The following is a 72,089-nucleotide window of genomic DNA, read 5'->3' as shown; positions in this document are numbered from 1 at the left end:
TAAAAGGGCATGACCTCAGATCCCCCTAAATATATATGAGACCACCAATGTGTTGTCTGATCGAACTAACACATGATGGTCCCTGAGATCTGGAAGGAAATATTTCAGAGCTAGAAATACCGCCATCATCACCAGACATTTTTATGTGCCACGAAAGATGATAGTCCTGCCTCGAGTCGAGCGACCACGTATGATCGCCCACCCCCCTAGCTTTATGTCTGAGATGGTAGTGAGAATTGGTGTTATGCAAGCCGGTTTTAGGGAACCAGCCTCTCAAGACTGGCACCTGAGATGTTTTGGGCAGCCAGCACAATGCCCTGAATCGTTGCACCGGCAGGGAACAACTGACTGGGCTGCCACGAAGAGCACGAGCCACCCTTGGGTAACTCACAGGGAACTAGTGCGCCCCGGCATTGCGGCGGGGTTGGCAGAGCGCCCCCCTGAGGGCACCAAAGGCAGACGGGTATCATATAAGGAGGTGAGCACCATCTGACTGTTTGGAGAGAAAAAAATACTCAGGGAACCAGCCTCTCGAGGCTGGGCCCTGTGGCCAGTTGCATAAACTTAGTCACTATATTAAGACTGTGTCTTAAGAACTAGTTTGACCAACTTGCAGTTAACCAAGGGGTAATCAATGTTATTTTTCCAGTTCCAATTACACCAGTCTACCTTTTTATGTAACAGACTTTAAAAAATTAGGAACACTCTTCAAGAAAAAAAAATAGTGTCTTAACTTTTAAGACTAGTCTAAGTGGTTTATGCAACTGGACCCTGGTGTGTTCTGTGCAGCCAGCACAATCGGCGCACTGGCAGGGAACAACTGGCTTGGCTGCCACAGAGAGCGCGAGCCACCCTCGAGTGACTCGTGTGGAATTACTGCGCCCTGGCGTTGTACATAGAAATGACATATAGTGAGTCTCAAACACCATTGTCTCCTCCTTCTTATGTAAATCTCATTTGTTTAACAGACCTCCGAAGAACAGGCAAATCTCAACATAACACTGACTGTTACACAACAGTCAGGATCATTAATATGTACGCCCCAATATTTGCATATGCCAGCCTATGTTCAAGGCATTCGACAAGCCAGTATTAACGTCTGGATCTGCGCACAGCCAACTTTATGCAGGTAAGCAAGCAAGGACAATAGCAAAAAATGGCAGATGGAGCAATAATAACTCACATGATCCATGATATCATGATATTTTTAGTGATATTTGTAAATTGTCTTTCTAAATGTTTCATTGTTGCTAATGTACTGTTAAATGTGGTTAAAGTTAACATAGTTTCTTACTGTATTCACAGAGACAATATTATAATTCATAAACACAACTTCATTCTTTATAAATCTCTCCAACAGTGTGTAATGTTAGCTTTAGCCCGTTAGCCATGGAGCACAGCCTCAAACTCATTCAGAATCAAATGTAAACATCCAAATAAATACTATACTCACACAATCTGATATGCTGCATCACAAACACTTTGTAAAGATCCATTTTGAGGGTAATATTAGCTGTGTGAGCTTTTGTTTATGCAATGTATTATAGAGTTGCATGCTTGGGGGCGGGGAGCCCAAGCATTTAAAGGGGGCACGCACAGAAATTACGCATTTTTAATTATGCCCCAAAATAGTCAAATTTATTTATATAGCGCTTTTACAATTGGTAATTATTTCCAAGCAGCTTTACATATTAAAAGCACAGAAAAAAGGGAAGTGGTTAAAAATAAACTGTACAAACAAGCGTGGTAATATGTAACATATACAAGATGGTGCTACATTAAGCCAGTGTCGGCTGACTCCCAGGGGTGGAAAAAAAACCCTAGGAGAAAAACCCAGCGTGCTAGCACTGGGAAAAAAGTCCTAGGAGGGAAAAACCCCTTGGAAGATATATATAATATATGTAAATGTATATGGAGATCAAAATCTGAATTATAAATTTTTTTTATAGAGATTAAAAATAGATTATATATAAATATATGTAAGCGGATACGGGGATTAAAAATCTGAATTATAGATGCAGCCAGAATTGGATCTTAAGGCCCATTGTCTCCTGGGCTACGTTGTAGTCAGGTCCAGACGCAGGTTCTCCATCTGATCTGGATACGGCCTGGATCCAGCACCCGGCAAACCTCAGGATAAGCAGACAGACAGATATTAGCGTAGATGCCATTCTTATTCTGATGTACAGGTATATGTAGTGTTATAGGAAATGTTCTCGGTTCCGGCCGACCTAATTATTGCAGCGTAACAATCCTTTAACGGATTTGAAAAATGTTAATGTATTGATAATGTGTTATGTGTATGCAAGAGCAAAGAGATGTGTTTTTAGTCTAGATTTAAACTGACAGAGTGTGTCTGCTTCCCGAACAATGCTAGGAAGATTGTTCCAGAGTTTAGGTGCTAAATAGGAAAAGGATCTGCCGCCTTCAGTTGATTTTGATATTCTGGGTATTATCAACTGGCCTAAATTCTGAGATCGCAATAAACGTGAAGGACTATAATGCATTAAGAGCTCACTTAGGTACTGGGGAGCTAAACCATTTAGAGCTTTATAAGTAAGTAGCAAGATTTTAAAATCTATACGATGTTTAATAGGGAGCCAATGTAATGTTGACAGAACTGGGCTAATATGGTCATACTTTCTGGTTCTAGTAAGAACTCTAGCTGCCGCATTTTGGACCAACTGTAGTTTGTTTAAAAGCCGAGCAGAACAACCACCCAGTAGAGCGTTACAATAATCTAGTCTTGAGGTCATGAATGCATGAACCAACTGTTCCGCATTTGTCATTGAGAGCATATGTCGTAATTTAGATATATTTTTTAGATGGAAGAAGGCGGTTTTACAGATACTAGAAACATGACTTTCAAATGAAAGATTGGTATCAAAGAGCACACCCAGGTTCCTAACTGAGGACGAAGGTTTAATGGAGCACCCGTCAAGTGTTAGAGAGTATTCAAGGTTTTTTCGTGAGAAAGTTTTTGGTCCAAAGATTAGGATATCAGTTTTTTCTGAATTTAATAATAAGAAATTTCTTGTCATCCAGTTTTTAATGTCAGCTATGCATTCTGTTAGTTTTGTGAATATGTAGGTTTCGTCAGGGCGCGAGGAAATATAGAGCTGAGTATCGTCAGCGTAGCAGTGAAAACTAACACCATGCTTCCTAATTATCTCTCCTAAGGGCAGCATGTACAGAGTGAAAAGCAACGGTCCTAATACTGAGCCTTGTGGTACCCCATATTTATGTGATCGATACGATATCTCTTCATTAACTACCACAGACTGATAACGGTCAGATAAGTATGATTTGAACCATGCCAAAGCAATTCCACTAATGCCAATATAGTTTTCAAGTCTTTTTAAAAGAATGTTATGATCGATAGTGTCAAAAGCAGCACTGAGATCTAATAACACTAATAGAGAAATACAGCCACGATCGGATGATAGGAGTAGATCGTTTGTAACTCTAACGAGAGCAGTCTCTCAGATCCAAATCCTCACAGATTCCATTTCTTTCTAAAAAGGAGCACAGTTGTGTTGAAACTGCCTTTTCTAGTATCTTTGACAGAAAAGGTGGATTCGAGATTGGCCTGTAATTTACTAAATCTCTCGGATCTAGTTGAGGTTTTTTAATAAGAGGTTTGATAATAGCCTGCTTAAAGGTTTTTGGCACGTGTCCTAGTGTTGTTATGATATAGACACGGAGGCAGAGATAAAAGCAATCCAGGTGAGTTTATTGGAACAATATGTGGAACACAGAGTGATAATGGCTGTTATCAGGTTCTTGAGAGATGAATATAAAGTAATACTGTCCTTGTGTGGTTTGTGGATCCAGGAGTTGAGCTGAGATGGAGGGAGACGTTGGAGACACTCACACACACAGAAGGGTAAGCACACGAAGGGACCAGGAGACGAAGGAGATGAAGGAGATCGCTGGAGCAGGTAAGTATGTTGAAGGGGAGTCCTTAAGGTAAGCATATACATGGCGTAGTGCAAACGAGACCGGACAGTGAGTGTGTGTGAGAGTGGTGGCTTTGTAGTGCTGGTGATTGCAGAGTGAATGAGGTGCAGGTGGCGGTGATTAATAAGCTGGTGATTGAGTGCGTGGGTACTGTGGTGAGGTGGAGCCTGGCGTGTCTGTGACAGTACCCCCCCTCCCACGGCCCGCTCCTGAGGGCCGCGGACCCCGACGTCGTGGTGGTCTTCCCCTGGGTCGCGGGGCAGGTCTGTCTGGATGGTTGGTATGGAAGTTCTGTAACAGAAGAGGATCAAGGATATCATTCCTGGGAACCCATGAGCGTTCTTCGGGACCATAGTCCTCCCAGTCCACGAGGTACTCGAGTTTACCACCACGGCGCCGGGAATCCAAGATCTCGTGGACCACGTAGGCTGTGCCGTCCTCTAGGAGAAGTGGAAGGGGGGCTCGGCGGCTGCCACGTCAGGCTCTGTGGAGGGAACAACAGAAGGGTGGTGAGGTTTGAGTAGAGACACGTGAAATGTAGGATGGATTCTACTATACTGTGCCGGGAGTTGGAGACGATAGGTGACGGGGTTGATCTGCCGAAGGATGGTGAACGGGCCAATGAAGCGGGGACTCAGCTTTTTGCAGGGCAGACGCATCCTGATGTCCCGGGTGGACAGCCAGACCTTCTGCCCCGGCTGGTAGACAGGAGCCTCGGAGCGTCGAAGGTCGGCTGCCATCTTGCGTCTGCGCAGGGCCCTCTGCAGCTGGTGGTGAGCTGAGTCCCACACCCTCTCGCTCTCCCGGAACCAGTAGTCGACTGCCGGAACGTTGGAGGGTTCCCCGTCCCAGGGGAACATCGGGGGTTGGTAGCCGAGTACGCACTGGAAGGGTGTTAGTCCCGTTGAGGCTTGGCGGAGAGAGTTTTGTGCATACTCGGCCCAACCCAGGTACTGGTTCCAGGAGTTCTGGTGGCCGTGACAGAAGGTACGCAGGAAGCGGCCGATCTCCTGGATCTTCCGTTCCGTCTGCCCGTTCGACTGAGGATGGTATCCAGACGATAGGCTGACGGTCACACCCAGGAGGGAGAAGAAGGCTTTCCAGACGTGTGAGACAAACTGGGGTCCTCTGTCGGAGACGATGTCTTCAGGTAATCCATAATAGCGAAAAACATGATTAAACATTAGTTCTGCGGTGGCCATGGCGGTAGGTAGACCCTCCAGGGGTATCAGACGGCAGGACTTTGAGAAGCGGTCCACCACCACCAGGATGCATGTGTGACCGTCAGACTCGGGGAGATCGGTGACGAAGTCCACTCCCAGGTGTGACCAGGGTCTCTCAGGAACGGGCAGAGGAAAGAGCTTGCCGGTGGGAAGATGGCGTGGGCTCTTGGAGATGGCACACTCCCTGCAGCCCTGCACGTACCTCCTGACGTCGTTGGCCATGTTGGGCCACCAGAAGCGTTGTTTGAGCAACGAGAGGGTCTCCTTGACCCCCGGGTGACCAGTGCCAAGTGAAGAGTGAACGTTGTGCAGGAGTGGAGTGCGACGTGCCCGTGTGATGTACTGCAAGCCCGGTGGGCAACCCGGCGGAGTGCGTGTGGAGGCATTGGCGGAGGGAATGGTTTCTTCGGACCACTGGATGGGGCTCACGAAGATGGACTCCGGCAGAATAGTATCAGGTTTTTCGGGCTTTTCCTCAGGAGCATAGAGGCGAGATAAGGCGTCAGCCTTCGTATTCTTAGAACCAGGACGGTAGGAGATGGAGAAGTTGAATCTAGAGAAGAACATAGCCCAGCGAGCTTGGCGAGGGTTGAGTCTCTTTGCGGCCTTCAGATATTCGAGGTTCTTGTGATCAGTGAGGACTTGAAATGGGTGAGTAGCTCCCTCCAACCAATGCCTCCACTCCTCAAGGGCAAGCTTGACGGCCAGGAGTTCGCGGTCACCGATGTCGTAGTTGACCTCCGCCGGGTTGAGCTTGCGGGAGAAGAAGGCGCATGGATGGAGTCTACTTGGTGTCCCCTGCTGCTGTGAAAGGACCGCTCCCACTCCGGTGGTAGATGCGTCCACCTCTACTATGAACGGGAGGTCCGGGTTAGGGTGGACGAGGAGGGGAGCGGTGGTGAAGGCCTTCTTCAGGGTCTCAAAGGCGTCGGTGGCTAATGGAGACCAGGACAGAGACTTGGGCTGGTGACGGAGGAGGTTGGTGAGTGGACTGACGATTGTGCTGTAGTTTTTGATGAACCGGCGATAGAAATTGGAGAAACCTAGGAATCTTTGGAGTTCTTTGATGGTGGTAGGAGTGGGCCAGGACTGTATGGCGGAGACCTTCCCCTCGTCCATCCGGATGCCACTGTGATCAATCACGTACCCCAGGAACTGGACGGAGGGTTGGTGGAATGAGCATTTTTCAGCCTTGAGGAAGAGATGGAACTGCCGTAAGCGCTGGAGGACCTCCGCAACGTGGTGGCGATGTTCGGCCAAGCTCCGGGAGTAGATGAGGATGTCATCTATATAAACCAGAACGGACTTATGGAGAAACTCCCGGAGCACCTCGTGGATGAAATCCTGGAATACGGAGGGCGTTGACCAGGCCATACGGCATCACGAGGTACTCGTAGTGTCCAGTGGGTGTGACGAAGGCGGTCTTCCACTCGTCCCCCTCACGTATCCGGATGAGGTTATACGCGCTGCGGAGGTCCAACTTGGTGAACACAGTGGCACCGCGGAGATGTTCCAGGGCCGCTGGGACGAGGGGAAGTGGATATCGGAACTTGATGGTGATCTTGTTGAGTGCACGGTAATCGATGCATGGCCTCAAGCCTCCGTCCTTCTTTGCCACGAAGAAGAAGCTTGAAGCAGCAGGGGAAGTAGACGGGCGGATGTAACCTTGTTCGAGTGCCTCCTTGATGTATTCCTCCATGGCCTTCTCCTCCGGTATGGACAGGGGGTATATGCGTCCCCTGGGCACTGGTTCACCCGGCAGCAGATCGATGGCGCAGTCCCATGGCCGGTGTGGAGGAAGCTTGGAGGCGCGTTGCGGGCAGAAGACGTCGCTGAAGGGGGCGTAGTCAGGGGGAACATCCACGGAGCGCTTCTCAACAGGGCTCTCGATGGACGTGGCATTCACGAGAAGAGACTTGGAGAGTGGAGGTTTTGGAACAGGAAGCGCTGGGAAGCAGTCTGGGAAGCAGTGATCGCCCCACTTCAGGACTTCGCCCGTGCGCCAGGAGATGTTGGGGTTGTGTTGTTCCAGCCACGGGCGCCCTAGAACCACGTCAGCGGTGGATTCCTCCAGAACCAGCAAATGGATGTGTTCAGTGTGCAGGATACCGATGCTGAATTGTAGTGGACCCACGCAGTGACGGATGTGTCTGCGGCTTAGGGGTTTGCCCGTGATGGAGTGGATTTGATAGCTCGTCGGTGAAGGAGAGATCTTAAGGTTGAGTTGTCTACAGAGGGTGCCTGAGATGAAGTTTCCGGCTGACCCTGAATCAAGGAGCGCCACCACTGGAACAGAGATGTTAGCAGCAGTAAGGGTTACAGTTGTAGTGAGTGGTTTCATTTTCTGAATGGAGGGAAATATTGCACTCACCACGGGTCGAGGAGGACGGATTGGGCATGTGGAGAGATTATGCCCCATTGTACCGCAATAGAGACAGAGATTCAGGGCCAGCCTTCTTTGTCTTTCGTTAGGGGTGAGACGAGAGTGATCAATTTGCATGGGTTCGTTGGCTGGTTCTGGGGAGCTGACGGGTTCGGACCGACGGAGGAGGTTAGTGGTGGATGACTGGCCCTGGTGTTCTTGAATGCACGACTGCATACGGGACCCCACGCGGATGGCGAGTTGGATGAAGCGTTCTAGTCCCATGGAGTCCTCGTATGCAGCGAGATGCAGCCGCACGGAGGGTTCCAGCCCCTGACGGAACGTGGTGATGAGGGCTTGCTCGTTCCATCCGCTGGTGGCGGCTAGCGTTCGAAACTGCAAGGCATATTCGTTAACAGATAGGTTTCTTTGCTTTAGATTATAAAGTTTCTCACCAGTCGAGGAATCAGTCAGAGGTTTCCCGAATACTTCCCGGAAGTGGGAGACGAACGCCGAATAGGATTGGACGACTGGGCCTTTCTGGGTCCACAACGAATCTGCCCATTGCAGAGCCTTCCCTTGCAGTTGTGAAATAATGAACGCTATTTTAGCCGTGTCTGTGGTGTAGAGGTGCGGCTGCATCTCCAGGACCAGCTCACATTGGAGAAGAAATCCGCTGCATTCCTCCGCCGATCCAGAGTAGGGCGCCGGTTTGGCCATGGGACTGGCGGTGAATGCAGGTGAAGGAGTGGTGCTGGTGGGTGCGGAGACAGCCGTGTTGTGGGATGACGATGTTGAGGGCTGTGGTGTGAGTGCTCGACGCAGCACGTCCACGAGTTCCTGGAATGGATCGTTTGTACTCATGCCGTTAGTTGTTAGGGTCCGGTCTTCTGTTATGATATAGACACGGAGGCAGAGATAAAAGCAATCCAGGTGAGTTTATTGGAACAATATGTGGAACACAGAGTGATAATGGCTGTTATCAGGTTCTTGAGAGATGAATATAAAGTAATACTGTCCTTGTGTGGTTTGTGGATCCAGGAGTTGAGCTGAGATGGAGGGAGACGTTGGAGACACTCACACACACAGAAGGGTAAGCACACGAAGGGACCAGGAGACGAAGGAGATGAAGGAGATCGCTGGAGCAGGTAAGTATGTTGAAGGGGAGTCCTTAAGGTAAGCATATACATGGCGTAGTGCAAACGAGACCGGACAGTGAGTGTGTGTGAGAGTGGTGGCTTTGTAGTGCTGGTGATTGCAGAGTGAATGAGGTGCAGGTGGCGGTGATTAATAAGCTGGTGATTGAGTGCGTGGGTACTGTGGTGAGGTGGAGCCTGGCGTGTCTGTGACAAGTGTTAAAGATGAATTAATTATATCAAGAAGTGGACCTACGACCTCTGGAAGCATTTCTTTCAGTAGTTTAGTCGGCATTGGGTCTAACATACATGTCGTTGATTTTGATGATTTGATAAGTTTAGATAATTCTTCCTGTCCTATAGCGGCGAATGATTCTAGTTTTACTAGAATCGGCAGTTAAAAAAACAAAAAATAAACACATTCAGGGGACACCTTAGACTTATATTACATCTTGTGAAAAAGGGTTCTAGGGCACCTTTAAAAAACAAAATATTGTCTAATCCTGTAATCAAACATGTAGTCAGGAAGTCTAAATCACCCCCCAAATCACTGTTGTAAACATAATAAACATAATAATCAGCCTATTTGACAGCTTTTGGGATGGATTTTGCATGAAACTGCTTACTTTCATGTTTATGTCTATCTATAGATAAATGAAAGAAGTTCAGGCTACTATATGCAGTGGAAGGTGTCATAATAGCTTGAATCCACAACAAATGAACATTGAAACTAAACAAGTTTACAAGCAAAAAGCGAAAGCATCAACTCGTAATAAAACATGAATCAACATAATTAGCACAGCAGTACATTTGCTGTATCGACTAAGTATAGAAAACAATCTTTATGCTGGTAACAATCTCTAAACCAGTTTTGAGTATTTGCCTATAAATATCCTTACTTATGCTATATTCCATACAGATCATATTTTGGATTTTTCCCACCTCCTTCTAGGACATAACATCTGGAACACCACTCAAAAAATATTGATTTCTCGATTTTAATTGATTCTCATTTTTACGAACCAATGTCGATTATTAAATCCCAAGAATCGATTAGTCTAGTCTGTTTTCAGTTGATGAATGAGCAGAATATGTAGCACCTCCCATCCAATAAATCGCAATAATCTTTGTGCTTTGTTACTTTTGATAAGCATAGTCTCAGATTTCAAATGACGCCCATCTAATTATGAGATTCAAAAAATAAATACCGTTTTGATGCTGTTTAATGTGGCGTCACTGTAGCGCTTCAGTTAAAGAGAAGCATGTGATCATCCTCTCCTCCGCTTTAATACCAGTTACAGCGCGAAATAAACATGCATGAACATCTGAAAGTATGTTAAAATATACAGTACAACTTACTGAAATCCGTATCATTTCTCATTTAATCGCTCAGTCAGTGTTTCAACCTCAGAAAGACGTCAATAAAAAAGTAAACAATGTCACGTAACGTCACATTTACCTCAGAAAAACATATTCATTGACCATAAACTCATTAGTCAGATAGAAAAGTGAACTCTAGAAAGCAACATTCTGATAAATATAGCTATGCACCGTTACATATTCATTATAATTTTTAATGTTCTTCAAATGCATGTTTGAATAAATCAGTTATGACAGCCGTGATTTAAATGTATATATTTCAAAAAAGGAATTGGAGTAGAAATATGATTATGTAATTCTAAACTTTATTTGATAAAGTTTAATAAAAACATGATTGAGTGTAATTTAAGTGTTTGTATATAAATAAGTTAATTTAACCTTCAGTATTATTATAGTAGTACCAGCTGACTGTCATGTGTAGTTTATAGCATTAGTTGAGAGATTTTTTTTTCCTCTAGAAAATTTGCCATTTACTGTAACTGAAATACTACATCCAAAATAATCGATATCGAATCGAATTGAATTCGTAATCAAATCGAATCGAAAGCATGTGAATAGTAATCGAATCGAATCATAATATTTTGTCAATACCCAGCCCTAGTTAGTGATATTCGCACTGATCAGATTCATCCGCGCAGGAGCCGAAGCACAACTCTCATCACGTAACAATCAAAACAATGTTCTGCCGTAAGTAACTTGTAGTTTTATGCTTCAACCGCTAGAGAGCCAAAAGAACTATTTACTTTATTAATAAGAGTGCATTTGTTTTACAGATGCTTGGATGAGCATTATTAATTGCATGAATCTGTGGGTCTGGGGCAGGAATTATAACTTCCTCCACAACATGACAGGTAAGAACAGACCTGCTGACTGGAAATTCTGTGTGAATAATATAATAATGCTGTGATCCCTCAGGCGAAGCAGTGCTCTCCACTCTTCAGGAAACTGAGACGAGAGACTATGAAGATGCTGGGCTGTTGCTGAACTCACCCTACTTCTCAGTGCTGAGAAAAGAGAAAAGTAACTAAGTAATGCAATGGGGGTAATGGGGGTAACACAATACTTTCTGAAGTAACTTTCTAAAACACTGCATATCAGTCATTTTACAACAGTTTAATTTCTTTTTCAGTCAGCTTTTTTTCTGCAAAATGACATTAGATTATCAGAGGTTTCCATTTCCATAATTTTTACTTTCCCTATAGTATTTTGGAAATACAGTATTTAAAAAAGGGTTCTTATTAATTCCACAAGGGTTAGGTTTTGGTTTCGTTTTAAGCAGTGTAATAATTTAATTACCCAGAAATTTCTTCCATGCTCTTAACAGAGTTAAATACACTGAAAAAAAAAATGAATGAATGAATGAATGAATGAATGAATGAATGAATGAATGAATGAATGAATGAATGAATGAATGGCATGGTTTATTAACTAGATGCATCTATTTGATTTTAGTTTAGAAATCATATTTTCAAAAAAGCATATATTTGATTCCTTAGAATCAGTATAAACCAGCCCATTTGTGAAATAATCAAATTGAATCAGTCCCCCCGTGGTGAAAATCAAGTTTTTAATGTTGTTTATATGTCTATGTGGTGTTTTTAATATGCTTTAAGACAAATCATGTGAAAATTCATCAGTCAGCACCATTGCTGAGTATTTTATCCTTAAATCTGAAGTGAAAAAATGTGGTTTGAAAACGCTGGTGTGTGTGACGTCACTCAGTACCCCAGTGGTATAGTCTGTGATATGCAGGTATATGCCGTATACCCACATATCACATACCCTATATATTATATAAGATAATATATATATATATATATATATATATATATATATATATATATATATATATATATATATATATATATATGATTACTGATCTCATGAAGGTTGCTGGAAAAAACATCAGAGTTAAACTGGTGGAGCAGATCCGTGCGGTCACTAAGGCTAAATGGCTCCAGGCAATGGCACGACAAAATCCATATTATATATTACCATTGTTATATAATATTATTGAAATTAATGTTTGAAATGGTCTTATTAATTTTCTCAATCTTCACTGCTTGGACAGAAATATATAACTGAGTATTATTAAATTATCTTGCGTACTTGCGTATTTTAGGTTTCATCTGTGACAGAGGACGTCTCTTACTTAGATATTCATATACATTTTGCATCACAGTGTAAAATGTTTTTGTGAGTGAGAATGTGTTTTACAAATTGTGTCTAAGTGCTTGAATTTGTTCAAGGTTTTACAGAAAGAGTAATTTATTCAACAAAAAGGTTTAACCCTCTGGAGTCTGAGGCTGATTTGGGGCCAGGAGAACTTTTGACATGCCCTGACATTTGTGCTTTTTTCAGTTGTTCATAAACATATTAATGGAAAAAGTGTCATTACACTGTATTCAGCACAAACTAGGCTACAATAATATGTGAGGAACATGTATGTACATGTTTGTGTTTTTGAAGGAATAACATTTATGCGTGGTTGTTGAAAAAACAAAAAACTTAAGTCACTGAAATAAGGCCAAAAAAAGTATAATAAATCTGTGTTCATAAGACTTTAGGGTATTGGAGGTTGTAGACTAGAGTTTTTGCTTCAAAATTATGTAAAAATTATGCTGCCTACTCCTTCATATTTAACAATATATTGATTTAGTTTTTGTAAGACACTTTTTGCCAAGAAACACAGTATGCAAGGAGGCGTGAATCACCACTGAAAATGGGCCATTCTCACCTGAGAAGACAAAAGAATTGGATAGTAATGAGCTGAAATGACTTGCATATTAATGAGGCATTTCAGTCAGGTAGGCTGTGAAAAAAAACCTTCTGTGATGTCTCAAGCTCATTATGATATATGAAACATACAGAAAAATATTATTACAATATAAAGTAATGGTTTTATATTATACTTTAAAATATAATGTATTTCTGTGATGCAAAGAGTCTGAATATAGGCTTTTAGTTTAAAAGCATGCACATTTGGAGAAATATTGGATTCTCATATGCTTATGTCAATTTTCTATACAGAGGAGTTATTTTTATTTAATATTCACTGTCATTACTATGAGCGCTGGTGTTTTCAATTCATCCTTGAAGTCGGAGGGCGCTCTGTGCATTTTAGTCCACAAATTCATCTAAAAGAAGAAGAGGCTATTCCATGAATGGAGTTTCCAATACATACAGCAGCAGGAGGGCGCTAAAGAAACAAAAACTCATCTAAACTTCATCTGTAGAAGACAAGTAAACAGGAAGTAACTGCATGTCTTCTAGAGATCGCTAACCATGACTTTTACATCCAGATAAACACTTTTCAAGACAATAAATACACGATTGAGATAATAAATGCATGTATTGACTGAATTAGCGTCTGAATAGCGCTGGCTCCGTGGGCGTGGCCGCATTAGCAGATAATGAGCTGAATCACGGATTTCTGACATGGCTCTCTTTTCATACAGATTACATAAACAAAGAAGGTTTGTTTTCGATTTGACTTACATGATTTAAAACCTGACATCTTAACGTTTTTTTAGACATAAGTGTAATTTTTTTGTCATTAGTATTCACTAAGTTACAGTTCATTTTCTGAGAACTATCAGATTGGAGTTCGTTCAGAGGGAGAGGAGAAATCACGCATCATGTTAGTTTTCTTTATTTTACAAAAAGCACAAAATTCTGTTTTTACTCTGAGTGTACACAAATGAAAGAAAATATTCCACAGATTAAAATGGTGTATAACTCTTAATTGTATGTGCAACATTGACGGAGTATTTTGAGTCTCTTTCACACTGATAAGAAAAAAACCACGGTGGTATCGCCGGCGATACCGTCAGACCTCAGAGTGTTAAGGTATTTAAAATTTGGTTCAGATAATGGGGTTTAGCATTTTAGCAACTGTGGAAAAACTGTAACATTAACTACATTTGTTAACACAATGGTCACTGCTTCTAAATCATTTATTAATCTTATTTACTCAATCTCAACATTTACTACTGCATTATTAAAATCAAAAGCTGCATCTGTCAATATTATTTAATGCACCTGAACTAACAATAAACAGTTTATTCACTAATGTTAACAAAGACGACATGTATTGCTCGTTGTTATTAAAAGCATTAACTAACATTAATTAATGAGACCTTGCAGTAAAATGTTACTGAAGAAACATGTTTTATACAAACATTTTGGGATTTTAATTTGCAGCAGATAAATACGGGAATATCAAAGGCTGGATGTGTTACGGTGTGGTGTTGTAGAGATGAGGCGTTCATGGAAATCCACAAATAAAAAAAGGTATTTGTTATAACGAAGGAGAGAAAACAACATCCAAACACACAGAGGTTAACATTAAGAACAGACATGGAGTGAAGGGAGTGAGTGCAGATGATGAAGTCCAGGTGCAGGTGATGAGTGCTGATGGGGAGATGACGAGGAAGTGAGTGCAGGTGTGGAAACAGGAGGATCATGGGAAATGGAGTTCGGGAGACGAGAGAACTGTGACAGGATGTTACAGATGTTGAAACAAAATGTGTTACACTTTGTTATTTTAATATCACTGAGATAATCAGTGAATTTATTTTTTGTTTTCCATTTTAATGTTCTTTTTGTGTTGTGTTTTTTATAATTTTTGTTAGTTATGGTATATCTTTTGTTCATTTTTATTTCAGTTTTAGATCGTTATTTAAGTACATCAAGTTAAACTAAATGAAAATGAGAAATGTTGCTACATTGCAACTAGCTGAAATAAAACAAGGTTAAGGTCAATGTTTATTGTATTTATTTCAAGTAGAGATTTGTGTGTGTGTGTGTGTGTGTGTGTGTGTGTGTGTGTGTGTGTGTGTGTGTGTGTGTGTGTGTGTGTGTGAATTATAGCTTGGGCTGCGTTCAGCCCCGACAAAATGTTGCAAAACGTTTTTTAAACGGAAACGGTGGTGATGACGCAAGAGTTGCAACTATGGCAGCTGAGAAGGCCATTCTTTGTGTTCTTTTTGAAGAATTTTCGGAGCCAGGGGCACGTTCAAGCTCAAACCGGTGCGCAACGTTTTGCTACGGTTTCCGGGTTGAACGACATGTTTCCTGGAATAAGATGACTAAGCAACAGTTGTGAAGGTTAGGTTTTTGAGTTTGATGTTTGTAACCAATCACAAAGTTTAACAATAAGGATGGTGATCCAGATGAAGATTTCAGTGAAGAAAAGGAAGAGTGCTAGAAGACAATAGCGTAAGCCAAGAGGAAGGACATCAGCCCCTGGTAAAATCTGTTGTCAGATTTCCAAGAATGTAATGCTTTTATTTCACAATCTCAATGACACGCCCATTTAAAGAAAATTCTAACCGTAAGGGAAGAAAGTAAGTGGCATCACAGTCATACAGCAGAACCAAACAAAATTACACCAAAATTGTTGGCACCCTTGATAAATATGATCAAAGGTGACTGTAAAAATAAAGCTGCATTGTTTATTCTTTTGATCTTTAATTCATAAATTAGCAAAAATCTAACCTTTCATTGAAGGAAAGGAATTGAAAGTGGGGGGCAAAAAATGATTGCCACCCTTTTATTCAATACTTTCTGCAACCTCCTTTTGCCAAAATAACAGCTCTGAGTCTTCTTCTATAATGCCTGATGCTCTTCAGTTCATTCCACTCATTTTCTTTAGGGTTCAGTTCAGGGGACAGGGATGGTCATGGCAGAAGCTTCATTTTATGCTCAGTGACACTGTGCTTGGTTTTGAGGTTTGTTTTGGATCATTGTCCTGATGGAAGATCCAACAACAGCCCATTATTGGATCTCTAGCAGAAGCGGTCAGGTTTTGATTTTTTATCTGTTGGTATTTGATAGAAACCGTGATGCCATGTATCTGAACAAGATGTCCAGGACCTCCAGCAGAAAAATATTCCCACAACATTAAAGATCCAGCAGTATATTTAACCGTGGGTATGGGGTACTTTTTATCCATGTGTGCACCAAACCCATCTGGTGGGTTTGCTGCCAAAAAGCTCTTTTTTTCATCTGACTATAGAAGCCGGTCCCATTTGAAGTTCCAGTCTTGTCTGACAACTGAATGTGCTGGAGATAGTTTCTGGATGAGAGCAGAGGATTTTTCTTGAAACCCTCCCAAACAACTTGTGGGGATGTAGGTGCTGTTTGGCTCAAGATTCAACTAATCTCTGCAATTCTCCAGCTGTGATCCTTGGAGAGTCTTTGTCCACTCAAACTTTCCTCCTCTCTGCGCACTAGGACGATTTAGACACACGTCCTCTTCCAGGCAGATTTGTAACATCATTAGTTGATTGGAACTTAATTATTTTCAATGCTTTATCTTTTTTCTTACAGACACTTTCTATTTTGTGAAGCTCAACAATCTTTTGATGCACTTCAGAACTATATTCTTTGGTTTTACTCATTGTTGTGAATGATTACGGGAATTTGGCTTTTGTGTTTCTCATGTTTATTCTGTGGAACAGGAAGTCATGCCTGGATAATTAACAGGAAGTCATGCCTCACCCAGGTGTGCTAAAAATGTAATGTTATGTAATGTAATGTAGATTTTTGCTAATTTTATGAATTAAAGATCAAAGTGTACAAGCAAATAAAATCATTATATAGAAAATGAATATTATATGTATTAATATTTTATATATGCACTATTATTTGTGGCTATGTGAATGAGTTTACAGGTGTTTCTTCAACACTTCAATGTATATCTTATGAGTGATTTATAATCAAGTTATTAGTCTGTAGACTGATTGGTGTTCTTCCCGCCGGGAAGACCCCGGAAATGCCTGATCAGTTCTGTGCTTTCCTTTCTTCAGAAAAGGTTGGAGCAAAGCCTGTTTTCTCCCACTTTGAAAGTGTATGTTGCTGTTATTGCAACACATCACAATGCAATAGACGGTAGGTCTGTGGGAAAGCTCGACCTGATCATCAGGTTCCTGAGAGGCACCAGGAGGCTAAATTCTCCTTGGTTATGCCTCATCCCCTCTTGGAACCTCTCAGTGGTGCTTAATGCCTTACAGAGAGCACCCTTTGAGCCACTGCATGCGTTAGTTCACCCAAAAATGAAATTTTCTGTCATTAATTACTCACCCTCATGTCGTTCCAAACCCGTAAAACCTTCATTCATCTTTGGAACACAAATTAATATATTTTATATGAAATCCGAGAGGTTTCTGACCTCCCTATAGACAGCAATGTCATAACAAATTTCAAGGCCTAGTAAAGACATTGATGAAATAGTCCATCTGATGACTTTATTCAGTAATTTCTTCTCTTCCCTGTCAGTCTCCTGTGCTGTCGATGTAGTCTATATCAGAACACCGGCTCAGTATTGGCTGATACTGAACACGTTGTTTTGGATATTGAGATTGATATTGCTAATTACCCAGTGCTGTTATTTGCTTGCTTTTTTGCTTTTAAGTTAAGGCCATATATGCTTGAATGATTATGAAATTAAGTAACTGGAATACTTCCTTTGTTTGTTATACGATAAGATGACTAAGCAACAGTTGTGAAGGTTAGGTTTTTGAGTATGATGTTTGTAACCAACCACAAAGTTTAACAATAAGGATGGTGATCCAGATGAAGATTTCAGTGAAGAAAAGGAAGAGTGCCTGAAGAAGACAACAGCGTAAGCCAAGAGGAAGGACATCAGGCTTAGTAAGCAAGAGATACAGAGACTGATACGCCTACAACTGAAAGATTAGATTATACAAGGCGTTGATCAATCGATGAAGTTGCAATTTCTCAAAAAGTAGTATAAAAGTCTGAGGAGTAAAAGGCCTCCTCAGATGCTGCCTGCATTAAGTGTTGAACAACACCTGATGCCCTAACCAGGGATGCTAAACTGCATCTCCAATATTGCTGGATAAAAGCTTATAGAGCTTTTTAGCTTACGCTGATTTAAGTTTTATTTTGTTTTATTTTGCAACTGCTTTGTATTGTAATCAATAGAAGTATTTTGTTATGATTGCCTTCCATGAGACTTTACTTATGACTACAAACTAAGCCTCAATAAAAAACAACCACAAGACTAAATCACCCCTGAAGGACTTCACCTGCCGGCGGGTGAGTACTTTATAGTTTAGGCTTGATTTGACCAACCTTACCCTACCTGAATAATCCTAGGGTTAAAAGGTGTACTATAAAAAGTCACACCGACTAACAACGTGAGTGTAACGTGTATCTATCCGGCAGACATTAACATTGAGACAAAGTTAATACGGTCATAGTTCTGGTCATAGGTCCATATTTCATTTTGTTTCAATATTCTATTTAATATACAAAGTAATTTTGTTTTAACATCATTTGTGGTTGAAAGAGATGAAAATTGGATGGGGACATGAGGGCGTAACATGAGCAGCACGATGCATGTGTGTGATGTTTGGTTTAATTCTAAAGAAGACCCTTGTCAGATTGTTGAATTAAAAAAAGTTTAAAAAGTAAAATAAAACCAGCCAGACCAGATCAAACTTGGATCTCAAATGCTCAAAATAATGTTCTAAAACAACATACAGCCAAAACAAATTTCTCATGTCAAAAACACTATCTACTGCGAAGACAATATTTTTACATTATACTCTTAAAAATAAAGGTTCCAAAAGGATGTTTTTTGACCTGTTCTTAAAATAACAATTTTTTTCTCTCTGTGTAAAGAACTTTTTAAAAAATTTGAAGAAGAATTTGGTCCTCCAAAATCACTGTCTTAATGCAGCATGTTCTTTATAATGGTTTTATACATCTGCTTGCCTGTATATATGGATCATTATACTGACTTACTTCTATGAATTACTTTCTAGAATATCCCTAAATGATAAAGTTAATGTGTGTTAAAGAAACAAACATGAATGAAATATCACACAACATTATTAATTTAACATGCAAGCATCACTATCCCTAATAATGTGTCTGAAGTCTTCTGCCTTTTCTCTGTAAAAAAAAGCCTTATATGAACATATTCAAGATCAACCTGAAAAAAAAAGAAAAAAAAAAAGGTGAGGTGTGATGAGGAGAGGAGAGGTTGCATGGTTATTTACAAGGAAGTCAAAATTTTCCTGTTCCCTGTGAATGATTTATGATTCATAACCTCACCGTCATGATTATGTCTGGACTTGCAGTGTAGTTTCAGAGCCATATAAAGAGCATCTTCTGTCATTATGTCAAGATAACAGGTGCTGTGGTGTTGCTGGTGAAGACTCAGGATTTACAGGAATAGTAAGTATATATTTTTAAGCTTAAAGTAATTTGCTATACATTAAAATCTGTGTAATGTTCTTTAAATATACTATAAATAACTGTATGTTTGGAACAAACATGTTATTTTGATCCTTACATTTTTTACATACTCTATTAGAATAAAAAGGATGTAAATTTGTAAATTTGCATGATGTCTGAAACACACACATATTATATATATATATATATATATATTAGAAACTGACTTGCATGTGGACTCTATTGTTTTATAGATGAGTGCATCCAAACCCCAGGAAAGGTGTGTAATCCTGCTCAGATTCATGGAAGCATTAAAATATGTTTTGTACTCTTACTTACACAATTAAAGTCTAACTGAGAATAACTGTTCAAAATAAACAGCAGACTTAATTGCATTGAAATCTATAATATTCAATATCTTAATATCAAATAAGTTAAATTCAGGACTGTTCTGTCTGTCGCTGTAGCGGTGAGGTGCGAATCGAACCCTCTCTGAATAAGAATGAAGCAGAGTTTATAGACGGAAGGAGAAAATCTGTTCTACAAAGCCTGAAGAAGCTTCAGATAAAGTGCAGTCAGGTAAAGCTTCTTATTTTATACTTCATATATCTGAGATGACCTGTGAATGGTGCTGTGGCCGATGAACATCACATCACATCAGTTTCTTGAACTATGCCATTCTTAGCAAGCGACCACTGAAACACTTCTTAGTCAACAATGATGCATTAAAGGATTAGTTCACTTTCAAATGAAAATTACCCCAAGATTTACTCACCCTCAAGCCATATTAGGTGTATATGACTTTCTTCTTTCTGATGAACACAATCACAGATAATTTAATAAATATCCTGACACATCAGAGCTTTATAATGGCAGTGAACAATATGAGTATGAGTTGAAGAAAGTGTCTCCATCCACATCCATCCATCATAAACATGTAATCCACACGGCTCCGGGGGGGTTAATAAAGACTTTCTTCGTAAGTTGAATATGCTTGTTAACAGCAGGTGTTCATCACTAATGCTCAATCATCACTTAGTGATCAACTCTGGGGACTTTACTGTGTAGTAACATTTAAAAATGTTAGTCGAACATCTAACAAAACATTTTAGAAAATAAATAACGCTCCATGAAAGATGTACAAATAACCTGTTTATGCTAACGTTTTGAGAACATAAAGACCAGACAACATCGAACAAACGCTAACATTATTGAGGAATGTTTGTTCATAACTTTCAGAGAACCTTGCCAGAATGTTCGCTAAAGTTATGAGAATGCTTCCTGTTAGCTGGGCTCTTACTTTAAAAATAAGGTGGATAATATAATGCTTTGAGTGGTGTGTGTTTCAGAATGAGGTGCCAAACATTGCCTTACTGGGTTCTGGAGGAGGACAAAGAGCCATGGTGGGATTGCTGGGATCCCTGGTTCAGCTCCAGAAAACAGGTCTTCTGGACTCCATCCTTTATCTGAGCGGAGTCTCTGGATCCACCTGGTATGAACACTGACACACACACACACTCACACACACACACAGATGGGTTGAATGCCAAAATTGACAGCATATGTTGTTCCTCTGAAGGTGTATGGCCTCCGTATATCAGGAACCAGACTGGTCCACCAAACTAGACACTGTGAAAAACAAAATCATCAAGAGACTCAGCGGTCCTGGAGTCAGCTGGAAAGAAGCACTTGCCAAACTGAAGAAATATTACTCTAGGAAAGACTACTTCAGTCTGACTGACTTCTGGGCAGTGATGGTCATCACGTCATATGTGAAAGAGGTCTGTAAAGAGCCTATTCATGACCCGGGACAGATCTAGAAAATTATAGCATGGCACGAGGACTATGAGGAGTGACACCAAAGCAAGCGATAATTCATATTTCTTGTGGATTTATGCCCTGACATAGACATTTGAGTCCATTAATATGCAAAACAGTTGCATTCCCTTAGAGGAACCAAAAAGTAATTTAAAAAAATTACTTAAATAAAAACAAATAACAGACATTTTCTTTTAAGCATATCAACTGATTTTAAATATCTCTGAGCTTATAGGGATAGGTCTAGACTAGCTAGGCTACTACATAAAGAATATATAACACAAAATTAGGCTAATACACAGATAGGTGAGAACATTAACACAATATTATGAATAATGAATCCGTTGAAATAATACTTATGTGATTAATTAACAATATGTATAATATTAAGTAAATCAAGTCAAATTTGCACTTTTCACAATACACATATCGTCTTAATCAAAGACTATAGAATAATACAAGACTGTACTGTACACTTGTATTGTTTTGAATGGGAGAAAGTGCAACGTGCAATATGGTGGAATAAGTCCCGCCTTCTAAATAAAGGCCAATCGCCGACTGGTAAAGTCATCGCGTCACTGCAGTGGCCTTTAGAAGCTTCAGTTTCTATAGACGCGCGCCTCAGAAATGAGGCACAAGAGACTGCGCATTTAGGACTGCGCAAGCACATTAGCTTGATCCAGCCTGAAAAATACCTTTTTTGTCATGACTCGAGCGTTTAAAAACGTCTCGGTTACAAAGGTAACCCTCGTTCCCTGAAGGAGGGAACGGAGACGTACGTCGGACATACCGACGAATAGGAATCTCGCTAGAGAGGCCAATCTACTTCGAGTGTAACTAAAACGAGCCAATGCACATTGGCATGCAATCATATGCATCAGCTGCTCGCCTCGCAGCGCGGGTATATAATGAGCAGCAGGTGCGTTGCATCTTCAGGTTTTCGCTGAGGAGCCGAACCAGATAGGCGGCAGCATCAGCGGGGTACAGCGACTGTGGCGACGGGACGTACGTCTCAGGGAACGAGGGTTACCTTTGTAACCGAGACATTCCCATTCAGACGAATAGGAATCCCTGCCAAAGCACCACAGGAGCTGCCCCCTTCCAGCGCTCTGTTGTAAGCCACCTGAACCCCCTGCCTGAGGATGGTGTGACAGGGCTAACACAGAGAGTGTCGATCACTGCTGTTCCCCAAAAACCATTCAGTGAGACTATTGGATAACGCTGGGAAAGCGTACCATTTCGCTGGGAAAGGAACGCTGCGGAAGCCACATCCTTCCCCGAAGGAGTTATGTGGAGAAGTACATATGGACTAACCCTGTAGGGCTGTGCTACATATGGAAGAGCTGGGGTGACTCCAACCCAATGAAGGGTAGGTTCCCCCAGAGGGAAAGACGCGGGCTTCGTTTAGGAGCAACCGTGGAACCAACCATATGGGATCCCCGTAGGGTCACACATATGGAACCCAGCCTAAACTCGGTTCTCAAGGATACAACGGGGTATAGGCCTGGTGCCAGACGCTCCGCCACGTCACCTGCCAAAGGGATATCGGAGGACTCGACAGGGTCTGCCTTGTAGGGACTCTCTGGAGAAAAGAAGCGCATGTAGCGCAGCAAGCCGACACTAAGCCGGGGACTCTCTGTGCCTCTGACCTGTGGCGATAACACGGGAGGAAACCGGCTCGACACGAAGGCTATAGTATCTATCGAATGTGTTAGGTCTCGCCCAGCCCACAGCTCTACAAATGTCTCTCAGCGACACCTCTCGTGGAGTGAGCATGCAACCTGAGCGGGCAGGGCACGCCCTGAGCTTGGTAAGCCAGGGCGATGGCATCCACTATCCAGTGGGCCATCCTCTGCTTGGAGACAGCCTTTCCCTTCTGCTGGCCTCCATGACAGACAAAGAGCTGGACTGAGGTCCTGAGGCTTTGGGTTCTATCTATGTACAGTCGCAAAGCGCGAACTGGACAGAGCAAAGCCAGGGCTGGGTCTGCCTCCTCCAAGGGCAGCACTTGCAGGCTCACTACCTGGTCCCTGAAGGGAGTGGTAGGAACCTTGGGCACACAGTCATGTACCACATGGCTGTCACCCGGCCCGAATTCTAGGCATGATTCGTTGACCGAAAATGACTGCAGGTCCCCTACCCTCTTGATGGAGGCCAATGAACCCAGCAGCAAAGTCTTCATAGACAGAATCTTTAAGTCTGCTGATTGCAAGGGCTCAAAGGGAGCAATCTGGAATGCTCTTAGCACCAGAGCAAGGTCCCAAGAGGGTATGGCGGGAGGACGAGGAGGATTTAACCGACTCGCCCCCCAAGGAGCCTGACGACCAGGTCGTGCTGACCAACAGACTTGATTGATATGCGGAGATAGCAGCAGTATGGACTTTGAGGGTGGAAGGGGACAGCCTATGCTCCAACCCTTGCTGCATGAAGGAAAGCACGACTCCGATCGAGCATCTTTGGGGGTCTTCTCGGTGAGAAGAACACCACTCGACGAACAGGTTCCACTTCGAGGTGTAAGCACGTTTTGTAGACTGTGCATATGTCGAAGTGATGGTGTTAAGTACCTCGGGGGGTAAGTCACCTAGAATCTCAGCGTCCCGTCCGGGGACCAGACATGGAGTTTCCAGAGGTCTGGACGCAGTTTCCAAGAGTGCCCCGTCTCTGACAAAAAAGGTCCTTCCTCAGAGGAATGGGCCAGGGAGGGCTGTCGCAAGGAGTGAAAGTTCTGGGAACCAGGTCTGGTTGGGCCAATAGGGCGCAACTAAGAGGACCTGCTCCTTGTCCTCCCTGACTTTGCACAGGGTCTGTGCAAGTAGGCTCACTGGGGGAAACGCATATTTGCGAAGGCCCCGGGGCCAGCTGAGTGCCAGTGCGTCTGTCCCGAGTGTTCCCTCGGACAGGGAGTAAAACAACGGGCAAAGGGAGTGTAACACAGTTCGTAAATATGGGAAGAAGGAGGCGGGAACCGGCGAACATTCAACAAAAGTTTAATCTCAAAATAAACAAACAAAACAAAAGTAATGCCACACAAACATAATAAACCATAACATAAAGTCCAGGCCTGGTCCTCTCTCGTTCCCCACGGTCGTCGCTCCTCCTTTTATGCTCCCGGAGCTCCTCCGTGAGAGACTCAAGGCCGGTGCGCCTCCCAGGTGATGCTTGTTATCACTTGCGTCACCGGCCTTGCGCCGTTCCCTCACGGCTCTCGCCCACCCTGGTCACCACAGGGAGGTTTCTGGTGAGGCAAACAGGTCTACTTGAGTCTCTCCGAACTCTCTCCAGAACAGCTGGACCACCGGGAGGTGGAGTCGCTACTCTCCTGGCAGCTTAGCTTGTGATAGCTCGTTGGCCACATGGTTGAGCACACCAGGGACAAGAATGGCACGAAGTGACCTCAGACGCTTCTGACTCCAGAGGAGGAGATGGCGGGCGAGTTGCGGCATGCAATGGGAGCGTAGACCACCTTGACGGTTGATGTACGCAACGGTCGCAGTGTTGTCTGTACGGACCAGTACATGCTTGCCCGGTAGCGGCCCTTTTGAGGTGGCTCAGAGCAAGACGTACTGCTAGCAACTCGAGGCAACTGATGTGCCAATGCAGATGGGGTCCCATCCAAACCCCTGACACTGCATGCCCATGTATGTGGCACCCCAGCTGGTGGCAGAAGCATCTGTGAATACCACAGCATGCTGGGACACTTGTTCTAGGGGCACTCCTGCCCAGAGAGGGTCCGACCACGCCCATCTCTGGACTCGGCCGTGAAGCCAGTGTTGAAGCGGTCTCATATGAAGCAGACCGAGTGGGGTTATTGCCGCCGCGGCCGCTATATGCCCCAGGAGCCTCTGAAAGAATTTCAGTGGGACCGCTGTCCTGCCATTGAACGTATTCAGGCAGTTCAACACCGACTGAGCACATTCCTCTGTGAGGCGTGCTATCTGTTCGACCGAATCCAACTCCATACCGAGAAAAGAGATCCTCTGCACAGGGAAGAGTTTGCTCTTTTCCCAGTTGACCTGAAGACCCAACTGGCTGAGGTGTCTGAGCACCAAATCCCTGTGTTCGCACAACTGACCCCGGGACTGTGCTTGAATGAGCCAGTCGTCGAGGTAGTTGAGAATGCGAACACCCTGTTCTCTCATGGGAACAAGGGCTCACTCTACGATTTTCGTAAAGACATGGGGAGACAGGGCCAGCCCGAAAGGTAGGACTCTGTACTGATAGGCCATTCCTGCGCTTTGCGTTCGAAGGTCGAGCATGTGTCACGGAAGAATCGAGACATGGAAGTACGCGTCCTTCAGTTTGATCGCTGCAAACCAATCTCGGGGACGGATGCACTCAAAAATGCGCTTCTGCGTAAGCATTTTGAACGGTAGCTTGTACAGGCTCCGATTCAAAACTTGCAGGTCCAAGATCGGTCGTAACCCACTGCTTTGGGTACAATGAAGTAGGGACTGTAGAACCCTGACCTCATATCGGCTGGAGGGGCCGGCTCGATCGCGTCCTTCGCCAGTAGGACTGCGCTCTCCGCACGCAAGACAGGGGCAACAACATCTTTCACTGTAGGGAATAGGACGCCCCTGAACTTGGGGGGACGCCGGGCGAACTGAATCGCATAGCTGAGCCTGATGGTCTGAGCCAGCAAGACGGACTGGGGAGCGCTAACCAGGCTCACAGAGACCGTACAAGCAGGACCAAAAGGACCACCGGCGTACCCGCAGCGGGGCAGCGAGGTGGAACACAGCGACGCGGCTCAGGGGCTCTCTTTGTGAGGCGGCCCGAAGCGGCGTCACAGTGTGCTAGGCAACACTTACCTGGTTCCATGGATGGACAGAGGGAGCAGTCGAGGCTTTGGCTGCCCGCTGCTCGCTGCTGTCCGCTGGCGACAGAAGAGAGGGATGAGAGTGGTGAGGTTTTTCTCCTCCCACTGCTCTCCAAACCCTCTTCAGACCTGGAAATGGAGGAACTGCCCAGAGCATGCTGGGCCAAAGTTTCTTGCAGGGGACGACACCCTTGGCGACGAGCAGACTGAGGGGCGGCCCAAGAGGAATTCAATGGTTTGTCATGGGAAGCTCCCCGATCCGCTACTAACTGAGGAGAACCGCTGGGCTCAGTCCTCAACAGTGTCACCGAAAAGGCCACCTCGTAAGATGGGAGCATTGAGAAAGCATTTAGCTTGACAACTTCTCGCACCTCACAAGGTAAGCCAGGGGACACTTCTGGACCACTGAGGTGGACATCGTCTGGCTGAGGGCCTGCGGCGTGACTTTGATCACGGTTAGACAACAAGTGCAACAACCTCGCATCTAGAGCGCCGAGCGAGCACTGGGTTGCCGTGACAACCCGCGCTGCAGCCCGGCAGCTGGCCAACAACAGAGGGGACTCAAGCTTCCCGGAGAAAGAAGAGTCATGACCGGCGTGTTGATGTGATCATGTTCCCATATGAAAACATGAAACACCCACGAACATCGTTTCAGCACGCGTCCAGACATGTGAAACAGTAATCGTGGCCGTCAGTGAGGACAGGAACGACCACATCCAGAAACACAAGTAGGATGTCATCTTTAAAAAGACGCGAATCTACTTGTGTAAGCTCTTTCAGGGACTTTACTCTTTTAGAAGTGCTGAAGCACGCAGGGGAACGGCCACCGCAACACAGACAGGGATTGTGTGCAGCCTGTCATGTGCTCTCTCTCTCTCTTTGAAGGCGCTCACTCTTACCAGCCGTAAAAACGGCTTTTCAGCGCTCAAAAGCACACCGTACCAGCCGTGAGAACAGCCTTCTGATGCTGTCAAAACAGCTATTTGCTCAATAACGGCAAACGAAACAAAAAACAGAAAAAGAGAGGACTTTGACCCCGCCGCTGTGCTGTTCGCCAGCACTCGGAAAAAAAGAGAAGTTCAACCAAAAAGCTTGACTCGTCTTCTAGCAGACACTCGCTTGCAGAGAACAGGAACAAACAGCGTTCGGCTCCGAATCGAAAAAGCTGAAGATGCAACCCACCTGCTGCTCATTATATACCCGCGCTGCGAAGCATATGATTGCATGCCAATGTGCATTGGCTCGTTTTAGTTACACTCAAAGTAGATTGGCCTCTCTAGCGAGATTCCTATTCGTCGGTCTGTCCGACGTACGTCGAACGTGACCAACTGAATGGCAACAAAATTTATGAGACAGTTGTTGTCAGATTTCATTGGTGATTTCAAATATGAAATTTAATCAAAAGCTTGGCAAACAGCTTTGGAGAATTTGATGTTTCCCCATTCAAAGAGATAGGAGCTGCACTTGGATGCCCGAGAGGCATTTCAAAGATGGCCACCGAGTGAAATGACTTGTCTTTTGAGGGACTTTGGTTTTAAAGCCCATCCTGTCGTTATCACCGGAAGTAAGATCGAGTTTAAGAAATAAAAATTTTGAATAGATTCTTAACTAACGCCATGATCGAAATCTTGACAAGAAAATGCTTACGGTATTATACAAAGGTCAAAATAGATGTGGAGAAACGCTGTGGAAAATAATAGTTTAATCACAGATATCTTAGCGATTTCCCCACTGAATTTGTTGAAATAACATGCACCCCTTAGTTTTTCAGGGGTTGTGTGAAGAAGAAAAAAAAACAGAAATAAATATTTCTTAAACCTACTCAGGGAAAAGTAGTATTTTTACAAGTTATTGATAACTTGCAGTTTACTCAGTGATTCAGAAGTGGTCCACTGAATCGGGCTACACAGATTGCGCTGTGTTTTGACTCACTAAAAAGAACCGGTTCATAAGAGTCATTTGTTCATAAAATCTGGCTTATATCGACTATATCGGAAAATACAGACAGTGTAAAGCATATTCACTCGTTTGAACCAAAATCATGGAGATAAAACTGACATGAAAAGTAAAATCTCCAAAATGACATTTGTACTTCAGCAGTCATATTTCTTTATTTCAAGCATGAATGAAATGATGAAATTTACTAATTTTCTCAGTAAAATTCTCTTTATAAAGTCTCTCACTGCATAAATGTAAAGATACTTGAGGCTTTGAGTCAAAAGGACTGTTGCACAAGTTTTAAGTTAAACTTGTTGGTGATTGAAGAAATTGAATGTGTTTGTCTCCAGTCTCTACAATAACATGAAGCTGTGAATACTCAACCCAGTCTCATATGAAAATGTATCCTGACTACGTTGGTCCAAAGTGCAAAACGTAGAGGGGTTACAATAATGGCCCTTAAATTGTATGACTGTTACATTTTTTTTTGCCTATTGTTTTGCGTCCAAGTCACGTGACTTTAGAGAGCCCGGCCGTGAGAACAAAAAACATGGCGGACGTTTCTCTACTTTTTAGTGAAAAAACAATATTTGGAGTTAGTTTCTGCATAAAAATAAGTTTTGATTACATTTTTAGCGAGAAATATATATTCTATTTTCATAATATTCACTCAGTGAATGTACATAATCACTCGCTTGCGTGTTGTTGCAAAGATTTTTCTGATCTCGCCAGAATAATGTGAAACTGCTACGTTTTGGTTGCTATGAACAATATTTTATTTTCTGCATCAAAATAAGGTTTGATTACATTTTAAGCAAAATATATATATTTTATTTTCATAATATTCACTCAGTGAATGTACATAATCACTCGCTTGCGCGTTGTTGCAAAGATTTATCTGATCTCGCCAGAATAATGTGAAACTGCTACGTTTTGGTTGCTATGAACAATATTTTGAGTTAGTTTCTGCATCAAAATAAGGTTTGATTACATTTTAAGCAAAAAATATATATTATTTATTTTCATAATATTCACTCAGTGAATGTACATAATCACTCGCTTGCGCGTTGTTGCAAAGATTTATCTGATCTCGCCAGAATAATGTGAAACTGCTACGTTTTGGTTGCTATGAACAATATTTTATTTTCTGCATCAAAATAAGGTTTGATTACATTTTAAGCAAAATATATATATTTTATTTTCATAATATTCACTCAGTGAATGTACATAATCACTCGCTTGCGCGTTGTTGCAAAGATTTATCTGATCTCGCCAGAATAATGTGAAACTGCTACGTTTTGGTTGCTATGAACAATATTTTGAGTTAGTTTCTGCATAAAAATAAGGTTTGATTACATTTTTAGCGAGAAATATATATTCTATTTTCATAATATTCACTCAGTGAATGTCAACCCGTTCTCACTCCTGACCGTTCTCACGCTGAAGAAGTCTCCTTCAGAACACATCGCGATATTTGGCATCAGTTCGCGTGTGCTGGATGTTGGTAAGTAGTCGTAAATACGCTGTTCTAATGTTTGATATAATGTCTTTTCTGTTTGCAGATATTAATCAGATTAACGTTAGCTCCCTCATGTTCAGTCACTGCATTATATCTGTCACCTCCGCTGAGGTTTTGCTTTTCATTGCTTTCTATATTAAATACTAAACTAGGGTGATTAAACACTGTCACGTGACGTGCAATATATTGCACAATATATATAACATATTCATATCAGTTTCAAAGTAGTACAAGTGTAGTTTCAAAATGGTATTTGTTGTAGAAGCACGGTAAAAAACAACACTTACCATGCTTTTTACCACAGTATTGGTCGTTTTAATGTGATTTTTGTTGTAAATACAGAGTGACCACAACACTTATCATGCTTTTAATGCCTAATAATGTTAAATCCAAAAACTGTAAGGTCAATAAGAACTTCTTTCCTATATATATTTATATATAAACCTATATATTATAAATAATGATATTTTCTTTTCTCTTGTTTTAGCTGAAAAGACAAAAAGGGCCTTTCGGAAATGGATGAAGGAGACAGAAAGCTGCAAAGGCAAATAATTGCAATGGTATGTGTGTGTTGCTTTTAACCCTTTATCAAACATTTTATCAAGCATTTGTTAAATAGTCTCACAGTAAATTAAAATTAAAGTCAAATCCTGTACATATTTATCACCTTATTTGTAAATCAGTTGTGCCCCTTCTTGGACAGTTGGACGTCCCACACATAAAAGTTTATATTAATTCCATTGAATTCTTTAAAATGATTACAGATTGGGCCCAAAATGTTCCAATGATACATGATGTCTCTCTGCACCTCATAACTACCTCTGTTTGCAAGAGTGGAAATTATCATTTGACTTGTCACATGACATCAGATATTCGATTATTTTGTCATAATCAAAATAATTGAATATCTGATGTCTATTCAATATCTAATCAGTTACACTGCTGATAATGTCCTGCTTGCATGTGAAACATGTTATTTATTTATTTATTCTTTTAAATATAAATATAGCTTGCTATTAAAGACATATGTTTAATCATGGAAATGCCCACATATCAGTGAACTTATTACATAAATGCATTTAACATTTAATTATGCAACACTCTTTACAGAAGGAAATCCTACAGTTATGTGTAAATTGACAACTTGAATGTGATGTAATAAATTTACCTTCCTTTCTGTCTTGCAGGATTACTTGCAGATTACTTAGTCCTTCTTTTTAGGATCTCTACAACATCAAACTCAACAGCTCTTTTAAGAGCCGACCCTCACAAGAGCTACTAGTGAGTCGCTGCAAACCTGCCGTGATCAGCCCTTTCCAGGTAAAGTTTCTAGATATTTAAATCAGTATTTACTCATCAAATGCTCTCCTGGATGGTATGGTAAATTAACTTATTTATAACTGTCTCAATTTGTATGTTTTAAGAACAAGAGTAATTGCACACAGAGTAAGTAGAGACTTTCTTGTTTTTCTGTGCAGAGAAGGAAGACCAGTCCTTATATCAAAGCAAGCTCATCGAAGTCCTTTGTTTAGGGTGAGGAAGGAACATGACCATCTCATGCCCAAAGAAGACAGAAGTCCATTGGTATGTCTTGTGTTGAGGCAATGCTGTAATATGTAGTACAGAATTTAATGTTGTTCTCTCAAAGGACTATTAAGTTCTTAAAAAGTTCTTAAAAACTGTTCCTTCTGTTTTTTTTTGTCTGTTTGTTTGTTTGTTTTTTTAGATAAAAGCAGACAGGGAAGCTTTGGAAGATAATGAGTTAATATAATATAATATAGTATAATAGGAATTAAATAGTAAATGTTCTTTAAATTATGTGTAATACTTTTTTTGGCTTGAAATAAGGCCTTATACTGCACAGACCTAAAACATTGTATTTGTGTTTTAAAACAGATAGCAAGTGAAGTCACTAACAGAAGATCCTAGAGGAAAAACGACTGATGTGCAGCTACGGAGGAACACAAGAGGCAGAAACTATGCATGGCCATGGCTTCTTCATGAGTACGGTAAGTCCTGTGCCTATTCTTAATTCTTGCCTTAAAGTTTTTATTGCAGTATTTTAACAATTTTACATTGTACAGGTTATCACTTGGTTTTTGACCAAATTATGCTCTTGAAACAAGAAACAGAAGAGTATGTTGTCCTGAAAGAAATCAAGGCTCAAAAGAGAGCATGCCTTTCTAAAAGATCTTTTAAAACAGGTTGCTGTTAATATGGGTAAAACAGTTTTTGTTCAGTACTTAGCTTACAGTCTGTGCTGCATTTTTATTATAATATATATATTATGTACTGCTGTTTTGTAAAGTTAAATCAGGAACAGGCAACTCTAGCCCTTTTGCTGTCTCCTTTTTGAGGTGGAGAGTTTACCTCCAACCATAATTGAGCACACCTGAAAATTTTAACCAAAGTCTTCAGGTGTACTTATAGACAGTTATAGGCAGTTGGGTTTGAGGTTGAGGCTAAATCTACAGGACCGTGGACGCTGAGGGCCAGAGTAGCCCACCACTGTTTAAATCATGCAGAACATAAGCTGACCTGGCTGTCCATTAAACTACTTAACTTGAATTGTCTGTGTTTTTTTGTTTTACTTTTAGACCAGGACTGAAGAACGCCTGACAATGGGATGTTAAGACTTCTTCCTCTGGTTGAGAAAAAGCTACAGCACATCAGTGATCACATCTTCTGGTCATTAGTTGTACTGTAGAGTACAACTGAACAAACTGTTTAGAAGAAGAAGAACATGAACATGATAGAGACATGTACAGGGAAGAGCAAGAACCCAGTTCAGCTGTGATAATGAATCTTTATTTTAAACTCAATATCAAATCTGTTTTCTGGATCATAGTTGACTGGATGGGATTCTGTGGCGCTCATTTGTGCAATAGGAGTAAAGTCTGTGAATGGATTATTATGACGTTAACGTATTTTTGAAGACACGTTTTTATTTATCTTGAATCTCATTTGTCTTTATGCAAATTTCAACCTTATGCTGTATCCTCCAATAAAGTGTTGTGTAATAAATTATGATGAACGTGGTGTTTGGTAGAGTAAATACAATTTAACTAAGCTGAGTTTATTTCATAATTTAAAAAAATGACATATAATTTCCATGATTGTTTTACTTATTAATACATAAATATATATTACATAAATATTTTCGATCTAATTCATGATATTTGGGACAACAATGCACCAAAAGTTGCATATACTTTCATGTTGTGACAAGGATGGCAGTTTCCAGATAAATAAAGGGAAGGAATGTGAATAAAGAGAGGCTGCAGTGGGTTATACTGATACAAACACTTCAAGCAGAGTTGAAGAAGATCGATGTTGATCATTCTGGTACATCTACTACTGCATTCAAAATGACAGCTGGACATTACTGATGTCAGGCATGTGAGGAGCAAGAAGAGGGGGTGATAATGACATTTTGGCACAGTTTCTTATTTTACTGAATAGTGCATTATCCTTGTGTAACAGTAATAGTGAAGTGTAAATATAAATAGTTTTTAGTTTACTGCCAACACTGGCAGCTGGATAATGGCAAGTTGTGGGTTCATCCATTATATTTATTGGTGTTCATACAAAAAAAAAAGCAAAGAAATAATCAACTACTATTCAATTAATAAATTATTATTATTATTATTATTATTATTATTATTATTGTATTACAACATTTTGTTATAATATTTCCATATTTCATCAGATGGTCTCACAATACCCATCAAAAACCTATACAAGCATGATGTTAGAATGGAAAATGAGGAAATGATAAAATACTCCAATATTTAAATGTGATTCAACAAAGTTTGTTATCCATGATGAGGAGTACACACCTGTGTAGATTTTAATGCCCTTCCACCCCCAAGGGGCCAGTACCGGCCCCTGGAAGAGCAAAAAAATGCACATTTCAAATGGCTGTAACTCAAAGTCCGGTTAGCGTATCAAAGAGAAAATCAACAGGACAACTGCTTATGCTATGATTACTAAATAATGTTGGGCACAGTTTTCAGACATACATGGAAAGCTGGCATAAAGGTTTTTTAATAGTGATTACAGTAAAATATTACATTTCAGCCTGTCCCTCATATATGTAATAAATGTTTGCACAATAAACATATTTAAATATCGAGTTGTCCATTAAAGATCTTATTATTTTAACATTTATCATTTCTTTACTAAACGTTTTAAACTACATTACCCATATGTCTCTGTCATTCTATCAATGAACGGGAAACATGGCGCTGTAGTTCATTGAGAAGCTAGGGTTAGGGTTGGGATCTCGGTAAAGGAGTAATTTCTCACAACATGGAAACACTTTATAGTTCACTTAATGTATGAGTAACGTAATATTCACACTAAAACAAACTTTGTAAGATAAAGCGCCGTTTTATATGGGTTGAAAGGTAGTCCAATCACAGCGAGTTCTGCGATAGAGTCACAGCCAATCACAACACAGCTGAACAGATGCGTCACGCTTACTTGTCCATTTATGGTAAATGACGACAGATCTCCTTCGGTTCCGGCTGACGAGAAAGATTCCTTAAATATATAATTAATCTAATTAAATATGATAAAAATCACATTTTACAACGAAAGACTCCTTTGTGTTTTAAACTGATGCATAAATATATTTGAAAGAGATATAATTGCATCTACTAAAGTGCTTCTAACATTTACAGTAGATATGTAGTATATTAAAGGTATACATTTAATCACTTATTTATACCATTCTTCACCATTTGAACTCTTGGAATTAAAATAAATATAAATAAAAGCATAATGAATGTACTCGATTTTGTAATCATATTCCAATATGTAGTGTCAAAGACAAATGTAGGCCCCAAACTACTGCACAACAGTATAAAAATCAGTTAATTGTGAGAAAAAAATATATCCAGTTACAGACGCAATCTATTATAGTGAAATATAACTACACAAATCGATATGATGAAGTATTATTTTTACAAACCAAGAGATGAGATAAAATTCCATGTGAAAATATGTTTCTTTAAAGAATAGGGGGAAAAAATAACATTTTACATTCTCAACTTTAATACAATATAATATTGTGTTTATTGTTCACTTTTACTGTAACTAAATGAAAGGCAAATTCAAATAGTTAATGCATTTTATAAATGTTAAATATTTTCAGCAATAAAATGCTTCTATAAAATACATTCATGGGTATGTTACATTTACATTATCCAGGTACTGATATAATGATACCATAGATGTAGTTAAGGTGGACATTTACTATAGTGACACTGTAAAAAAAGGTTTAATGAAACAAAATGCAAGACATTTTCAAGTCCATCTAAATGAAGAGGTAACAAACTCACAGAATAATGTCCAGAATGTCAATGTGTCATTTCTGTAATACTCTATATCAGCACCAAACAGAATTAAATAAATATTGATTGTTCTCAGAGGGTTTTCCTGAACACTCTCACTAACTTCAATTGTTCGGACAAACACCTGCTATACACACATGCAGAAATACATATTTGACTATAGTCGCAGCATTACTAGAACTTTTACCAAAACTCCGGATGAGCACTGGTGCTTCTTTGGTAAAGGCAAGAATATGGAAAAAGATAAATTACTATTTTCAATATTGGTTCTGCACGTTTCAAGGAGATCATAAGGAGGAGTCCACGTGAAGACTTTTAAAAACTGTGACAGAGTGAAGGGTGCACCTCCCTGGACACACCCTAAGCATGACCAAACAACAACACCCAAAGACAGATATGAAGTGGACACCACCAGGAGAATGCAGGGGAAGACATGGAAACGAAGGCCTGAAGAATGTTGGTGTCCCATGGGAAGATGTGGAGAATGTGGTCACAGATTGGATACGTTGGAGGACACTTGTTACCCAATGTGCCTAGCACAGCACTTGATGATGATCTTGCACTTGTGAGTTCATACATAACCGTAGGATTTCCTTCTGTAAAGAGTGTTGCACAATTAAATGTTAAATGCATTTATGTAATAAGTTCACTGATGTGTGGGCATTTCCATGATTAAAAGTATAGCAAGCTATATTCATATTTTAAAAAATAAAAAATAAAAATAAAAAAATAACATGTTTCACATGCAAGCAGGACATTATCAGCAGTGTAACTGATTAGATATTGAATAGACATCAGATATTCAATTATTTTGATTATGACAAAATAATCGAATATCTGATGTCATGTGACAAGTCAAATGATAATTTCCACTCTTGCAAACAGAGGTAGTTATGAGGTGCAGAGAGACATCATGTATCATTGGAACATTTTGGGCCCAATCTGTAATCATTTTAAAGAATTCAATGGAATTAATATAAACTTTTATGTGTGGGACGTCCAACTGTCCAAGAAGGGGCACAACTGATTTACAAATAAGGTGATAAATATGTACAGGATTTGACTTTAATTTTAATTTACTGTGAGACTATTTAACAAATGCTTGATAAAATGTTTGATAAAGGGTTAAAAGCAACACACACATACCATTGCAATTATTTGCCTTTGCAGCTTTCTGTCTCCTTCATCCATTTCCGAAAGGCCCTTTTTGTCTTTTCAGCTAAAACAAGAGAAAAGAAAATATCATTATTTATAATATATAGGTTTATATATAAATATATATAGGAAAGAAGTTCTTATTGACCTTACAGTTTTTGGATTTAACATTATTAGGCATTAAAAGCATGATAAGTGTTGTGGTCACTCTGTATTTACAACAAAAATCACATTAAAACGACCAATACTGTGGTAAAAAGCATGGTAAGTGTTGTTTTTTACCGTGCTTCTACAACAAATACCATTTTGAAACTACACTTGTACTACTTTGAAACTGATATGAATATGTTATATTGTGCAATATATTGCACGTCACGTGACAGTGTTTAATCACCCTAGTTTAGTATTTAATATAGAAAGCAATGAAAAGCAAAACCTCAGCGGAGGTGACAGATATAATGCAGTGACTGAACATGAGGGAGCTAACGTTAATCTGATTAATATCTGCAAACAGAAAAGACATTATATCAAACATTAGAACAGCGTATTTACGACTACTTACCAACATCCAGCACACGCGAACTGATGCCAAATATCGCGATGTGTTCTGAAGGAGACTTCTTCAGCGTGAGAACGGTCAGGAGTGAGAACGGGTTGACATTCACTGAGTGAATATTATGAAAATAGAATATATATTTCTCGCTAAAAATGTAATCAAACCTTATTTTTATGCAGAAACTAACTCAAAATATTGTTCATAGCAACCAAAACGTAGCAGTTTCACATTATTCTGGCGAGATCAGATAAATCTTTGCAACAACGCGCAAGCGAGTGATTATGTACATTCACTGAGTGAATATTATGAAAATAAATAATATATATTTTTTGCTTAAAATGTAATCAAACCTTATTTTGATGCAGAAAATAAAATATTGTTCATAGCAACCAAAACGTAGCAGTTTCACATTATTCTGGCGAGATCAGAAAAATCTTTGCAACAACGCGCAAGCGAGTGATTATGTACATTCACTGAGTGAATATTATGAAAATAGAATATATATTTCTCGCTAAAAATGTAATCAAAACTTATTTTTTATGCAGAAACTAACTCCAAATATTGTTTTTTCACTAAAAAGTAGAGAAATGTCCGCCATGTTTTTTGTTCTCACGGCCGGGCTCTCTAAAGTCACGTGACTTGGACGCAAAACAATAGGCAAAAAAAAAATGTAACAGTCATACAATTTAAGGGCCATTATTGTAACCCCTCTACATTTTGCACTTTGGACCAACGTAGTCAGGATACGTTTTCATATGAGACTGGGTTGGAATACTGTGTTCTCTATAGATCGATGAACACACACTCACAGAGCAGTGGAGCCAGCACAGTAAAGATGGTAAAGTCCCGTTTCCCATCTACACCGTGATCGACAAGACGTGCAAACACCACAATATCGGAGGTCTGTGTTTGTCTGAAGAGAGAGAGAGATAATGTGCTTGTTTCAGCTGTTATATAGACGTGTTTCTGTCTGCAGACCCCTGGTTTGAGATCACTCCTCATGAAGCAGGTTATTCTCTCACTGGAGCGTTTGTGGACGCCTCCAACTTTGGCAGCAAGTTTCACAAAGGCTCCAAGAAAAATCAGCAGGATGAATTTGACATGCTGTACCTGCAAGGTAACAAACTCTGTTACAGGAGAGTTTAATATTATTTGTAATATCTTATGTTATACATTGTACACTTACGGTCAGGTTGGTGAAAGGGAAGGAGCGAGGACTCGATGCAGGGAAAGGAAGGGCTTTATTAATAATAAAAATAAAAACAAAAACACAACAAAAACAACCCCGAGGGGGAAAACAGACTATAACTTAACTTGACTCGACTCGACTCGACTCGGACTCGGACTCGGACTTGGACTTGACACAAAATGAATAATATGACAACGAACCAGCACAGGACTGCAAACACAAGGAGAATAAATAGGAGAGCAAATAAGGCAGGTAATGAGGGAGGACAGGTGGGGCAAATCAACCAATAATGAGGTAACAAGGTGGGCGGGGTCAAGACAATAGACATGAGCACATGGCACAAAGAAACACATGACAAGCCATGTGCTCACACCAAACAAAACAAAGACACAAGCACATGGCCAATGAAGACAAATCACAAGCCATGTGCTTACACAAGACGAGACATGAACACGTGACTATGAAAACTCATAAGCCATGTGTTCACACAAAACAAGACAACATGAGAGTATGCAGCCCGTGAAACACAGACTGCGTGCTACACAACACAAGACAAAAACACAACATGAAAGCACGCGGCAGGTGGAAATCACCGCGTGCTACACAAAACATGAGACAAGAGCGCACGGCAAGTGAAAGTACACACAAACCGTGCGCTCACAATAAAGACAGGACTGGGAGCGCGAGTGTCCGAATCCCGACACGAAACCGAAACCAAAGTAGACACGAGTGCTGGGATCCGAACGGCACGCTCCCAACATGAAACAAGGCACGCAGACAAAAAAGCGCAGAGCCCCGAGAACACTCAAGACCATACGCTCACACAAAAACACGACAAGAACGGGAGTGTCAGAACTCTGTCACAAAACAAGAAATAAACTAGACAGACAGAACCCTGACACTTACGTTATTGACCTAAATCTCAAGTCTGTATTATTAGCTTATGGCATAAAAATATGTACTATGTTATGTGTTAGGTTGTCCACTGTTTTATTGTAAACTTCATGTTTGCTGATATTCTCTGTTTTTCTGCAGCTCTATGCGGAAGCGCTTTAGCTGATGAAGTGGAGATTAAGAAACAGCTCTGTCAAAAGATAAAAGGTTCTGAGGACTGAATTCAGCTTAAATTTAACAGTTATTTCATTACCATCCATTTGATTTTATTTGTTTGTTTTGTTTTTCAGATTTATTTCAATCAAAGGAAACAATATTTCAGGAATCGAGGAAGGGTAAAGCATTTATTAGGTTTTATTTATAAATTTCAACTATTAACAGCCCTGATTTGATGTTTTTGAAAGAAGTCTCTTCTGCTCATGAGGCTTCATTTATTTGATCAAAATACAGTAAAAACTGTAATATTTAAAATATTTTTACAATTTAAAATAACATATAATATTAAGTAAAATGTAATTTATTCCTGTGATCAAAGCTGAATTTTCAGCATCATTACTCCAGTCTTCAGTGTCACATGATCCTTTAGAAATCATTCTAATATGCTGATTTGCTGCTCAAGAAAAAAAATTGGATTATTATCAATGTTGAAAATAGTTTCTTTTATATATATTTTAATGGAAATCATGATACTTTTTTCAGGATTTTTGATGAATAAAAAAAAAATGGCATTTATTTGAAATGGAAATCTTTATAAATGTTTATACTGTCACATTTGTTGAATAAAAGTATCCATTTTATCTCACCCCAAACTTTTGAATAGTAGTGCATTACAGTTTTCAAAAAAATATCTATATATGATAACAATAATAATAATAATAATAATAATATTAATAAGAAATGTTTCTTCAGCAACAAATCATCATATTGGAATGATTTCTAAAGGATCATGAGACACTGAAGACTGGAGTAATGATGCTGAAAATTGAAATTTTATAGAACAGCATGAGAGGAGACTGGAAGCATTGGAGAGCAGAGCAGGGACGGAAGAAATCTTTGTGGCGGGATTCGAACTCAGGAGGGGAGAAGAGGTACTGCACATATCAGAGTACAGACAAGAAGATCCAACCACTCCAGCTTCAGATGAGGAGTGTTACCAGATGCTCATGAACCTCGTGGACATGAATCTTTCTGTTTTGACTGGCAAAGATCCTTCTGCTTTTGATGAATCCATCAGGACACTGAACGGTAACAAGCCACTGATTGGTCTGTATGTCCATCACAGCCTTGTGTTCACGTCTTAATGAACGTTTTAGGGCCCATTTGCACTGAGGATGATAACTAGATATATTGCTCTAAATATAAAAGAATAGCAGAGTCCACACCACAACTGTAACGGCGCAGAGAAACAATATCATTGGAATCACTTTCAGAAAGATTTTTTCCAGCTGATGAACAATAGAAACATTGACAGCCAATCAGAATCCATCCTGCTTAAAGAGCTTAAGCATTTAAAGCGACAGATGACAAAACTGCAGCTTGCGCTTAAAGGGTTAGTTCACCTAAAAATATTAATATAAAGATTAGTATTTTGTAAATAAAGTGCTACATTTTGTTTTTTGCACAAACAAAGCACTCACGTCACTTCATAAAATTGAGGTTGGGACTCACATGGGTTAATTTAAAGAGATAGTTCAGCCAGAAATGACAATTCTGTCATAATTTACTCACCCTCAATTAGTTTCTTTCTTTTGTACATAAAAGAAGATGTTTGAAAGATAATGTGTATTTATGTGTTATTATGTGATTATGTGTAACTAAACAGTTGATGGACATTGACTTAAATAGTAGGAAAAAAAATACTTTGGAAGTCAGTGAGGTCCGTCAACAGTTTGGTTACCAACATTCTTCAAATTATCTTCTTTTGCATTCAGCAAAATAAATAAATTCATACAGGTTTAGAACAAGAATTATAGTTTTTGGGTAAACTAACACCTTAATAAACGGAATGATATTGTGCGTTGGTCTGGACGATGTGAACGCTAAAATAGTTATCATCCTTGATGTGAACAGGCCTTTAGATTTGAGAAGGAAACTTTAAAAAAAATAAATAAATAAATTAAAAATAAAAACTGTATAAAATACAAAAGGCCATGTTTCTTATCATATCTGCATTTTAAATGTGTAATTTGTAAGTGTCGCTTTGGATAAAAGCATCTGTTAATGACTAAATGTTACTTTAAAAAAAATTATTACAGTCTATTTTTGCTTTTTGGCAAAATTTCAAAACAATTATGAAAATCAAACCATTAAACAAATAAACAAACAAAAAAGATACACATACTAGAATAGAAAGAACTCACTAATGTACATGTCCCGTCTTTTTACAGTCCTCTCTGGAGGCCAAAGTCGTAGTGGAACACTGAGAGTTGCTGAAGCATATAAACTGGATTTGAAGAGTTACGCCACGGATGTATTCAACAGTTTGAGTGGTCAGATTTTTTGGCCATTTGGTAGGTTGAACTGTTTCTAATATCCATCCATCCATTCTCCACACCACTTTTCAAGAGTTGTGGGGATGCTGATTTACACCTTAGTGTACCTAAGTGTTGCTAAAATTTCCATCCATTGTTTTAACATAAACTAAAAACGTAATGTGATGCATATTTGTCAGTCACACATAAATAAAACAGGTCAGAACCTGTTTCAACCTGGTTATTGAGAATTAAAAAAAACACTTTAGCACTATTATAGAAAACGTCTCAGGTTACTTGAGTAACCCTGGTTCCCTGAATAAGGGAACGAGATGCTACGTCATATGACGTTATGGGAACCCTCTGCGTGATTGTGTTGTGAAGCACTCTAGTATCTAAACAATAATGTGACGAGATGTCAGAGGCGGGTGACGTCACGGACCAGGAAACTATAGAGCATACCCAGAACAAAGAACGCTAGCTTCTGGATTATGGCTGAAGCAAGATGCTCACAGGTATGCTGGGGGTACGGCAACATGACGTAGCGTCTCGTTCCCTTATTCAGGGAACCAGGGTTACACAAGTAACCCAAGACGTTCCCTTTCATGGGAACTGTCGACGCTACATCATATGATGTTATGGGAACGATGTCCCAACTACGCCGTAGAACCAAGTACCTGTCTGTTATCTTGCAGACAGAACTGAGGACCCCGGAGTGGAACCTACATCCAGGTTGTAAAACGTAATAAATGTGTGCTGGGATGACCATCCAGCTGATCCACATATGTCATTAATGGATACTCCTGACATTAAGGCCTTTGAGGCCGCCATACCCCTAGTAGAGTGGACACGGACAGCTAATGGAGATGGCTGTCCGGCCGCCTCATAAGCAAGTGAGATAGCCTTGACCCCCTACTTGCTCATTCTCCGCTTAGATGCTGGGCCTCCTTCCTTAGGAGACCCGTAACACACAAACAATTGATCTGTTTTGCCCCACAGGGCAGCTTTGTGGACATATGCATCTAAAGCCCTCACTGGGCAGAGCAGATTGAGTTTCTCCTGATCCGAAGTTGTAAATGGAGGAAGATAGAAGGCCTGAAGTACGATGGGACCTGGGACCTTGATGGGGACCTTAGGGATATAGCCTGGTCTAGTGTGCAGGAACGCTTTGACCATTCCAGGTGCGAGTTCCAAATACAAAGGAGCAACTGAAAAAGTGCTTGAAGATCTCTGATTCTTTCAAGAGATTAAATAGCCAGTAGAAATATGGTCTTTAAGGGTGAGGAATTTCTCTGAAACTTCCTCTAGTGTTTCGAAGGGAGCCTCACCTAACCCTTCTAATACCAAGACCCAGGCCGGAGTCCTTGTATGTGCTGAAGGCCTCAGCCTCAGAGTACCACAGAGGAAGCTTATAAAAAGGGGGTCTTTTTATCCCCCAGAGGAGCATGGCCAAAATGGACGCATACAACTTCCTCGTGGAGGGAGCTCTGGAGTGAAGTATGGTCTCCACAACCTCAGTTCGGAGACCAGCATCTATGTGGCTGGCCCCCTCAGAGGCCAGGCCCGCAGTCTCCGTAGTTCTGGGTGTGGATGAATTATCATGCCACCCACTTGAGACAGGAGGTCCTGCCTGAGAGGAAGCTCCATCAGGGAGCCATCTAGAAATGACACTAGGTCTGAGAACCATATTTTGGTTGGCCAGTACAGGGCTATCAATATTAGACTGACCCTTTCCTGGCGTACATTCTCCAGAACTCCCGGGAGCAGAGCTAACGGGGAAATGCATACAGACGCAGCCTCAGCCACGTCTGTACCATGGCATCCAGACCCAATGGTACTGGATGAGATAGGGAGAACCACAGTGGACACTGGGTTGATTCCCCTGAAGCAAATAGGTCGATTTCAGCTCGACCAAAGTGAGCTCCACCACCTCGGGGTGGAGTCTCCATTCCCCGGGCCTCGACCCCTGCCTCAACAGGGCATCTGCTCCCACATTTTGATGCCCTCAGGTCTGGGAGGAAGTATTTTACTTTACTTTTAATTTAGTATTTTAAGAAATACCGCCATCATTTCCAGACGATTTATGTGCCAGGAACTCTGATGGTCCTCCCAGAGACCCTGAGCTGAGCAACCACTCATGATTGCCCCCCAGCCCATGAGGGAAGCATCCGTTGTAAGCATTACGTGACGACGAGAAGTCCCCAACACGGGTCCTGGGACAGGAACCAAGGCTTTTTCCACTTGACCAGAGCACGAAGGCATCGCCGTGTGACTTTGAGCCACTACTGTAAGGGTCTCATGTGTAGAAGGCCAAAGGTTATCACATTGGACACAGCTGCCATGAGACCCAACAGTCTTTGAAATTGTTTGACAGTGAGTGACTGGCCTAGTTTCACCCCATTAACGGCATTGAGAATGGAACTCACACGAGCAGGAGACAGATGTGCCTGCATCGTGGTGGAGTCCCAAACTACCCCTAAGTAGTTGGTAATTTGAGCCGGAACCAGCACACTTTTCTTGGCATTGAGCCTCAGCACAAGCCTCTTCATGTGTGACAGAACAACATCTCGATATTGAACTGCCAGATGTTCTGTTTGAGCTATAATCAACCAGTCGTCGATATAGTTCAGTACGCGGATGCCCTGCAGTCTCAGTGGAGCCAGAGCTGCATCCACGCACTTCGTAAATGTGCGGGGTGATAAGGCCGAAGGGAAGAACCCTGTACAGGTAAGCTTTGCCCCCGAAAGCAAACCTGAGGAACTTCCTGTGTTGAGGATGGATGGATACATGAAAGTAAGCATCTTTCAGGTCTATTACAACAAACCAGTCCTCGGACCTGATCTGTGGGATAACCCTCCATCCTTCTTTGGAACAATGAAGCATTGGTTGTAAAACCCTGACAGCTTGCTGAGAGGAGAACCCCTTCTATAGCTAATTTTTGCAAGAGCATCATAACCTCCTATTCCATTACCAGAGACTTTTGGGGGCCACCACTGTGGGAAGGACCCCATTAAAATGGGGCAAGCGAGACCCGAATTTGTAACCCTTTTCTATTGTGAGCAGCACCCAATTTGAAATATTTGGGATAAGTTTCCATTCTGCCAGAAAATTTACTAAGGGAACCAGTCTCTCGAGACTGGCCTCTGGTGTTTTTTGAGCACTCGGTGCCCTGAAGTGCCGAACCGGCAAGGAACAGCCGAAGCAAGTGATGACCAGCCCTCCTCGGAGGGTCGGTGGAGACTGCTGCGCCCTGAAGCACACTGGGTGGCAGGGTTAGCAGAACGGCCCCCTGAGGGCGCCAAAGAGGGATGGGTACCAAGTATTTTAATACCCAACCCTCTTTGGAGGGGGCTGCCCTCCAATGTCCCGCGCCAGTGGGATCAGGACCTCTTCGAAGCCTTCTTGGTGATAATTACAGTCCACAGATCTGTGTTACCCCACAAACACTTCAGCTGTGTTGCCTGTACCTGTCCCCAAGCTCTCTGGGGGGAGCATGGGTGGCGACACTTTCTTTGGATGAATGGCCAGACCAGTGCCCTGAAATGGCAAACCAGCAGGGAACATCTGAACTGACCGCTCTACAATCCTCCTCTTTCTTGGAGGAACAATGGAAACCACTGCGCCCTGAAGCACACAAGGTGGCAGGGTTAGCAGAATGGTCTCCTTTATTTTCTTTTAAATTCCTCAGAATTTAAAGTATTCAATATTTCATTTAATCCTCAAATTAAATGCAGCCAGTTCTTATATATATATATATATATATATATATATATATATATATATATATATATATATATATATATATATATATATATATATACACACATTTTGAACAGGCTGAATATATTTAGAATACAAAAAAGAATTATAGCTCGTAATAATTCGCAAGGTATTTTAGGGAAAGAGAGAAAGGGAAACTCCTGTCTACTCAGATCCCTCAATATATAAATACATATATATATAAATATGGACATGTGATCTATGCGCAGCTTCGGCAAACGCGAGACCCAAGCCGTATATTCATTCTTGCAGACTTAATCTACATGCTGCCTCGGCAAAGTGAGATCCGAGCTGTATATTCTTTAATGAAAACTCAATCCACACGCTGCCTCGGCAAGTGCGAGATCCGAGCCTTGCGTTAGACTTTTATTCCCTCAAGAATAAAGCCAACAGGTGGAGTGGAGCTACATACTTCTCTTCGTGACATCTGATGTGCATGCTCCACTCCCAGCAAACAACACATAAAGCGTGTAAACCCACTCGCATTGTAGTGTAGCATAGAGGGACACGCGATTCAATCTGCTGTTCACTATTGATTTGTTATAAACGTGTGATTTTGAAACACGATATGTGTGTGACTGTGAGGTGGCGAGTCCTCAGATCGATATCACAATATCCACCTCCTGGACATGTGAGTACCAGTGCCTTGTAACTGTTTGTACAGTTATTAATCAATTTATGGGTGGAATATGAATATAATAAAGCTTTATGAATAATTATTATGCATATACCGACCCAAGGGGGAATTAACCGTATATGGTGAATTAATTACAACGAATTATAATCAATCACATATATGATTAGTTCTGGTTTAATAATTATGTAGAAAACTATCGGTCCTTCCAGCAAACCGTTAAGTTATCCACAGACTATTACGACAGAAATGTTATCCTCTGGCCACGAGGATAAATTCCTATGATAGCATCCAAACGTAAAGCAACGATATATGATCGAAACGTTAAAGTGACCTGGCTTTTGTTGAAATGAGCAAAAAGAACAATCGAGCATGAATAATGTGTTTAATATATGCAAACTACAAAAAAAGTTGGCAGGCAAACTCTTTCTTTGTTTGGTCTCCTAGCTGAATTTGCATACTTTACGACTATCAGATCGGATTTCGATATGGAGTACTTTCTTCACAATATCATTAAACACATAGAAAAATTCATTTGTCAGCTATGTGACATATCTCAGTGAATAGCTTGAGTCCGGAGCTTTTACGGAGAGATCAAACTCGATAGATCAGAAAGGCATATAAAAGAAGTTATGGTTTACAGACAAAATTCCATCATTAAAATGCACACTAGCACAAATACATTAATTTAAACACTAGGAAACATGCATACGCTCGAAATACATGATGGATATATTTTGGCATAGTTGTATTTTACATATACAGTCAAAAATGTATGTTTGTGTGTTTCTGTATGTGTCTGTGTGTGTGTGGTGTGTGTTGGCATGTGATCTGGTCAGTCTCTGGGGGGGTGCTCCTTTTGAAGTCTCCAAAGTTGGGAAGTTGGAGTTTTCTGTTTACCCTCATGGGTCCACAAACCTGCCAAAAGTCACAGTCGGCCGAAGCTGATTTAGTGATTTACAAACAAAGTTCATCAGGTTAAAAGCGTTCTGAAAACTCCAAAGTTTATTGACTCTGAACGGATCCATCCAGGCGTTACAGCCTCAATCTGGGAGAAGAAACAGCAGAGCGTGCTTCCACCTGGGAGACGGCACTGAACCTGGCAGGTAAGGGCAGAGAAAGGGCGGCGCCCTTCTCTAACCCCTCTGTCAGATCCATTTATGAACCCCACGAATGGAGCCTCCACCCCGCCTCAGCAGAAGCGGGACCTGATCCGCGGGGAACACTGGAACACAGTGTCCTGAGAGTGAGTTTTTACAGTGCACACAGACGGCTCCCTCGAGAGCTGCCTGTGCATGCTCAACTCCCATTCAACCGCTGTTTTTCACCATATATACGTGTCTTTTGTATATATAAATATATGGATTGGTGTGGGATACTCTTGTCCTCAGACGAAGAGATCGTGTTTATATGTAAATGGACAAACAACACCAAATAAGACACACGATAACACAGAGCGCTTGCTGAAGACAACAGAAGCTAGCGTTCTTTGTTCTGGGTATGCTTTATAGTTTCCTGGTCCGTGACGTCACCTGTCTCTGACGTCTCGTCACATTATTGGTTAGATACAAGAGTGCTTCATGACGCAATCACGCAGAGGGTTCCCATAACATCATATGACGTAGCGTTGACAGTTCCAATGAAAGGGAACTGATTCATTTATGTACAACTGACAAATATGCATCACATTATGTTTATTAGTTTGTGTTAAAACAATTCGAATGGATGGAAATTTTATATGTAATTTTAGATTTAATAGCCAGATTGATACATAAACCACTGTATATTTAATATTTTAGATATTTAAAATTCAAATAACTTTTCATCCTCTAGTTCTTTTGAAAAACAGGTAGTTCTCTTAAAAAACTAAATACTCGTCTGATCCTGTAATGAAACATGTAGTCAAGAAGTCTATACAGCCAACATTGTTCTCGATAAGAACTCAAAATCATAACTACACTGTCAAAATGAACAAAATGTAAATAACAAGCGTGTTTTACAGATGCTTGGATGAGCATTATTAAATGCATGAATCAGTGGACCTGGGGCAGGAATTATAACTTCCTCCACGACATGACAGGTAAGAACAGACCTGCTGACTGGAAATTCTGTGTGAATAATATAATAATGCTGTGATCCCTCAGGTGAAGCAGTGCCCTCCACTCTTCAGGAAACTGAGACGAGAGACTATGAAGATGCCGGACTGTTGCTCAACTCACCCTACTTCTCAGTGCTGAGAAAAGAGAGAGACATCGACCTCATCATTTCACTGGATTTCAGTGAGGGTGATCCTTTCATGGTATTATACAGATTTTTCATTCTCTACAGTTTCACTCATAAGAAACTGTTAGTGATTTAAAAAAAATAAGAGCAATTGTGATGCTTTTCCACTGCAGACGGTGAAGGAAGCTGCCAAGATGTGCAGAGAACTAAACATCCCTTTCCCTGAGGTCAACATTCCCAGTGAAGACGTAAAAAATCCGAAGGACTTATATGTGTTCAAAGGCAAAAACACTCCAACTGTGATCCACATCCCTCTCTTTAATGTGGTCAACTGTGGAGGCAAGTTAAAGTCTTACAATTTCCAGAATAAAACTGAAATATCAACTGTGTTCTGATTTAAGTGTGTTCATGTTTCTTCAGATAAAATTGAGACCTGGAGGAAAAGTTATAAGACCTTTCAAGGTCCTTACAGCGCTAAGGAGATCACTGATCTCATGGAGGTCGCTGGAAAAAACATCACAAACAACAAAGGAAAACTTGTGGAGCAGATCCGTGCGGCCGTTGGGCAAAAAGGATCTAGACGTTAACGTTTAAAATCTGAATATAGACTAAACTGATTTGAATATCAGCAGTGTTGGGGGTAACGCATTATAAGAAACTGTTGAGGCAACGTTGCATCAGCTTTTTTTTCTGCAAAATGACTTTAGATTATCAGAGGTTTCCATTTTATTTATTTAATATGTTTCTGCATGTTTTAATGTTTCTTCATGCATGCTGATTATAATAAAATAGAGTTTTGCTGACTGGTCAATTCAGAGTTTCATCATTCCCCCCCCCCCTGGTATTTTGGACATACAGTATTTAAAAAGGGTTCTTATTAATTCCACAAGGGTTAAGATTTGGTTAACAGAGTTAAATACACACACACACACACACACACACACACACAAAATGAATGAATGAATGAATGAATGAATGGCATGGTTTATTAACTAGATGCATCTATTTGATTTTAGTTTAGAAATCATATTTTCAAAAATGCTTTTATTTGATTCTGTTGGAAATCTCAGAAGCATAGACCAGGAGACTTTGGGATCTCTTGAAGCAGAAGTTACTCTTTATTGAGAAACACGCTGTGCGTCGCTGCGGTCATCCAAAATCTAACTAAGGCAGTGACTTGGTAGTTCATATACATTCAAGGGGGAGGGATACATAGAGTAGAGGTGTGGACAATCTAAACAAAGCATGCAAATGCAATACAGGAATCAGCCCATTCTCTACATTTCCTAGCCATGATCTAATCAGCATAAATGTGTCATTCAAATGCATAGGTGCTAATCCAATCAGTCTGACAGTATCGCCCATACCTTTACATTATCATAGAGACAAAGACACTGCTGTATCTTAAGCTTGTCCTGCCAAATGGTCAGGATGTAGGATCCGCAGATCTTAAACAGATTCTTAAATTTGTAATTCCACAATTCCTTAGAATCAGTATAAACCAGCCCATTTGTGAAAATAATCAAATTGAATCAGTTAAAGTCCCCCTGTGGTTAAAATCAAGTTTTTAATGTTGTTTTTATGTCTATGTGGTGTTTTTAATATCATATCATTAACAGTGAACTAGCAGGGGAGTCTCGAGAGAAGCTGGGTTATTTCAGTATATTTTTCTGTTGATGCGAAAAATTGTGTAGAATTAGCATAGAATTATGATAAACTATATGCCTTTCTCCACTGACGTTCTGAGGTTAAAGTTTGTGAGGAGACTGATTGTTAGAAGCTGCCTGACTCTGAGATGGCGAATGTGAACATGGTTTGTGTAACATTAGCAACGCATTTTTAGCTAACATAGTCAAGCAAAACACTAATCATATTAATTACCGTTACTGTCCGGCGTTGTAAAGAGCGACACCATTGTGCAGCGTTTACCTCAGTAAGTTGACCGAGTGGATCTCTGAGCTGATGTCAGTAAGTGGAGGCGGGGCTAATTTGCATATCCATTGATTTGCGTATACTTACTGAGGTGAGGGTGTAGAGGCATGAAGGCATAGAGACAGAGCGCATTTATGTTAATCTGAAAGCCACGCCCACCGGGGGGGAAACAATCCAACCGTCTCCATTGAGTTTGTATTGCGTGAGGCTGCCTCCTCGTCTTTTCTGACTTATTACAAAAAACAGAACAATGTCTAAAAGCTGCTGTGTGACAAGGTGTACAGCTAACAAACTTAAAAAACCCAGAAATAAGTTTTTATAAGCTGTTGACCCCCAAAAACAAATGTTTAAGGACATAAAAGTGGATACAGGCAGTGAGAAAGAGAGCAACGGGTCATATTACTATAAGAAATGCATTGGAGGGGAACGTAATCGGCGACAGGTGAAATAATTCTTTGACATGGTAAAAAATAATGAATGGTTTGTTTTTGTTGGTTTGTTTAGCATATGTTGTCGCCGATTACGACCCCCTCCAGTGTATTCTTAAAGTAATTATGACCATTTGTGCTCTGTCTCACTGCCTGTATCCACTTTTATGTCCTTAAACATTCATTTTTTGGGATCGACAGCTTATAAAAACTTATTTCTGGGTTTTTTAGCTTGTTAGCTGTGCACCTTGTCACACAGCAGCTTTTAGACATTGTTCTGTTTTTTGTAATAAGTCAGAAAAGACAAAGAGGCAGCCTCATGCAATACAAAGTCAATGGAGATGGTTGGATTGTTTTCCCCCCCGGTGGGCGTGGTCTTCAGATTATGACGCGTGTCGCTCTGTCTCTATGAAGAAATGTTTTTTCACATGAAAACAAAAACTTTAAATATGTCATTTTGGTGACTTTACTGACTTCATGAGGACTTTATAAAAGAAAGAACATGGTTGTAATGTTTGCATATAACTGCAAATGTCAATTACGTCAAATGCATGAGAGATAAGTAAAATATCCCTAACCCTGGAAATTGTGCATTTAAATACTGTACAGTACTGCTGCACAAATCTTATTTGTGTTTCATTAATCCATGACTGACAAATATGTAAGTATATGTAATACGAGTAGTTTATCAAAACTGTAATCAAATGTATGGAAATTTTGTATAACATTAAAATACATAAAATACAGGTCTAAATATGTTTGAAGTAATACTTTAGAAACTACAAGCAGTAAAGGATCAAGCATAGAAATGTTATTCTGCCCTATAGCAACAAATATTTAGGAGAACGTTGGTTTAATTAATGTGTTACATTTACAGTAAAAAAAATCTGGTATAAAGGTGTAATATTTCATTAGCATCCAGGGATCACATTGTTTGACTTCTATCTGAACCAAGTAAAACAGATCCTGAAATGTTGAATTAAGAATTAAGTTTATTAAGTTTATTAATTATGATTATTATTTTTATTTGCAATGACATGTTTTGTGGTGAAAATGACCTATTGATAAATCTACCTGTGCATTTGAAAACTAAAACAAGATTTACAATTTCTACACAAAACCTGTGCGCACACCAATCCAAACACACAAGAGTCACAACTGATGTTTCCAGATGTTTTATAGGTGTTAAAACTGACACTGATGTTCATTCAGAGGTTTAATCAAACAGGCCGAAGCCCATGTCCTCATCAGACTCCTCTGACTCCTCCTCTTTGGCAGCAGGAGCTGCAGATTTCTCGACTAAAAGCAAGGACTAAAATGAAGCAATTTAATATGAGTTTAGATTCTGGAATAAAAAAATCGATATATTTATATTAGGGCTGTCAATAGATTTTTTATTTTTATTTTTTTTAATTGCGATTAATCGCACACTTATCGTGAAATTAATCATACACCATTTATCTTGTTTAACACGTCCATTTTGCCATCATTGCCTTTATCCAACAAAGTAAACCATCAGATTGAAGTGTGATTTTCCCAAAACAAGGTATTTTTCAAGGTAAATTTAGATGCCTTTCCAAAAAAGGACACCAAATAACCAAATTATATGACTTAATATAATTCATACATTTATGTATACCAAAGCAACCATAAAAAAAAAAATAATAATAATAAAAATCAACAATGCTTTACAGGTTTATCTAACAATAGTTTTCAGAAACATAAATTGTAATCAAATATAAAACCACTGCATAAATACTAATTTGAATAATTAAATAAAGATGAAACATTAAGTTACAAAAGCTATTCAGTCAGAAGTGATTTCTTCTTCTTATGATTAACATTAAACACAGAAAGCAGGATTATTAGACTGCTGTCCCTTAATTCATAATTCAAAGATCCAGTACACTGAGACTGATACACATGCACTGTTTGTCTCATTTTTCTCTTAAGACATAACCTACTATGTTTGTTGGGATACTCGCTAAGATGGGCATGTTGACATAATTTTTGTGTGAATTTGTCCGTTTAGGTGCAAGACTTGAAAGAGAATTTGCACGAGACTATTTGTTTTAAAGCGAAACAGACACTGGAAAGAATAATTTTCTCTGCCATAATCATCATGGACTTTAAGATAATCTAACTGCGTGATGTAAATTATGTTATGACGCAATTTCACATGCTTCCATAATTTTTTTTGCATTAAATATGCATTAAAATATTTGAATGCGTTAAGGATTTTGAATTAATTGCACGCATTAACGTTGACAGCCCTTAAGTCCTAATATATATATATATATATATATATATATATATATCTATATATATATATATATCTATATATATATACGCATGCATATATGTAAATGATTTATATATTTTTTTAGTTTCTGTGTGTGTGTGTCTATATATGTTGGTTTATAACTTTTTAGCTTTTTTACTTTTTCTTGTTAGCCTGGGAGCCAGCCCGAACCCCGCCCACAACATTTTTTGGACGGGAAGTTCGGTCTGGACTCGATCCATTGTGGAGTAATTATGCTCGGCTTACGTAACCACCCACGTCATCAAAGAGCGCTTGGGTTGAATTCTTGAATTGGTTTTCACCAACGATGACTGCAGCTGGAGAAGTAAGATGTTTAGAATCCGCTATCACGTCTGTAATAAAAGAAATCGACAGCGCATTAATTTTAAAAGACGAACAAAGAACCGCAATCAAGGCATTTGTCGATGGGAAAGATGTGTTTGCCGTCCTTCCAACGGGATTCGGCAAAAGTTTAAGTGCAAGTTCAACATACGTCACTTACTGCGTTGCTCTGATTGGTAGTAGGTCTATCCAATTGAGTGCAGAGGTTTTTTTTTTTTTTACTGGTTCGGTTAAGACATGCCCCATAATTCAAGTGCAATGGAGCAGTATCAGACTCACAATCTGCCTAGAATATGAGTATGACAAAGTCAGGCTATTTTCTTGTAGTTTTTCTTGTAAAATACAGTATGTTTATGTGTATCACACTTTTTACAACAAATCGTTTCAAAGCAGATTTACAGAAAATTCATGTTTTTTATGTTACAATCAACAGTGATTTGTTATAGTCATTGGTGACTGTGAATGTAATGTCAAAATGCCAGAAATGTAACAGCTCTAAGATAATACTAGTCTTGTGGTTAATTAACGTGATGTATTCAAGTATGTGCATTTGTTACAATTTCATCAGATATAACAAGGTTATGAAATGTAATGAGAATGCTTGGCTGAAGACATGTATCTTTAATCTAGATTCACTCTCGCTCCTTTAGTTGATTTAGATATCCTAGGTATCTAATCCAGAGTTTTGTGACCTTAGAGAGCTTGATGGATTGTAGTGTGATAGAAGGTTAAATACAAAGAAGCTAGACCATTTAGTAAGCAGTGAGTAGCAATACTTTACAATCAATATAGAACTTAATAGGTAACCTGTGTAGAAATTATCAAATTGGGGTCATATGATCATATTTTCTTGACTTGGTAAGAACTCTAGCAGCTGCATTTTGGATTAACTGTAACTTTTCCATCGAGGATGCAGGACAAACACCTAGTAATGCATTACAGTAATCCAGTCTAAAGCAGTGGTTTTCAAATAGTTTTTAAAACGACCTTAAATTGATGTGACCCAAATACACACAGCTACATATTTCAATCAAATCAAGCCATAAGAACACTAATATACAGTAGTGTGTTTATGGGATTTCTCCTGAGGGGGATGTAGTCTACGTGATATGCAGGTTTATGCCGTATACCTGCATATCACGTACCTTATATATTATATAAGGTAATATAAAAGGTAGCAGATCTGTGTGGTCACTAAGGCTAAATGTCTCCAGGCAATGGCACAACAAAATCCATATTATATATTTCCTTTGTTATACAATATTATTGAAATTAATGTTTGAAATGGTCTTATTAATTTCACAAGGGTCAAGAAATATAATAATATCCTAATAGAAATTTCTGACACAAACTAAACAGACTTAAATAATATTGAGTACATTAGAAAATACAGGAATACATAGAGGATCAAGCACTTGAACCATCAAAAAACATTATGAGTATAAATCGCAAATTATGGAAGCTGCTCAGGTGTAATAGGATACAAGTTAAACAAGAGGGCGCCATGTTACCAATTAATATTTAGTGATTTTACTCTTCTGCCATGAATACTGATACTTATTAATTTATTGATCTAATGCCAATGAAATACAAACATGGCATTTATTATAGACCTTTCAGTTTACAATTCAGTTTAGTTATGTGTTCAAGTGACATGATAAAGAAGGCTGTTTTTGTAACATATGAAATATGATTTTCGAAGAACAAGTTGAGTCTAATATAACACCCAGGTCTTTAACTGTAGAGGATGACGCAGCCTCGTAATTCCTGTAGAAATTCTAGCTTGTAAAATGTCCTGGTAGAGCTTGTAATTACAGCTTTAAGCTGAGAGTTTTCTGAAAGCTCCCAGATGTGCCACGTGGCCGCTGTACCACCTGACAGCTGTAGATTTATAGGCATTGATAGTGGTGCCATGGAAAATGGCTGGCACATCAGGCGCATGGTCTAAAAGGGTGTTTTGGGTCTAATGTGCAATAAACCAATCAGAGTCTCATCTCCTATTCCCTTTAAAAGCCATGTGTGCTTGCATTTGCTATTTAAATGACTTGGGTGCTGGGCATGAAAATGATAACTGCGTCGGGCTGAAACTAGAAAAAACACTTGTGTTGAGCCTGGCATCGCATTGTGCTTAGTGTATGATAGGACCCAACATTTCTCAAGAGCAATTTTTGAAGGGGACACAAATAATACAGCCAAAAGTATACTTGTGAAATATGAGGTTCATATTGTAGGTTCCCCACGCAGTCATATTATAGTTATTAATTTATCTTGCATCCTTGCATATTTTAGGTTTCATCTGTGACAGAGGACGTCTCTAACTTAGATATTCAACGGCAGCAAGTCCACTGATCTGCCACTGATGTGTTGAGTTCAGCCTCAGGACATTTTGCATCACAGTGTAAAATGTTTTAGTGAGTGAGAATGTGTTTTACAAATTGTGCTTGAATTTGTTTAAGGTTTTACAGATGGTTTTGGTGCACACATGGATAAAAAGACTGTGTATGACTGTGATGCCACCACCTTCTTCTGTTACAGTTAGACTTCTCTTTAAATTGGTGTGACGTTGAGATTGTGAAATAAAAGCATTACATTCTGTGAAATCTGACAACAGATTTTTACCAAACTAGTTATAATTCACAAAAAAAAAAAAAAAAAGAAAACCTCTTCTTAAAATAAATACAATAAACATCAACCTTGTTTTATTTCAGCTAGTTGCAACGTGGCAACATTTCTCATTTTCATTTAGTTTAACTTGATGTACTTAATCTAAAACTAAAATAAAAATTAACAAAAGATATACTATAACAAATAAAAATGATAAAAACACACAAAAAATTAAAATGGAAAAAAAAAAAATTCAATGATTATCTCAGTGCTATTAAAGTAACACTTTGTTTCAACATCTATAACATCCAGCCTTTGATATTCCCATATTTATCTGCTGCAAATTAAAGTCCAAAAATTTTTGTATAAAGCGGGTTTATTCAGTAACATTTTACAGTAAGGTCTCATGTTGGTTAATCCATTAAATAACAATGAGCAGTACATGTCATCTTTGTTAACATTATATAACACAGTTTTATAGCTTTAGCCCTAGCTTTTGAGGAAAAAGAGGACTGATATACTTGTGAGATCCAATTAGATCTAAGGCGTCTCTGTTTCATTACTTTGGAGAAATGTGGCAAATCGATTGAGAAAAACAGTAATAATGGCATAAGTTCAGCCATTTTCACTGTTAAAGGATGAGGCTGTGAAGAATCAGAGGTTAAAGTACCTGCTTTATTTGGACCAACTTGCTCCTCAGAATCACAACCTGTGAGTCTGATTAATTATTGATGTTCAATTGTGTCTCTGGCTAACTCACGTTATTACTGTCTCTCTGAAATACTTCTGCTAATCAGCTGAGGGCCACTATTACCTAAAATTGAGTCCATTAATGCAGATTGTGTTGTAATATTGTGATTTACTAATAGGTGTCACTCTTATACTATGCCATCTAGAGGTTTTTTTTTTTTTACTGGTTCGGTTAAGACATGCCCCATAATTCAAGTGCAATGGAGCAGTATCAGACTCACATTCTGCCTAGAATATGAGTATGACGAAGTCAGGCTATTTTCTTGTAGTTTTTCTTGTAAAATACAGTATGTTTATGTGTATCACACTTTTTACAACAAATCGTTTCAAAGCAGATTTACAGAAAATTCATGTTTTTTATGTTACAATCAACAGTGATTTGTTATAGTCATTGGTGACTGTGAATGTAATGTCAAATAAAAAAATATTGTAATATTGTGATTTACTAATAGGTGTCACTCTTATACTATGCCATCTAGTGTTTCACCGCTGTTCTGTTACTTCCTACTTCCTGTTCAGATAATAATAAAGAAATATGTGAAACTTCAACAGGTTATGGGCCCAGATCATCGCTAAAAAGGTTGCTTTTACACAGGATTTTGTGTGATATAGACAGTGTTGTGGAATCCACAATGGAGGATAGACTGTTTATTGAAAAGCTGAGCGGGCCAGAGAACTGGGCAACGTGGAAATTACAAATGGGACATCTGATGAAAGTGGAAGGACTATGGGACATGGTGACGGAGACTGACAACATGTCAGAGGGAGCAAATGCACAGACGAGCAGAATTCGAAAAACAAAAAGAAAAGGCATTTTCTGTGTTGGTGTTAAATGTGAGTACAGCCCAGTTATATCTGATAACAAGCTGCAAGACACCTAAAGAAGTGTAGGATTCGCTAAAAGGACATTTTGAGAGAGACACTCTTGCGAATAAGCCAAAGAAAAAGTACTTCAGATGTGAAATGAAGGAAGTAGAAAGCATAACTTAACATTTGAAATGGATGAAAGGATTAACTGACCAGCTAGGAGCGATAGGTGCTGTGATTGAAGAGGAGGATCAGATTGTAACGCTGCTGGGCAGTTTACCAACAAGCTATGCTACAACTGTCACTGCTCTCAAAACCAAGTTGGACAATTTAGTGCTACAGTTTGTTCAGCAAGCATTAATAAATGAATAACAAAAGCGAATGTCTGCTGATGGTAACTATGGAGGTGCTGCATCCGGTGGTGCATCAGCGATGTCAACGCAGATTGGTGGTTACAGATTGGTATTACATTTTTAGTAAAGATGGAGATCTCCAAGGAATGGGAACACAAAGATCTGATGGGCTGTATCAGCTGGGTGTCGAGGGAAGTTCATCTGACTGTCACTGTGCGTCAAGTGCATTAGTAACAGCCAGCATGTGGCACCAGCGACTGGTTCACACCACCAAACTGAAGGAACTTAAAAATCTGGTAAATGGAATGGACTTTTCTGCAGAGAAAGAAGTTCTTTTCTGTGAAGCCTGCGTGGAAGGCAAGCTGTCTAGAAAGCCTCACAAGCCAGTGGGAGAAATCAAGCAAATTGCAGTTGGTTCATAGTGATGTCTGTGGTCCCATGCAGACTAGGAGTCTATAGGTGGGTCAAAGTACTTTACGATGACTATTCTAGATGTTGCAAATGATACTTTATGAGGCAGAAGAGTCAAGTGCTTAGCAAATTCAAGGACTTTGAGAAAACATTCTCCAATGAATGTGGAGAGAAAGTGACGACTAAGAACGGACAATGGTGGAGAATACACATCTAAAGAATTTCAAGAATACTTGAAGGCTCAAGGTATTCATCATGGAACAACTGCTCCTCACACACCTCAGCAAAATTGTGTGGCAGAAAGAAAAAATTGCACATAACAGGTGCTGGTCATATAATTAGAATATCGTGAAAAAGTTCATTTTTTTATTGTAAATTATTTTTAAAAATGAAACTTTCATATATTCTAGATTCCCTACATGTAAAGTAAAACATTTCAAAACTTTTTTTTTTTTTTTTAATTTTGATGATTAGAGCATACAGCTCATGAAAGTCCCAAATCCAGTATCTCAAAATACTAGATATTTAGATAGATATTTACATTTAAGTTTCATTAAATGACCATCCCTACAGTATAAATTTCGGGTATCTCTTGTTCTTTGAAGCCACACTAATGGGAAAGACTGCTGACTTGGCAATGGTCCAGGAGACAATCATTGACACCCTCCACAAAGAGAGTAAGTCACAGATGGTCATTACTGAATGTGGTGGCTGTTTACAGAGTGATGTATCAAAGCATATTAAATGCAAAGTTGACTAGAAGGAAGAAATTGGGTAGGCAAAGGTGCACAAGCAACAGGGGTGACCACAAGCTTAAGAATACTGTCAAGTAAAGCCGATTCAAACACTTGGGAGAGCTTCACAATGAGTAGAATGAAGCCGGAGTCAGTGCATCAAGAGCCACCACACTCAGACTGTGGCAAGGGGGGCGTGGTTCAGCGAGGTCTGCGGCGGGAGAGAGCATCGGGAGATCTTTGGTGAGTGAGCGAGTTAAATGTAAATCACGAACACCTGTTTCTCATTTCAGTAATTGGCGCGGAGACAGGTTAAAACGCCGCGAGAAGCAGGAGTCGGTGAGAGAGAGGGGAACTGCTGACTGAGCCGCTAGTGCACGACTAACTGGAGTGAAGCCCATTGTGGATTGTACGTGCCGTGACCAGGAGTGAAGCCCTTTGTGGATTGTATATGCCGTGACTGGAGTGAAGCCCTTTGTGGATTATTTTGTTTTGTTGTTGTGCCTCGCACAGTTTTTGTTGGACTTTTCTGAATCTTGAAAATAAAGCTCAGTCAGCAGTTGAACACCGACCCTGTCCCCTTCCTTCCTAGACTTAAGAATCTTATTTGTACTACACAGACATCTTCAGGAAAAGGACTACCAAGCCACTTCTGAAACAGAAACAACGTCAGAAGCATCTTACCTGGGCTAAGGAGAAAAAGAACTGGACAGTGAACAGTGGTCGAAAGTCCTCTTTTCAGATAAAAGTAAATTTTGCATTTCATGTTGAAATCATGGTCCCAGAGTCTGAAGGAAAACTGGAGAGGCACAGAATCTAAGCTGCTTGAAGTCTAGTGTGAAGTTTCTGAAGTTAGTAATGATTTGGGGGGCCATGACGTCTGCTGGTGTCAGTCCATTGTGTTTTATCAAGTGCAAAGTTAATGTAGCCATCTTCCAGGAGATTTTGGAGCACTTTATGCTTCCATCTGCTGACAAGCTTTATGGTGTTGCTGGTTTCCTTTTCCAGCAGGACTTTAGCACCTGCCCACAGTGCAAAAAACACTTCCAAGTGGTTTGCTGACCATGATATTACTGTGTTTTATTGGCCAGCCAATATGCCTGACCCTTGAATCTATGGGATATTTTCAAGAGAAAGATGAGAAACAGTCGATCCAACAATATACAGATGATCTGAAGGCTCAATAGTGCCTCAGCAGTGCCACAGGCTGATCACTTCCATGCCATACTTCACTGATGCTGTAATTTGTGCTAGAGCAAGTCATTTGCTGTAATATGTGCTGCCGACCAAGTATTGAGTGTACAAATGAACATACTTTAAAGAACCATTTTTTGATTGATCTTAGGAAATATTCTAATATTTTGAGATACTGGATTTTGGACTTTCATGAGCTATACGCTCTAATCATCAAAATTTAAAAAAAAAAAAAAAAAAACTTTTGAAATGTTTTACTTTACATGTAGGTAATATAGAATATATGAAAGTTTCATTTTTAAAAATAATTTACAATAAAAAAATGAGCTTTTTCACAATATTCTAATTATATGACCAGCACCTGTAATTGAAGCAGCAACCATGCTCTCTTATGCTAAATTAACAAAGACATACTGGGCAGGGCCTGTAGCGACTGCAGTTTACATACAGGACAGACTGCCCACATCTGTTCTGAAGCAAGAGACACCCTACCAGAGATGGTATGATAAACAGCCAAATGTAAGTCACATGAAAGTGTTTGATTGTGTAGCTTATGCACATGTTCCAGATGCAGAAAGAAGAAAACTGGACAAGAAGGCTGTGAAGCTACGTTTCGTAGTATATGCCAACAATGTGAAGGGCTATCGTTTGTTTGATGAAGAAAGAGGAAGAATTCTAATTCGTCGGGATGTGATCTTCAATGAGTCAGACTTTGACTGGAAACAAGAAGTGGACATTTCTTCTTCGGAGAATGAAGTTAACATGAAAACTGATGAGACAACATCAGTCGATGTTACTGTCGATGAGACTGCTTAAGAAGGCATCAGGATTAAAAAAAACACCCAAGAGATTTGGATATGATGAGTTTGTTGATCTGGTGACAGTTGGTGTTTGTTGTGTTGAGGATGCGGCTGATTTGGAATATGAATCGCTGTTGGAAAATGAGACGTGGGATTTAGTTGAGCTACCACAGGATCGGAAGGCTAAAGGATCACGATGGGTGTTCAAAATCAAGCATCAGAGTGATGGTCGAGTGGAAAGATACAAGTGCAGACTCATCGCTAAGGGATTCTCACAGAAGTATGGTGCTGACTATGATTAAACTTTTTCATCCGTGGAAAGATTTAGCTCAATTCGTACATTGCTGTCCTTTGCAGAGTAGCATGTGCATCAGATGGATGTAGTAACTGCATTTCTGAATGGACACCTGGACCAGGAAATCTACATGGAACAACCAGAGGGATACATCAGATCAGGAGAGGAACATTTGCTATGCAAACTGAAGAAGTCAATATACGGGCTGAAGCAATCTCCTCGCTGTTGGAGCAAAACCTTTACAGAGTTCATGAAGAAAATTGGCTTTAATCAGAGTACATCCGACCCGTGTGTGTTTGTAAGATCTCGACAGGAGCTGGAGATATTAGCTGTGTATGTTGAGGATCTGATACTAATCACAGAGTCGCTGGAAAGAATGGAAGAGCTGAAATTTGCTCTTAAGAAGTGCTACAAGATGAAGGACATGGGAGAAGTTTCCTATATTTTGGGTATCTTTGTCATCCAAGTCAAGGAGAAGAAATGTATGTTTCTTCATCAGAAGCATTACATTGAAGCAATTCTTCGAAAGTATGGCATGCATGATGCTAACCCCATTGCAAACCCAGCTGATGTAAATCAGAAACGGAAAAAAAACGACAGTCAGTAAGCCTGTGAACTCAAATAACTACCAGTCTATGGTAGGTAGCTTACTGTATGCTGCTATGGCAACACGTCCTGACATAGCACAAGCAGTGAGTGTTGTATCATAGTTCAACGCAAATCCAAGTACTGCGTATCTGAAGGCTGTGAAGACTTACAAATTCTCATTTGTAAGTCGCTTTGGATAAAAGCGGCTGCTAAATGACTAAATGTTCTGTTACTTCCTACTTCCTTTTCAGATAATAATAAAGAAATATGTGAAACTTAAACAGATTGTCTGTCGTTCTTACTACTTTGAGTAATGATAAAGCAAGATTTGTTTTACAATCTTTAATGTTTCATCAGTCATTGACGTCAGAGCTCGGCTAATGTATGTGCTGTTATTGATACTGTTAATAATACAGTTCCCACATGTGCACTGCAATACATTAGAAATATACACATCAGTTTGTTGATGGACATATGTAACAAATATCTCAGGAAGGAGACATTAGACACAATTGCAGAGGTTTTATTAAGAAAATGAGTAGCGATCAAGTTCAAAATTTTAAAATAAAATGCTAAAAACAGCAATGAACAGACAAGATAAGAGAATCACCAAATCAGCTCCAACAGAGAGGATCATACAAACAGTCTGAGTCTGTCCATTACTGTATTTATTATGATTAAAAACTCAGTCAAAACGTGTCAAAACTCAGCAGTATTTTATTGTAATCTTGTAGGCATCTCTATTTCCTCTAGGTGCTGCGAGTTCTTCCTCCCTGCAATATAAATGCATTCATTGATCTCTCATATGTGTTTTTATCAAGACTGCAGATTGTTCCAGATCAGATGAGTGTGAATCATCAGATTGTGTGAAGCTCAAACTCACCAGCTCTTCTTGCACAGATGATCTGAAGAAGAATCACAGTAGGAGCAGCAAACACTGCGATCTCAACAATCATCAAAATCACTGCAGGAAACACGTGTGGACAGATGAGAGAGAGGAAGAAGAGACTGAATCTCTGAAACTGTACATGACTGAAGTCAAGGGTATCAAACAATGAATGATTATTGACAAGCATTTACAGACTGACTGATAGTTTCAGTGTTATAAAGCTGTCGTCATAAATGAACTGCAAACAAAGACGTGTCGTACCTCTGAATAATAATCCAGCAGTCCTACTGACTTCAGTTGATGCTGTGACAGCTGGATCTGTGGATCACATCTGTTAGTTCAGTTCAAACATAATTTAACATATGAACATCATCATCATCATCATCATCATCATCACATAATAATTGAGCTTCACAGAAATGATGAATATGTGACCCTGTGTGAACTTCACTGTTCCTCAAGACTATCCAAGACATTTCTTTTACAATCTGCTGTAGTCCAGAGCAGCTCTATATTAGTGTGACTCAGTTATGGTGCTGAAAGCTGCTCACACTAACATGGGATGACTGGTATGTTTATGAAACGCTCACTATTATAATCATTTAAGCTCAAAACATGTGAAGGCCAATTCTCTGAATTAGTCCTCTGCATTTAACCCATCCAAATTGGTGTGTGCACATTAGGAGTAGTGAGTAGTGAACACACACACACACACACACACACAAACACACCCGGAGCATTGGGCAGCCGCTGGTATCAAGAATCAATGACTCTCTAACCATTAGGCCACTGTATCATAGGATGTCATGAGTTACACTAGTCGTCTTTATCATTATGGTCATGACTCATGTATACCAACATGTCATAGACTCACTGACAAATCTATTTAAAGAGCTACTTTTTTTTAAATGATTTTTGTGATGATAAACCAGTCTGTGAGAACCAGTGCAAACCACTGAAGAGAGACTGATGATGTGTGACAGTGATCATGTGATCATGAACCTTGTGTAGGAGCTGCTGCTGTAGTTTGGCTTGATTTCTTCTCGATTTCTGAGCTGCTGACTGGAATCAGTGTTGTTGAATGGACTGGAGCTGCAGAAGATGAATGTTTGGATACATCTTTAGGACATTAACATCATATTTTCATACTTTATCATGACATGCAGTTTGTGCTCCATCATCACTGTTCACAGTGGCAGTAATTGAGAAGACCACATAAATCATACATCAATGGAAAGCTTATTTGTTCATCTTTCAGTAAAAATGGTTCTTTGGTCCAGGGTCACATATTATTTATGTCTTCTTTATATGAGAGTAAAACACTGAGCTGCTGTCCATAAACCTTCAGTTTATCCTGAATTAATGACATTATTAAGGCTTGAAATTCCTAAAACTGACCTCCTCCACGGCTCATACAAGACTCAAATAGATTTGTGAAATATTTAATGTATGATCCATATAGGAGGTCAAATTTATGAATTTTAATGCATTTGATGGCTGTAATGGCAACTTCACAATGCTAAAATGAAAACGTCTCGGGTTACTTGTGTAACCCTGGTTCCCTGAATAAAGGAACGAGACGCTACGTCGAAACGACGTGATGGGAACCCTCTGCGCATTGCGTCGTGAAGCACCTCTGTATCCAACCAATGATGAGACGGGACGTCAGAGGCGGGTGACGTCACGGACCAGGAAGCTATAAAGCACACCCAGAACAAAGAACGCTAGCTTCTGGAATATGTCTGAAGTAAGCGCTCATAGGTATGCCGGGGGTACGGCAACGTGACGTAGCGTCTCGTTCCCTTATTCAGGGAACCAGGGTTACACAAGTAACCCGAGACGTTCCCTTTCATGGGAACTATCGACGCTACGTCGAAACGACGTGATGGGAACGCTATCCCGACTAGGCCGTACAGCCAAATACATGTCTGTTATCTTGTTGACAGTACCGCTGAACCTGGAGTGGAGTTAATATCTAGATTGTAAAATCTAATAAAAGTGTGCTGGGATGACCATCCAGCTGCATCACAAATATCCAACATGGGAACTCCTGACACCAGGGCCTTAGAGGCCTCCATACCCCTTGTAGAATGAGCCCGGACCACCAAAGGACATGGTTGTCCGGCTGCTTTGTACGCAAGAGAAATGGCCTCGACCACCCACTTGCTCATCCTCTGCTTAGACGCTGGGCCCCCTTTCTTAGGGGACCCATAACATACAAACAATTGGTCTGTCTTACGCCACAGGGCAGCTCTGTGGACATAAGTATCTAGGGCCCGGACAGGGCAAAGCAGATTAAGTTTTTCCTGATCCGCACTCCTAAATGGAGGGGGACAAAAGGCCTGAAGTACAATAGGACCCGGAACATTAGTGGGGACCTTGGGCACATAGCCCGGTCTAGTGTGTAGGAATGCCTTCACCATTCCTGGTGAAAATTCCAAACATGATGGCAAAACTGATAATGCCTGCAGGTCTCCAATTCTTTTAAGAGACGAGATTGCCAATAAAAATATGGTCTTGAGTGTAAGGAACTTCTCAGAAACTTGTTCTAATGGTTCGAAAGGTGCCTCAGCTAACCCTTCTAACACTACCGCCAAATCCCAGGCTGGAGTCCTAGAACGTACCACAGCTCTCAGTCTTAGAGTACCACGGAGGAAGCGTATTACTAGGGGGTCTCGACCCACCGAGGAACCCCCTAAAGAAACATGAAATGCAGAAATAGCTGCAACATAAACCTTTAGTGTTGAGTGAGTTAACCCTTCCGAGAATTTTTCTTGGAGGAACTGAAGCACCGAATTTACAGGTGCGTGGACAGGGTCCGTTCCGTGTTGATTACACCAAGCAACGAACAACTTCCATTTGTATAGATATAACTTCCTCGTGGAGGGAGCTCTGGAGTTGAGAATGGTCTCCACAACCTCGGTTGAGAGACCAGAGTCTATGAACCTGGCCCCCTCAGAGGCCAGGCCCACAGTTTCCATAATTCCGGGCGAGGATGGAGTATCGTACCGCCCGCTTGTGACAGGAGATCCTGTCTGAGTGGAAGCTCCATCGGGGAGCCGTCTAGTAGAGATATTAGGTTTGCAAACCAAAACCTTGTCTGCCAGTATGGGGCCACCAGTATTAGACTGACCCCGTCCTGGCGGATTTTCTCCAGTACTCCTGGGAGCAGAGCAACCGGGGGGAAAGCGTACAGACGTAGCCTCGGCCACGTCTGCACTACTTCTGCCATAGGAGCTCCGCCACCTCGGTGTGGAGTCTCCACTCCCCGGGCCTCGGCCCCTGTCTCGACAGGGCGTCTGCCCCCACATTCTGATTCCCTGGGATATATGCCGCTCTGAGCGAGAGGAACTTCCCTTGGGACCACAGGAGGATCTGACGTGCCAAGTAGTATAGTTGGCTAGACCGTAGACCCCCCTGGTGATTGATATAAGCGACCACCGTTGTGTTGTCCGTGCGGACCAACACGTGATGGTCTCTCAGGTCTGGGAGGAAGTATTTTAATGCAAGAAATACCGCCATCATTTCCAGCCGATTTATATGCCAGGAACGTTGATGGTCCTCCCAGAGACCCCGAGCCGAGCGACCACCCATGATCGCTCCCCAGCCCGTGAGGGAAGCATCTGTCGTAAGCATTCTGCGACGACGAGAAGTCCCCAACACAGGACCTTGGGACAAGAACCAAGGCTTCCTCCACACGGCCAGAGCTCGAAGGCATCGCCGCGAGACTTTGAACGTGTGGAGAGGGTTTCTCCTCGGAGAAAACTCCTTGGTCTTGAGCCACCACTGTAAGGGTCTCATGTGCAGCAGGCCAAAAGGTATCACGTTGGACGCAGCTGTCATCAGACCCAACAGTCTCTGAAACTGTTTCACAGTTAGTGACTGGCCTATCTTTACCCCATTCACGGCTCCGAGAATGGAATTCACACGAGCAGGAGACAGATAAGCCTGCATCGTGGTGGAATCCCAAACTACCCCTAGATAGTTGGTAATCTGACTTGGAACTAATGCACTTTTCTTTGCGTTGAGCCTCAGCCCAAGCTTTTTCATGTGTGACAGAACAACATCTCGATGCTGAGCTGCCAGCTGCTCCGTTTGAGCTAATATCAACCAATCGTCGATGTAATTCAGTACGCGGATGCCCTGGAGTCTCAGTGGAGCCAGAGCTGCATCCACGCACTTTGTGAAAGTGCGGGGTGATAAGGATAGGGCAAATGGAAGAACCCTGTATTGGTAAGCTTCGCCCCTGAAAGCAAACCTGAGGAACTTCCTGTGAGAAGGATGGATGGATACATGGAAGTATGCGTCCTTCAGATCTATCGCAACAAACCAGTCCTCGGACCTGATCTGTGGGACAATCTGTCTGAGTGTAAGCATTTTGAACTTTAGTTTTTGTACAGAACGATTTAGTATTCGTAAATCGATTATGGGACGCAACCCTCCATCCTTCTTTGGAACGATAAAGTAGCGGCTGTAAAACCCTGACAGCTTGCTGGGAGGAGGAACCCTTTCTATAGCCCCTTTTGCAAAAGTGTCATAACCTCTTGTTCCATAACCAGAGACTGCTCTGGGGTTACCACTGTGGGAAGAACCCCGTTGAACCTGGGCGGTTGAGAACCGAACTGTATTCTGTAACCCTGTTCTATAATGAGCAGCACCCATTTCGAAATATTCGGGAGAAGTTTCCATTCTTACATAAATTCTACTAAGGGAACCAGTCTCTTGAGACTGGCCTCTAGTGTTTTTTGAGCACTTGGCTCGTTGGTCTGGACCGGCGCACCGGTAGACAAACGAATCAAGGAGGATCGGTGGGAACCGCTGCGCCCTGTCGCACACTGGGTGGCAGGGTTGGCAGAACGGCCCCTTGAGGGCACCGAAGAGGCGCTGACACTTGGTGTTTTAATATCAGGACCTCTCCGGAGGGGACTGCCCTCTGAAACCCTGGCCGACTGGCGTCAGGATTTCTTCGAGGCCTTCCGAGAGATAATAACGGTCCTCAGATCCGTTCTACCTCTGGAAGGCCTTGCCTGCGTTGACCACCCCGGTCCCCAAGTTTTTTGCGGGGGAGCACGGGTGGCCACGCTGACTTTTTGTTGCTCTCTACGAGCAGAGGAGCTGGCTACCGGCCGAGGCTGCTCCCGCCCAGCAGTCTCGGGGGGATTAATGCGGCGGGGAAGGAATCTCTGGAAGGCCGCTGACTGTTTACGTGTCTCCTGGAACCTGTCGACGACTGATGACATAGCATCGCCGAACAGGCCCACAGGAGACAGCGGCGCATCCAAGAGGACATTTTTATCTTTGTCCTTGATGTGAGATAGATTCAGCCACAGATGCCTCTCCGTGGCCACCAGGGCTGCCATAGAGCGGCCGATTGACTTGGCCATCTCCTTGGTGGCCCGGAGAGCAAGATCTGTGGCTTTACGGATTTCCTGAACCGTTTCAAATGTAGCTTCCCCGCTCTCGTCAATTTCCCCCAGCAGGTCAGCTTGGTAGGCTTGTAATATTGACATAGTATGTAAACAAGCCGCCGCCTGACCTGCCGCCGAATAAGCCTTTCCCACCAAGCCCGATGTTGTTCTTAGGGGCTTAGTGGGCAGTGTCGGGGTCTTGAGGGACGATGCTGACTCAGGCGAGAGATAGCTCGCAAGCGTCTCTTCTACCGGAGGCATCGCCCCATAGCCGTAGTGTTTCAGCCCCATAATATTACTATATGTGGATGTTTGGGGGCTGAAAACACGATATTGGACTGGGCGATTCCACGTCCTCGACACCTCGGTGTGGAGATCGTGAAAAAACAGCAGACCCCGACGCTGTGGTAGTGACCTAGGTTGGAGAAAGCGCTCATCGAGTTTGCTACCTCCAGCAGCTCCTCATATGCTGGTGATGAGGATGGCGGTCCCTCATCACCAGGGTCGACGCTTACTACATCAACCTCCTCAGAGGAAGATATATTAAGCGCCGGTGCCTCTCTCCGGGGGGAAGAAACCGCAGAGCGTGCTTCCACCGCCGGAGAAGAGAGACTGGGTCTGGCAGGTAAGGGAAGAGATGAGGCAGAGCCCGTCTCAACCCCCTCCACCAGATCCATCTGTGAACCCCACGAATGCAGCCTTCGCTGTGCCTTAGCAACAGCGGGACCAGACCCGCGGGGAACACGGGACGCAGCACTCTCCTCGAAGAGTGCTCGCCGTGATCTCAGGACTCTCAGTGTGAGCCGTTCACAGTGGACACAGACAACTCCCTCGAGAGCTGCCTGTGCGTGTTCGGCTCCCAAGCAGATAACGCACATCTCGTGTGTGTCCCCACCCGAGATGAATCTAGTGCAGGGATGCACACACTTCCTAAAAATCTGCTTGTCCTGAGCTGTGTCTTTTTGTTTCTCCGCCATTGTTGTTTTCTACACTGAAATATATATATATATATGTCTATAGTGAAGTGCTTTTAACTGAATCTTGTCCTCAGACGAAGATATCAGCAACGTGGTAGACAAACAACACCAAATAAGACACACAAGATACAGATAGCGCTTACTGAAGACAACAGAAGCTAGCGTTCTTTGTTCTGGGTGTGCTTTATAGCTTCCTGGTCCGTGACGTCACCCGCCTCTGACGTCCCGTCTCATCATTGGTTGGATACAGAGGTGCTTCACGACGCAATGTGCAGAGGGTTCCCATCACGTCGTTTCGACGTAGCGTCGATAGTTCCCATGAAAGGGAACATACAGGATATGAATCATGTCTGTGGTGAATGAAAACAGACAAGACAAAAAATGGGATATCGTCAAAAGATCTGTCCATTAAGCCATGCAATATAAACACAGAGTCTTCTGAAACTGAGTTAGAAAAGTTAGTTTCTCACCTGAATACTTGACAGTGTATCTGACTGAGGTCTTTACTTGATTTCTGAAAGTAAGCCGACATCTCCACTCTCTGTTGTCATCTTCCTTCAGGAGTGTTGTAGTCAGATTGATGATACAGAGTCCTGAAGATGATATCTGATATCTGGAGTCTGTCGTCAGATTAACACCAGCCTGATTCACCCACAACAGATGAATTTCCTCAGAACGAGCCCAATTATCACAAGATTATCCATCATATGAATACAACTGACAGGAGAGAGTCACAGATCGACCTGGACTGATCTCAGTCTGTGAGGATGATGATGATGATGATGATGATGATTAAACTAAACACAAGACACAAATCACATTACAGACTTTAGTCTTTTAAAGAGTTTAAAGAGAGGATTGGGACCTTTTTAAATTAACCACATAATCATAAAATTACCATGAAGAACATGCAGATAAACATGTGCATCAGGTCCTTGTTTTTGTTCATTCATAAATTGTTGGCAGTTGTAAAATCCAGGATCTTCTTTTGTGACGTTCTTGATGTTCAGAGAGCAGTCAGACCCCAGACTCAGTCTCTCATGTCTCTCTGTGTCTTTCTTCTTTTTCCCTGAAGTAATCAGTTCAACTGCTACTGAATGTCTGAAACTGTTATAGCTCCATGTAGTTGATGTGCAGTCAAAAAGAGCATTATTACAGGGCAGACGGACATCTTCACCAGAACTGATGAACACATGAGCATCATCTACTCCACTGGTACCTGAAACACAAGTACATTTGAGTGATCATTATGTTATATATTAATAAATGAAAATATAAAACATATCAGCATAAAAAGCAGAAGATTCATACAGTCTTTTCCTCACTTAATGCAAACACACTCTCCAGAATAAACTGTTTTTCTTCATCAGAGAGCTGTTCAGATCACTCACACACTCTTAATATGAAGATAATGTTGATCATCAGATGTTTGAGTGTGACTCTATGTCCAGTATCAGGAATAATACACTGTATGTATCAATACACAACTCTGAGATCACAACTTGAATAAACTGATCATGTTCAAATGAACTCTTTCACAGACTAACTCCACTCTTTAGAGAAAGTACAGATTTCTTTACCTGTGAGAAGTGAGCAGAGAATGATCAGTCCCAGCAAACACAGATCACACTTATCAGACATTTTCTGTTTCTGTCAGTCTTCCTCTTCATTATACGCTCACAACTCTTTCTCTAAACATCATCAGCTCCTCCTGTGTTTGTTAACTTCCTCTGATCTGAGCGAATGAGTGTTTCAATCCGGCTACAGTTGATATATAGTGACGCTGTGCCAGTGCGTGATGGAGAAGTGTTGCTTCACAGCTCTCTTATTAATATCCACTCTAATTCTTTTGTGTTGATTTACAGTACACTTTTACTGTAATAGGAACTGTCCCTCAAGAGCATCTTATGGTGACGTGTTCAATAATAAGAGCTCAGGCAGTTTTAACCTACAATCATTCTGTAAACACCTCAACAGGTTAAATCTTCCCTCTAGAGAGCGAGTGCTGACTGTTACCAGTGTTGTGTTGAATGATTCACTGTCTAACCACCACAACCACTAACCTAAGAGGAACAGATTTGACACGACACTGATTGAGAAACATGTTCTTCAGCGTGAGAAGTGCGACTGTAAACCACACTGTCACCCACATTTGGTCTGAACTGAACTTATAGACTCATGAAATCCAAAACAGTTTTTAAATTATGAAAACAGTTTTTCACATTATGAAATAAATGTTTTTCTTCAAATCATGTTGGCCACAATTATTGGCACCCCTAGAATATTTATGAGTAAAATATCTCTGAAGTATATTCCCATTCATATTTACATTTTTTTAGCACACCAGGGTGATCATGAACATGAAATTGTCCAGTCATGACTTCCTGTTCCACAGGAGTACAAACATGAGGAAACACAAAGGCCAAATTCCCATAATCATTCATCACAATGAGTAAAACCAAATAATATAATTCTGATGTGCATCAAAAGATTGTTGAGCTTCACAAAATAGAAAGCGGCTGTAAGAAAATAGCTACAACATTGAAAATCCCCATTTCCACCATCAGGGCAATAATTAAGAAGTTCCAATCAACTAAAGATGTTACAAATCTGCCTGGAAGAGGACGAGCATCTAAATCGTCCTAATGTGAAGTGAGGAGGAAAGTTTGAGTGGACAAAGACTCCCCAAGGATCACAGCTGGAGAATTGCAGAGATTAGTTTATGATGTTTATTCTACTTCACACAAAAGATAAAGCGTCTGTTTTCACTCTAGAAAATTACTGTGAATAATTAATAAAACACTGAAAATGTGCATTAAAATATTATCCATAAACTCTCTCTCTCTCTTTCCCTTGTGTTATCACCAACAAATATTGCGAATTACACAGAAACACTCATTACAACTAACAGTAAACAAATATATAAAGACCTTATTCCTTTCGGGTGGTGCTTAATAAACTTTTTACCGTAAATAAGCTCAGATGAACTGTAATAATAACTGTAAGTACTCTCACCTTCATTACTGCCGTATTTAGTGTCACTCTGGAGACTGTAAGCTGGATCACGAACAGTTTTTACTTGTATATCCTCCTTGAGTAACACATTTTTAGCACAGTCTCTGTTTTGTAATGTCTCTTTGTATTGATATTCGTTCACAAAGCAGTCCGGTGTAAAATGATACGAGCGGACATACACGAATTTCGGCAGAAGTGATAGAGCATTTTCCTGGAAAACCAAGTTAATCCACCTCCTTTTCAGCAGCTCAGATTTAGGGAGTAAATGGAGAAAGCTCTGTGGATTAATCCATCCAGCTACAGAACACCTAAAACGCTTGGGAGACACTCTCAGCAGTGCAGCAATGGCGGACTCGCTGTAAACAACATGCTCAGAGCGGGTCTGTGTCAACACTGTGGGCGGGGCCTGTGGGGTTTGTGACATCACACTGCCAGGGATCTGGAAATGGCTTGTTCTGAGACACTGCTTATGATTTATGGGGATTAGAAAAAAAGAGTGGGTGTATTCTACTGTAACTTCTGAGTGCTTTACTCTGTTGCAACACATGCATCAAATTGCCTTACATACAGATAGAGTTTCTGTCTGCTTAAATTTTGTAAAAAGGTTACAGTAATCAGTACTTGTATTTTTGTAGG

At 40.7% G+C, this 72,089-nt stretch overlaps 1 protein-coding gene, 1 long non-coding RNA gene and 1 pseudogene across 2 annotated transcripts; 2 read left to right on the top strand and 1 right to left on the bottom strand.

Annotated features, from left to right (window-relative positions):
- The first annotated feature begins 17,992 nt into the window (after nt 1–17,992).
- On the top strand, nt 17,993–48,211 carry LOC137035020 (cytosolic phospholipase A2 gamma-like). Its single transcript, XM_067408265.1, has 19 exons — nt 17,993–18,125; nt 19,222–19,271; nt 19,526–19,551; nt 19,739–19,850; nt 20,621–20,763; nt 20,851–21,052; nt 37,223–37,334; nt 37,410–37,550; nt 38,658–38,723; nt 38,847–38,867; nt 39,603–39,761; nt 40,904–41,005; nt 42,030–42,168; nt 42,296–42,571; nt 46,434–46,507; nt 47,404–47,481; nt 47,546–47,700; nt 47,798–47,963; nt 48,045–48,211. Exons 3-19 carry the CDS (start codon nt 19,526–19,528, stop codon nt 48,209–48,211), a joined length of 2,139 nt encoding a protein of 712 aa, XP_067264366.1. The 5' UTR covers nt 17,993–18,125; nt 19,222–19,271.
- On the top strand, nt 29,367–32,397 carry LOC137034806 (uncharacterized). Its single transcript, XR_010896984.1, has 5 exons — nt 29,367–29,925; nt 30,553–30,685; nt 30,844–30,949; nt 31,262–31,374; nt 31,963–32,397. It is a non-coding gene; the product is annotated as an uncharacterized lncRNA (long non-coding RNA).
- A 20,635-nt stretch (nt 48,212–68,846) lies between the features above and the next one.
- On the bottom strand, nt 68,847–70,079 carry LOC137035019 (uncharacterized; annotated as a pseudogene).
- Nucleotides 70,080–72,089: the final 2,010 nt, after the last annotated feature.

This window comes from Chanodichthys erythropterus, chromosome 13 (assembly GCF_024489055.1).
Source record: "Chanodichthys erythropterus isolate Z2021 chromosome 13, ASM2448905v1, whole genome shotgun sequence".
Classification (NCBI taxonomy): domain Eukaryota; kingdom Metazoa; phylum Chordata; class Actinopteri; order Cypriniformes; family Xenocyprididae; genus Chanodichthys; species Chanodichthys erythropterus.
This window is presented reverse-complemented; position numbering and strand designations above follow the sequence as displayed.

Excerpts from the sequence above, each read along its gene's own strand:
- LOC137035020 (XM_067408265.1), top strand. The coding sequence starts at position 19,526 with ATGAGTGCATCCAAACCCCAGGAAAG. Across the intron at positions 41,006-42,029 it reads TGTATTCAACAGTTTGAGTG|AGCAGATTGAGTTTCTCCTG; the intron begins GTCAGATTTTTT and ends CTCACTGGGCAG. Across the intron at positions 47,964-48,044 it reads TAATGTGGTCAACTGTGGAG|ATAAAATTGAGACCTGGAGG; the intron begins GCAAGTTAAAGT and ends ATGTTTCTTCAG.